Source organism: Hordeum vulgare, chromosome 3H (genome assembly GCF_904849725.1).
Source record: "Hordeum vulgare subsp. vulgare chromosome 3H, MorexV3_pseudomolecules_assembly, whole genome shotgun sequence".
Taxonomy (NCBI): Eukaryota; Viridiplantae; Streptophyta; class Magnoliopsida; order Poales; family Poaceae; genus Hordeum; species Hordeum vulgare.
Genome location: NC_058520.1, coordinates 591,160,945 through 591,233,033, shown reverse-complemented (window position 1 = coordinate 591,233,033; position 72,089 = coordinate 591,160,945). Strand labels below are relative to the sequence as shown.

At 44.1% G+C, this 72,089-nt stretch overlaps 1 protein-coding gene across 2 annotated transcripts; it reads right to left on the bottom strand.

Annotated features, from left to right (window-relative positions):
• Window positions 1-19,861: 19,861 nt before the first annotated feature.
• Window positions 19,862-23,193, bottom strand: LOC123445419 (tRNA (guanine(26)-N(2))-dimethyltransferase-like). 2 transcript variants are annotated; one of them, XM_045122408.1, is made up of 6 exons: window positions 22,553-23,193; window positions 21,910-22,110; window positions 21,715-21,814; window positions 21,174-21,377; window positions 21,019-21,081; window positions 19,862-20,086 (listed from the first exon to the last, which is right to left on the bottom strand). In XM_045122408.1, exons 1-6 carry the CDS (start codon window positions 23,128-23,130, stop codon window positions 20,006-20,008), a joined length of 1,227 nt encoding a protein of 408 aa, XP_044978343.1. In that variant the 5' UTR covers window positions 23,131-23,193; the 3' UTR covers window positions 19,862-20,005. The 2 variants fall into 2 exon arrangements, with proteins under 2 accessions (XP_044978343.1, XP_044978342.1); XM_045122407.1 differs by lacking the exon at window positions 19,862-20,086 and adding an exon at window positions 20,274-20,807.
• Window positions 23,194-72,089: the final 48,896 nt, after the last annotated feature.

Genomic DNA, 72,089 nt, shown 5'->3' with positions numbered 1-72,089 from the left:
GAACAACAGCTCAAAGCTGACCAGACATTGGACCACATCAATCTGTAACCCTGATAGACTTTCTCGATCGATTACCTTCTGAGAAATTGCATTGAGGAATGCACATACCTTCACAATTGCCAGGCGAACATTTTCCGGTAGAATTCCCCTCAATGCAACCGGAAGCAATTGCGTCATAAGCACGTGGCAGTCATGAGACTTTAGGTTTTGGAATTTTTTGTCTTCCATATTTACGATTCCCTTTATATTCGACGAGAAGCCAGTCGGGACCTTGATACTGAACAGGACTTCAAAGAAGATTTCCTTCTCTTCCTTAGTAAGAGCGTAGCTGGCACGCCCTTGAAACTGCCCTGGATGCATGTCATCTCTTCCTTTATGACGTTCCTGGTCCTCCCGTGCTTCCGGTGTATCTTTTGACTTCCCATACAAGCCCAGGAAGCCTAGAATATTCACGCAGAGATTCTTCGTCACGTGCATCACATCGATTGCCGAGCGGACCTCATGGACTTCCCAGTAGGGTAGCTCCCAAAATATATATTTCTTCTTCCACATGGGTACACGCTTATTAGGGCCGTTAGGAACAGGTTGGCTGCCAGGACCCTTTCCAAAGATTACTTTTAAATCTTTGACCATATCAAATACTTCAGCACCAGTACAGATGACACGCTTCCCCCGGGGTTCTGCCTTGCCATTGAAACGCTTGCCTTTTTTCTTTAAGGGATGCTTGGGCGAAAGAAAACGACGATTGTACGGATACACATTCTTCCTACAGTTGTCGAGATATATACTTTCTGTCTGATCCAAACAGTGCGTGCATGCATTGTATCCCTTGTTTGGCTGTCCTGAAATGTTACTAAGAGCAGGCCAATCATTGATGGTTACGAAAAGCAACGCTCGCAGGTCAAATTCCTCTTGTTTGCGCTCGTCCCACACACGTACACCTGGTTCGGCCCACAGCTGTAAAAGTTCATCAACTAATGGCCTTAGGTACACATCAATATCGTTGTCGGGTTGCTTTGGACCTTGTATAAGCACTGGCATCATAATGAACTTCCACTTCATGCACAACCAAGGAGGAAGGTTGTAGATACATAGAGTAACGGGCCAGGTGCTGTAACTACAACTCTGCTCCCCAAAAGGATTCATGCCATCTGTACTCAGACCTAACCATAAGTTCCTTGCGTCAGCTGCAAATCTCGGGAACTCTCTCTCGATTTTTCTCCACTGCCGACCATCACGGTGTGCCTCAAATTATCGTCTTTCATACGATCTTCCATGTGCCATCGCAACAACTTCGCATGATCTTTATTTCTGAACAGACGTTTCAACCGTGGTATTATAGGAGCATACCACATCACCTTGGCAGGAACCCTCTTCCTGGGTGGCTCGCCCTCAATATCACCAGGGTCATCTTTTCTGATCTTATACCGCAATACAGTGCATACCGGACATTTATCCATATTCTCGTACTTCTCACCGCGGTAGAGGATGCAGTCATTAGGGCATGCATGTATCTTCTGCACGTCTAATCCTAGAGGGCACACAAGCTTCTTTGCTTCGTACGTGCTGGCGGGCAATTCGTTCTTTCTTGGAAGCATCTTCTTCATCAGTACCAGCAACTTTTTGAATGACGAGTCAGTCACACCAGTCTCTGCCTTCCACTTCAGCAATTCCAGTGTGCTACCCAGCTTCTTCTGGCCATCTTCACAAGTTGGGTACAACAATTTGTTGTGGTCCTGTAACATATGCTCGAACTGCAACCTCTCCTTTTCTGTGTCGCAACCTCGCCGTGCATCAGAAATGACCCGGCCAAGATCATCAGCGGGCTAATCTGGTTCCCATTCTTCATCCTGATCTTCTTCTTCATTGTCTTCCATTGCGGTATCAGCATACTCAGGGAACATAGATCGGTAGTTGTCATCATCGTTCTCTTCTTCTTCATCGTCGTCTTCCATCATAACCCCTCTTTCTCCGTGCTTGGTCCAAACATTATAGCCCGACATAAAACCGGACTGAAGCAGGTGGCCCTGAATGACTCTTGAGGAAGTGTAATCCTTCTCATTCTGACATTCAACACATGGACAAAACATATATCCACCACCATGCTTGTTCGCATCGGCTGCATCTCGAAAAGAATGCACGCCTTCTCTGTAAGCGGCTGTGCGTCGATCACCGTACATTCATGGATGGCTCATCTGCGTTATACGACAGTAGAAATATAGTTGGATGGATGTCTCATCACCGTACAATCACGATCCTAAAAATTAGTACCGCACGGTCTAAACGAGGAAATATAGTTGCTAACCTTATAGAATAAGTAGAAATAAAGAGGAATAGGTTTAAGCGTGGCTCGGGCATCTCATATCGTAGTTGTGTTCGGTGAACGGAAGCGGCATCGCTCTAACACACATTTCAACAAACACCTCTAGTGCATCAAAAAAAGTGGAGAGCAAGCACCCACCCACAATCCTCCATCCAAGAAAAATGCAACGAAGAGGGTAGAGGGGGGCTGTGCTATATATAGGCAGAGGACTTTAGTCCCGGTTTGAGACACAAACCGGGACTAAAGGTGGCGCACATGCGGGCTGCCCACCGCGTAGCCCTTTAGTCCCGGTTTGGGACACGAACCGGGACAAAAGGCTCCTTACGGGCCGGGACTAAAGCCTCGAGGGAGGATATGAGAATTGGGGCGACGTGGCCGGGCCTTTAGTCCCGGCCTAGAGGCAGGCCGGGACTAAAGGGTCCAGGCCAAAGGCCCGTTTTCTACTAGTGGTAGGTCCATAGTCAAGTTCCCATATCTCCTCTATGTACCCGTAATATGTTTCCAAACAGTGTCCATTCTCGTTTGTTGCATCAAAGCGGACACCACTATTTTGGTTGGTGCTCTTTTTATCTTGGGCAACCGTGTAAAATGTATTCTCATTTATCTCATACCCTTGGAAAGTACATATAGTCGAAGATGGTGGCCTGGCCAAACAGTACAGTATCTTCAACGGTGTCGTCATTCATGAGATGTGTCTGCAACCAACTGCCGAAAGTCTTCTCGTGTTCCCCTTTAATCCAAGAGTCAGCCTTCCCCGGGTTTTCGAAGCGTAGAATATTCTTGTGTCTCACGATATACGGAGCCACCACGGTGGAATTGTGTAGAACTTTGTAGTGTGCTTGAGGGAAAGAATGCCCGTCCATACATACTTTTGCTTTCCTTCCTAGTGTGCCTTTTCCTGTCAGCCTACCCTCATACCGAGATTCAGGAACACCAATCGGCTTAAGGTCAGGAAGAAAGTACACACAAAACTCAATGACCTCCTCTGTTCCATAGCCCTTGGAGATGCTTCCTTCTGGCCTAGCACGGTTACGAACATATTTCTTTAAGACTCCCATGAACCTCTCGAAGGGGAACATATTGTGTAGAAACACAGGATCGAGAATTCTAATCTCTTCGACTAGGTGAACTAGGAGGTGTGTCATTTTATTGAAGAAGGATGGCGGGAACAACAGCTCAAAGCTGACCAGACATTGGACCACATCAATCTGTAACCCTGATAGACTTTCTCGATCGATTACCTTCTGAGAAATTGCATTGAGGAATGCACATACCTTCACAATTGCCAGGCGAACATTTTCCGGTAGAATTCCCCTCAATGCAACCGGAAGCAATTGCGTCATAAGCACGTGGCAGTCATGAGACTTTAGGTTTTGGAATTTTTTGTCTTCCATATTTACGATTCCCTTTATATTCGACGAGAAGCCAGTCGGGACCTTGATACTGAACAGGACTTCAAAGAAGATTTCCTTCTCTTCCTTAGTAAGAGCGTAGCTGGCACGCCCTTGAAACTGCCCTGGATGCATGTCATCTCTTCCTTTATGACGTTCCTGGTCCTCCCGTGCTTCCGGTGTATCTTTTGACTTCCCATACAAGCCCAGGAAGCCTAGAATATTCACGCAGAGATTCTTCGTCACGTGCATCACGTCGATTGCCGAGCGGACCTCATGGACTTCCCAGTAGGGTAGCTCCCAAAATATAGATTTCTTCTTCCACATGGGTACGCGCTTATCAGGGCCGTTAGGAACAGGTTGGCTGCTAGGACCCTTTCCAAAGATTACTTTTAAATCTTTGACCATATCAAATACTTCAGCACCAGTACGGATGACACGCTTCCCCCGGGGTTCTGCCTTGCCATTGAAACGCTTGCCTTTTTTCTTTAAGGGATACTTGGGCGGAAGAAAACGACGATTGTACGGATACACATTCTTCCTACAGTTGTTGAGATATATACTTTCTGTCTGATCCAAACAGTGCGTGCATGCATTGTATCCCTTGTTTGACTGTCCTGAAATGTTACTAAGAGCAGGCCAACCATTGATGGTTACGAAAAGCAACGCTCGAAGGTCAAATTCCTCTTGTTTGTGCTCGTCCCACACACGTACACCTGGTTCGGCCCACAGCTGTAAAAGTTCATCAACTAATGGCCTTAGGTACACATCAATATCGTTGCCGGGTTGCTTTGGACCTTGTATAAGCACTGGCATCATAATGAACTTTTTCAAAGCGATCTTCGATGCATTTCCACTCACTGTTAGAAAGTTTTCGGTGATGAATGGGTATGCCTAAATATCTAAACGGTAGTCTTCCCAATTCACAACCGAACAAAAATAATAATTATATGCACTACATTATGGAAAGTAAGTACTATTCATGCATTGTAGATTCTTAGATTTCGGCTAGACACATATAAAGCTAAATCGAAGCAGATGCATGTGTGTTGTGTTCAAGTTTTTCTTGTTTTCGAAACAGGAAGAGAAGACTTTAATTACTTAATTTGGAGTTGAAGGATATATAGCTAGCTAACGCATCCACCTGCCTTCGTACTAGCCAAATATTCCGCCTTCACACATTCTGACTAGCATCAGTACTCAGAAAGCGTCTCGTACTGCTGTAACTGGTGAGGAGTGTGTGTGCCCACCTGGGTTTAGCCACACCTCTTCCATTACTAAACCGCATAGTCGGTGGATAGGTAGTGCCTTCACCAACCTTCCGTTCAATGCTTGTGCGCCCTTATAATTCACATTGCCTGCGTAACTAGCCAAACATACAACCTTCTGCTTTAGCCCTTTGACTCTAGCTAGCTACCTTTTACCAAGACAGCAACACTAGAACCACACTCGCCGACTTCTGATTTGCGGGAATGGAGATGTTTGGTAGCAAATAACGTATACAAAATATTTAGGTAGTTAGGAGTTTGACGCATGTACTGTGTTGGGAACAAGACGAATGGGGAAACACATCCTCTGTTGATGCTTACATCACAGTTGCTACACCTATTTTTTGTAGTGCGAGCAGTTGTTTAGAACAAGGCGCAATCCATTGTCCAGTCTCAGTTGGAGCAAACTCAACAATGATATTATGCCCGTAGGTCTCCATAGTCCATGCACTATTTAACACAAAATAATCACAATTGTGGGGGAGCTCAAGAAAACATCAGTTTTGGCTTCACCAAAAAACTGTAGTACAAGCACTTAAAGCGCGCTTGACGCTCGAGCTGACATGACGGGCCTGTGGCGCCCTCACTGATGTGGCAGGACCTTTTTTACCCTGCTTGTAAGACTACTAGCACAAATGCCCGTGCGTTGCAACGGGAGAAAAATAAAAAATAAAAAAATATAGTCCATTGGTAAAAACACGCGTGGATGCTGTCAAAAAAAGACACGTACGTAAGGTCTTAGATTATAAAATATGTACAGAGAAAGAACCTAGTGCAAGTATATCATGTCCAAAGATTATAACATTTCCCAAATATTGATGCTTAAGTTAACATGTTACAATACAAATAGTCGGTACAAAATAAAGACAAATATTGATTAGCATTGTATCCTAAATAGTATTTTTTTAATATTTAATATGTAAAATGACAACATATTCAAACTCTACATATTTTTCTAATCAAGTTTCATATATAACATGTTCAAATTGGATTTACGGTTTAAAAGATATTGTTATTTGAAAATACATATTTATTCTGAATGGACTTCGAGGTTATTAACGCATATGTGAGGGGTGTATGTAAAAAATTTAAAAAACGATTCGTTCTGAATATAATTTAGACTGCGGGTTATTTAGCACAAAAGTAAGGGGGTTTTGTGTAAAATGTGAAAAAAAGGTTCAGCCTCACTTAGAAACGTACTGCGGGTTAATTAGATGAAACTACAGGGGTGTTTTTACAAAAATGGCACGACGGACGCCAGAAGCAGTCCGTGCTTTATTATTAAGGGAGATTAAACTATGTGTACGGCAACCTGTCAGTTTCCTAACAAAACTGTAATGATGCACTGTTCATATATAACCTTTAATATTAATACATCGACGAACATTAATGCGTAATTTGGAACGTGGTTCAATGAAGTGGACGTAACTATAGAGGATCATATTCGAATTGGAATAAGTGCATTATTTTGGGTTATATGAAACACTAGAAATGACATGATATTTAATGACAAGAACTTCAATCATTTTTTACAGGTTATCTACAGAACCACGGCTTGGATCCGTGGTCGTTATTCAATCATGCAGACTTCAGGGAGCATATGTCTATTGGGTGCAATCAGTGGCAGATGATCCCACGGGCTATTTTCAGCCAATTTCGATGGCGAACTAATAATAGACTAGGTGTATAGACATCATAGCCGACTTTTGATTTTGCCGGATGTGGCAGTTTTCAATTGTTCCCGGCACTTGTTTTTACGCTCAGTTTGTGAGCTCTTTGCAGATCTAAGACTTTGTAATTTAATTATTAATAAATATGACTGCATGCATCAATTGATGCAGAGGCCAGGGACTCCGTTCTTCCTTTTCCAAAAAAAAGATGCATGTCAGCTTCTATATGTAAGGCCATTGAACCTGTTGCAGGCAAGGTCATGGTGTCTCCGTCGTGTCTAGGGAAGAGATATGTTGTAAGCAAGTCTCATGCTACGTCTCGTGTATGTTGATCAAAATATGGTACCACATCAGCGCGTTATGCGTCTATGGATAAGATTATCACCGTATGTGCACAGTTGTGCCAGGTTCTAAAACCAGTTCAACGTATTTTGCAAGTTCAGACACTAAGTGAACATCGATGATAAGTTTAAGCACCGCTAGTGATGTTATCTATTTTTCATGTAGTATGTCAAACAACTTTGATGCCAATTTTTGTTGATTTGCAATTTTATAGCAGTCAACAGGTCATCACATCCTAATGCCGCATTTTTTCCATTATTTTGTTCTAGAAGCGTGAGAGAGGCACTAGCTACACTGTGTGTATATCTTACGTTGCTCGTGCTAGTGGTTGGGTGCAGGTATTGAAAATGCTAGCCAAGTATCTCGCTACCTTAAATACAGAGACTTTTCTGCAAATTGCAATCACCACTGCCCTGATATACACAAAGGGATTACATCCAACATCCAAAACAGTGTGTAAGTGAAGCATGCTTTCAAGACAGAAGTGTCCCAGCTCCCCCACATGCATCTTCTTCTATGAATCATAAATTTCCAAATATACACATCTGAAAGTTATAAACTATAAAGTTGGAAAGGTTCCAACTTGGCTTAATTAAACCTTAACTTATGGCTAAGTTTCTATTTAGACGTGCAGCTTTGACCCATCCTGGTTCCCTGTTAATTTTTCTCCAAACAAAGCCACAGTAGTATGCAGAGTAAATAAAAATGTATTATAGAGACTAATGAAAATTTCTATAAATTTGGTCAAAGTTTACAAAGTTTCACCTAAGATAAAGCTACAATAATATGCAGAGTACAAAATGGTGGTAGCAGTAAGGAAGAATCATAGAATAATGCTATCATTTCAATACAAAGCAGATGAATCTCTACAGATTCCTATGAAGAACTTTGTAGTGCCCGAAAATTGTTTGTCCCATGAAAATACCAGGCGTACGAGGGGGTACGCCCTCGGTTGGAAAGCCGAACCGAGGATGACCCGTATACCGGTCAAACCTCGTCGAAGCAAAAACGTCGCCGTGGAATTTGCCAAAATCAGCCCAAAACTCGCCGGTATTCATCACCTTACATCAGAAAAGGCTGCTGGGCTCCCGAATCGATCACTGACAGTCGGCAACGAAGCAGGGTGCAGGCAGTATGCGACGGGACACTACCGAGGGTAGGGCACAGCGACTGGGCGCAACTGGCAGCCGATGGGGCACGACCAACGGGGCTAGGATGGCCGGAGTGGCCGGCACGGTCGGTTGGGCTGGAGGAAGGAGCTCTTATCTAATTTTTAGCTTGTTTGTACAATATATGTTTGCCCGTATTTAAAGTGGACCCTTAAAATGCCTATTTTTTAACCTTATTTCAGTTTTATAGTTTGTAGTTTTAAGGGGTCTGATAGAGAAGCTCTCAAGTCAATATGGCCACATGTTTCTTGTTTTTACTTTTCTTTTTTTCTAGGATTTTTCCATCTTTTAGCAAACATATAGAAAATTTCAATACATTAATATTTCTTCTGATATACGAATATTTTTCAAAAATACATAAAGTGGGTTTCTAGAATGTGATTCTTTAAACCATGTTTTTCTTTATTTGTTCTGTTTTATTGTTTAATTTATTTTCCTGTTACTCATGTGTTTGTCGTGAAGTCGGTTTTATTTTACATTTATTTTCACCTTTTACTTTTTATTTTGATTTTTATTTTGCAATTTGGAAACTTTTCTCGCTAACGGCATGATTCATGATTTTTTTATCTATTGAAAAAAAGTAGTTTTGTGTTTTCGTTGATGCATGTATGCATTTTTGCATTTTCATTTTTGTTCCTATACAGTGCACAAGATGCATTTTCATATTAGTGTGTGTGTTAGTTGATAGTCGAGTATTCTGTTTTGCATAGGACGAGCATTTGATTTTTTTTTTACGTCTGATATGTTGTTGGAACCCTGTCTCTGCCATGATCTAGGGGATGGTTTCTTTTATCATTTTCTAAAAAAATGTGATTGGGGTGAGTGCGGTAATTAGAAGATAAAAAAATCCATCTACAGATGGTCCACACGGTAAGTGTCAGTGAGGAGGTAAAGGGATGGTCTCAAATGAAGGCTGACAGAAAAAAAAAAATATCCACACACATCAGTCACACTGGATGTTGCATTTAACTTGTTTATTAGACTTACCGTGGCCTGTAATACATTTATTTTTCGCAACAGAAGAAAAAAAGATTATGATATACATTTTTCTTTAACTCAGTAATACATTTTTCTTCTGGATCAGCATAATTTTTAATATTTATTAGACTTGTTTTTTGGGGGAATGACAAGATAAATTGAAGAAGAAACCAGGCACATGAACATTTTGCTGGCCTGTATTCCTTTACAAACTCACAAGAGTAGCTTCCTTTTGTAGAGTCTCCCTGATTCTATATTGCTCCTTTCTTGTCTCGTCGACCATGATATATACACGAGCCTCCTCTTCAACTGAGTACAAGCAGCCTATGATGACACAAACTGAGTACTGAGCGCCAGTGCGCGACTCTGCCCTGGAGTAACACTCCTTTCTAAAACTTGGAATGCATCCATAAATATTAGGAATGCAACCCAGTTTTCTTTGCCATATGATGACACAAAAAGGCCAACAGAATGAGACCGTGCAAACTTTGTTGGAAATGGGAGGCATCTGGGAAGGCAGGAGTGACTGCAGCTCGAGGTGAGATCGATATGAACTCATTGGTTGCCTCATGCTGCTGGGGCGACTGCAGCTCATGAATCTATGAGACAAGCTGCACGGATTCAAACTCTACCGGACTATGTGTTCTGGGAAGGAAGCCAAACTACCAGCTTTCTGCCATTACAGAGTGTGTTGGAGACATTTTTGTTGACTTCGTCATACTTAGCTCTTTGCAGGCTCCCCACAAGAAAGGAACCACTCCGAAATAAACATGGATTACAATGCATATTTGCATGGATACCTTGTCTTTGCCTTTTCTGTTACCATATGAAAATGCAAAACACCTTCGTTCAAATCTTTACCAAGGACTCTTTTGCAAAATGTCATGGAGAAAATTTCCATCCACTCAAATTTCTTGATATACGTCCTTTGTTTTTTGTGGTATGTAAAAAATTCCACGCATAATATACCTCGTTTTTGTGTTATTCTTAAACAGCAGTTGCTCCACGTGCTTGGATAGGATCGCGATCAAAACCACCCGGCCGCCGCCGCTCCCTCCACCTAACCACGAGGCCTCTCTTTCCATCCCTTCCTCTCTCACCAATGCCGAAGGGTCCCCTGGCAAAGCCCGGGCCGGTCCCAAGGAAGGTAGTGGCGGTGTGACAATGGCGGGAGGCAGGTGGTAAGGGATGTTTGTCTTCTTGTGTCTTCTCCAAAGATATCCGGTTATCGAGGTGTCGAAGATGGCACAGACGGGTTCAACGAAAACTTTATTCACATCGGTGGAAACACAAGATCTTCGATCAAACTCTGTCGACACGCGCCTGTGTCATGTCCTTGCTGAAGTTGATGAATTAAAACTTGACCTCGAGGATGAGAAACCAGATTTAACCTTGTGTTGTACTCGTCATCATCGGTGCACATCGGTGATTCCTTCTTGAACGCGTACTCTAGGAGTTGTGTTTCTTTATTTCGATTTCGTCTTGTATCATAGGATTGGTGGCTGCAGCGAGGCTTGTGGTATCAGGGTTTCCTTTTACTTTTTTTCGGATCAATGTTGTTCGGTTGCTGGATTTTTTCACTATTAGTAATATATGGTTGTATGCATCAACTAATGCAGAGGCCGGCGTTATCCTCCTTTCCGAAAAAATGTTAATTCCTATAGAAATAATGTTTTTTGCACAATCATGTTTTTTAATACTTTTTTTTTATAAGCCATGCTATACATCATTGTAGAGGATAGGACTCGAATCCTGTTTTTGGCCCTGGCCATACTCACAAAATGTTTACTTCTGGTCCAAGAACCGGTCCAAAAATATTAAGTCACAAAATTTCTACAATCTTGGAAAAACCGAAGCTTTCCTTTGATAATTCATATTGTTGCAACAAAAATACTAACTCATCTGTATTAGGTAAGTCCCTGTTCTGATTGGAACAGGTAAATATTCTGTCTATTTTGAGTATGATAGAATGATGTTCATATGTTTAGACCAGATGAGCACATTGGCTTTGAACATTTTCTTTCTTTCTAGGGAAAAGCAATAAACCACCAACCTTCAGTGTTTAAGTATATATCACCCACTCTTGTAAAAGAAATATCTGCACTATGTCCTACTGTTATTCGCCCATGGACACTCCTTGCGGTTCAGAAAACGACGTTTGGAGCTTTAGTCGAAGTTTGAAACTTTTACGGTTGTTATTGTTTTTTGATATTTAGGTTGACCTTAAAAGTTCATATGCATAGATTTGTCTCGGAATTATTACAGGACATCCGTTTATCCAGAGCTGAGGCAGTTGTGTTCCTTGTGGTGGAATAAGAACACCAGGGTTTAAGTCCTAGACTTGGCACAGTGATCTCATTTTGCTGAATTTAGTTCAGCGTTTTCAGTGATGTATGTTGAAAACAAATACAACTTATATGGTGTGTCTTCTATCTAATATATCGGCGCCACTAGTTGGCCACCAACCTTACGTTAAACATGGAAGCTCCCTTTATAAAGCCCATTCCATACATGCCTACTATTGTGGGATATAATCATTTCTTCTATTTTCTCTTGCCTACCTTACCACCCTTTACGATACCAGTAGATAGTAGCACTAGCACTCAACACTCAAACATCAAATTAATATGAATATGAAGTTGCAAATTCAGGGGGAAATGGAGATTGATATGACACTAGCTAGCAAACTTTAATTTGTACCATGTGGCACTTAGACGCTTGTAGTAAGGTGGTAATGGGAGGCACACGAGAGCACATCATTCGTTGATGCACACCAAATAGACAACAAACAAAAATGCAAGGCCAACCCATAGGTAGAACTGACCCAATTCCCTTACACAAGGAGTCCTAAGGATGTGGCCTAATGCACAATGGTTGGGTAATTTGTAAAAGATTTATTGTGTTGTCATTCATCTCTGAGTGCTATATTTGGCATCAGAATCTACAATCTCACAGCCAAATTATCTAGTCTGGACCTCCGGGTTTTTTCAGGTCTTCCTTCAAAAGTTGGAATTGCTTCCCAACACAATAACGGCAAGAAAAAGAAGCTAGATTACTCCCTAATTCACGACCTGGTTATCAAAAGTCCATCTATCTATGATACAAGCTGTGCAACTATCAAACTCCGCCGGACTTTGTGTTGTGGGATGGAAGCAAAACCACCAGGTTTCTGCATGTATGGAAACAACGAGGCAACATACCCCGTCTCTACTTCACGATTTAAGGTTTTGAAGTGCCTAGCTCTTGTGTTATGCCTAGGCTTGACACTCATATGGCGCCGACCGCTGGTTGCAATAGTAAGGCACCGGATAAAACAGAGCTCAAAAGAGAAATGAACAGTTGGGTTCATTTCCAATGATTTACCGAAAGTTTGATCTTTTAGGGTATGAATACTGTGAAACTTCAAAAATTTACATATTTCTATAGTCCTTATGCAATACATCAAATGAATTTGGACCATTTAGTTTCACGATACAAAACTCGAGGCATTGCAATACTACATCCAAATTCCTTTAGTCTATCTGGGCCGGGTGTTAGGGGCTGATAAATCAATCGGCATGGACTCCACATGTGTCAAGGACTGGACACGGAACACTAGGAGAAACCGTGGTTTCAGTCTCGGCTCTAGAGTACCTTTAGTTCGGTTCTTCAACCGTGACTAAACAATCGGGACAAATGGTCAATAACCGGAACTAAAAGACAGCCACGCATCAGCAGCTGCTTGACGTTGGGTTTTTTGTTTTATTGAAAGTAGAGGTTTAGGGGTTTCATATTGTCTTCTACCCTTTTCTTTTTGTGTTTACCCGTCAATTATTTTACATTTAGAATTTCATTTTATTTTATGTTGTTCATTTAACTCGACGCTAGGTACTACATATAGCAATGAAGGAATCATTAATTACACAACATCGTCATTAACATATATAGAGAGAAGTGACCTTTCTTTCTCCGTGCTTGGTCGAACAAGTCAACGTTACTACATATAGTACACGATCATGTATATATACAATATATAACATCTTTTGCAATCCCTAACTAGCTAATATCTATCCATCAAGATTGATAAGGAAATCCTGATGATATTCCTCTTCTGTAGGTATGACATGCTAAACAAAGAATCCCGTCAATTCCTCTTAAATTGCTCGTATGCGATCAGTTGGTAGGAGGTCTTCCTCCATCCGCATGATCTAATTTAAAGAATGAGATCAACACAATTGATGGTAATAAAATAAAAATGTGAACATTGTTTACGTACTTCAAGTTCTTTAATAGATCTGCCCTTCTCAGAGGTCGTCTGGTGAAACCACTCGCAAACGTAGTATGCACGTAAATTATTCCCGGATCCCTAACTCGAGCAGTACTTTATGAGAATAGAGTTCAATCAAATAATAATCAAGCATGATAATGGTATTTCCCTTTGCGGGTGAATGAGAGATGCGTGAAACTAGCTAGTACTACTTAATTTGACGAAGAAAAATCGCAGCTCCTTATTCTATTCACCCCTAGCGGTGCGGGTGAACATTTTCCAAACCGTGCACGGCAAAGAAAATGATTGCTTGATATCAGGAAATGAAAGAAAGTTACCGGTATGATGCGATAATGATTGAACTTACTTCTGGAGTATTTTCATAATCGGCGCAATCTCTCTAGGGTCTTTAGTAATGAGTCCAAGACAATTACTTGTCCCTCCTCAAGCCTAATAATTAGTAGAACAAAGTGAAACATGTACACAACTCATCAATTGAAATTAACCTCGAGTAAGTGAAACGTAATGTGCAGAAGACAACTAGCTAGTAACACTCATCTGAAGTTGTAAGGAATAGTATTTCCGTTTTGTGATGTTGTCGAAGTATCACGTTTAGCAATACGGGACAGCACCCTACACATGTGCAAACCAAAAAGTTAATTTGAGGTGGCTCGGACATTTCATCAAACACCTCATGTTCATAGAAGGTGAGAACTAGAGTAGCACACACCTCCACAAGCTGGCTGGCCAAAAATGAGAGGAGTGAGCGGGCAGGGACGAGCATATATATAGGCAATCTTTTAGTTTCGGTTAGTGTTTAGAAATCGGGACTGAAGATAGCCATTTAGTCCTGGTTTCAGACATGAAGCGGGACTAAACGGGTTGCGTCAGAAGCCAGGCCCTTTAGCCTCGGTTTGTGGCACGAACTGAGACTAAAGATCCTAAAAGAACCGGGACTGATGTCCGCCGAGGCCCGACAGGCGTCCTGACCGCTCGAACCGGGCCTGATGCACGCATTAGTCCCAATTCGTAAGTTGACCGGGACTAATGCCCCTATCAGGCCAGGACCAAAGCTCTGTTTTCTATTAGTAAAACTGTATTATTTTGGCCCAATCCAGCGCAAGGAGCTGGGCTCGGTATAAACAGACCCCGAGAAGCACATGGATGCGGCCCGGCCTAACGATGGTCGGGCAGGTTACGTGCGGCAAGGGTGTGTGCTGGTGCCAAAAAGGCATCGACTAATTTTTGCCTTCCTGCTCGATTTATCACGGACACTTAACCTTAGAGCATCTCTAGTAGAGCCCTCAAACCCTTAAAAATAATCATTTTTTTACAGTTTTTATCGGAAAAACGGCGTAGACTAGAACCCTTAAACCCGTAAAAAAAATTAGAGGTCCAATCCTCAAACCCCTTCCCAGCCTGTAGAAGTGAGGGTTGGAGGGAAAACTCCAGCCAACCCGCACTCCACTTCACACATCGTGCGGGAGGGAAAAACGGCCCCGCCTCCTAGCTCCTCCCGCGTCCGGCCGCCGCCATGAAGGCCCCGGCCGCCGCCGCGCCCCCGCCCGCCGTCGCGCCAGCCGCCCCGCCCGCCCCCGCGCCCGCCCCGGCAACCTCCGCGCCCGCCCCGCCCTGCCCCACCCCCGCCCCGCCCGCCCCCGCCCCGGCCACCGTGGCCGACGTGGTGGCGGCGACCCACGTCGGGGCCAAGCAGCGGCGGGCGGGCCTCGCACCGCCTCCTCCCACCCCGGCCGCCGCCGCGCCCGCCCCCGTCAAGAAGAGCCGGCCGAAGGTCTCCTCCTGTGGGCCGCGAGGGGCTTCCTCCAAGGCCGCCGGCGCGTCCCCGAAGCGGAAGAAGGTCGCGGCGCGGAAGAAGAAAAGCGCAAGGCCGACTTGGAGGAGAGGATGATCAAGGTGAAAGAGGCAAAGGTATGGAAAGAACTCATGGTGGAAGAGAAGGAGCACATGATGATGTTCAAGAAGGACATGGATCAAGAACAATTGCAATGGTGGAAGAATATTCCGTGGTGCGTCCTCTACTCTTCGAGGTGACACTCCGATGAGTGGTGGTGGCGATGGCGGTGTGGATGACTCCACCACCGGCGACAATGGAGGTGCTTGATGGACGTGGAAGTGGTCTAGGAAATGGCACCAAGTGCAACTTTTTGGTGATGGTGCCGATGAGAGGGGGAAGATGATGATTGTGTGATGTAAAAACTATTAAACCATGCATCAGTGATCTTTATTTCCGTGTTTGTTTGAAGGTTTATTATGTTTTTCTAGTGAAAATTATGCAATGCCAAATGACAGTTTTAAGGGTTGGGGTTGGGGCAAAGACTAGAACCCTCAAACCCAACCCTTATAACGGAAACACTCAAACGCAACCCTTATAACGGAATATTCCGTTATAAGGGTTGGGTTTGAGGGTTCTAGTCTTTGCCCTTGTTTTTCAACCCTTAAAAGTGTCAAAATGGATAATTCTCAACCCTTAAAACTGGTTTTAGATTTAAGGGTTTGAGGGTTCTACTAGAGATGCTCTTAGGCTGATAACAGAAGCTGTCCTCAGTCAAACTCCTGAGTTCAAACATATTAACAACTGCTGAATCGGCTTAATACTACACCTTAACTTATGTAGTACAATGTACCTAAAAGATATACAAATCCGTTTCACAAGTCAGAAAGTACTTCAGTAATGTTAGACATTGAAATACCTAACAAATATACAACAACAAATAGGTGATCATATTTACAGATTGAAGGATTTGTCATCTAACAAATATCAACCTTTCAAGAACCGGAGCTTAACAGCACCCAACCTCTTCTCTTAAATACAAGCGCAGGCCATAATAGCTCGGTCCATACATGCCTCAAATTTTTTAGTGATTTGGAAAAGATGTTCACATATACAAAAAATATTACTGAATTTTATAAAAACCAGAAAATAAAATTATTTTATTAAATTCTAGAATAGTTCCCTCATTTCAAGAAAAGTTCATTGCTTCGAAAGAAGTTTGTCAAAAACAATAATATGTTCATGAATTTCAATAAATGTTTGCCGTTATTAGTCGATGTGAGCACATGTTTCTTTTTTTCCTTTTTTCGCCTTTCTCTTTTTTCTTAGTTTTTCCATCGTTTTAGAAAACATATAAGTTTTTTAAAATACAATAGCATTTCTTTCGATATATGAATATGTTTTTCAAGAATACATAAAGTAGGTTCCTAGCGTATGTGATTGTTTTAACTTCTGTGTTTCTATACAAGGCACAATATGTGTTTTTTTGGTTGTTGTGTGTTTCAAGAATACATAAAGTAGATTTTTGAACCGTTCATACGATGAATGTTATTATATGTATTAGTTGGTAGCCGAGTATTTTGTTTTGCATAGGACGAGCATTTCATGTTTTTTTCGTCTAATATGTTGTTGGAACCCTGTCTCTGGCATGATCTAGAGGATGGTTTCTTTTATCAATTCCTTCAAAATGTGATGGGGGAGGGCCTTGATTAGAAGAAAAAAATATCCATCAGCAGATGGTCCACACGGGAAGTGTCAGTGAGAAGGTAAAGGAATGGTCTCAAATGAAGGCTAACAGAAAAAAGAAATAGCCCCACACATCATTCACACTGGATGTTACCTTCAACCTGATCAGTATAATTTTTAGTATTTATTAGACTCGTTTTTTGGGGGAATAACAAGATTAATTAAACATTTTGCTGGCCTGATTTCCTTTACAACCCATAAGACTAGGTTCCTTTTGTAGAGTGTCCCCGATACTATATATATTGCTCCTTCCATGTCTCGTCGACCATGATATATACACGAGCTTCGTCTTCACCAGGTACAAGCAGCACATAACCCTGGAGCGCAACTCTAACCAGGAGTAACACTCTTTTCTATAACTTGGAATGCATCCATAAATAGTAGGAATGCACCCAAGTATTCTTTTAGACCTTGCAAACTTTGTTCGAAATGGGAGGCATCTGGGAAAGCAGGAACACATCCCCTGCGGCCGTGGGACAGCTCGCAGTGAGACCGATATGAACTCATTGGCTGCCTCATGCTGCTAGAAGAAAAGCAGCTCATGAACCTACGGCACAAGCCGCACGAGTTCAAACTTTACTGGACTATATGTTCTGGGATGGAAGCCAAACCACCAGATTTCTGACATTACAGAGTATGTTGGAGACATTTTTGTCGACTTCGTCGTACCTAGCTCTTATGCTATGCCCGACTTGACAGCGGCTGCAAGATCGCAGGCTTCCCACAAGAAAGGAACCACTCTGAAATAAACATGGCTTACAATACATGTTTGGATGGATACCGTCTTTGCCTTTGATGTTACCATATGGAAACGCAGAGCATCGTTTATTCAAATCCACAAGGAAACGAAAATAATTTCATCGGAGTTTTTGTGGATTTCAATCATATGAATTATTTTTCCTATAGAGGCGGTTTGTTTTGCAGGATTCCTATCCATGGGAAATTTACCAGGACTCTTTTGCAAAATGTTTTGGAGAAAATTTCCATCCACTCAAATTTTTAGATATAGGTCCTTTGTTTTCTTTGTGGTATGAAAAACATTCCACACATGATAGACCTCCTTTTTGTGTTAATTCTTAGGCAGCCGCTGCTCCATGCGCTCGGGTAGGATCGCGACCAAAATCGACAGGCCACTGCCGCTCCCTCCACCTAGCAGCGAGGCCACTCTTTCTATCCCTTCCAGTCTCGCCAAAGCCAGAGGATCCCCCTGCGAAGCCCGGGCCGCTCCGAAGGGAGGCGGTGGTGGTGTGACAGTGGCGGGAGGTAGGTGGTATGGGACGTTTGTCTTCTAATGTTTTCTCCAAATATATCCGGTTATCGAGGTGTAAATATAATCATCGTATAATAATCTAATATAGATATTACGTCCGTGATAAGTAACTATTAATCCTACTACATCTACTACTAATACTCCACCTCAAGACCGATGTTCACCATGCATATCAAGGAATCAAGTTTACAAGAAAAAAACATTGCAATAAGTATGATGTCATATTGTACACATCAAAAAACCAATTAATATGATGAGACATCGTCATTTTACCCTTTGTGGCAAGAGTACGATACATGTCTTGGCCCTAAGTGTCACTAGGTTAGAGCACCGCAAGATTGAACACTACAATGCACCACTCCCTTTGAATAAAAACCCATCGAACTTGGCCAAACAAGATGGATATATCAGAGAGCATGCACAGATATTTAATTATACCCTGAGGTCCTTAGGAAACTACTCATACATGGTTATGGAGGAAAGAAGGTTGATAAAGAAGCCTCTGACAATGGATTCCCCCTCCGACGGAGCTCCGACCAAGCTTCTAATTGAATCTCCTCGGAACATAAGCTTGTGGCCACGAAAAAATCATGATAAACATATCTCTGAAGGTTTCAGTATTTATCAGAATTTATGACGGTGGAATGGAAGAAAATGATGGAGGTGGGCCCACCTTGCTACTTCTCATTCTCTCACGAAGCTTCTTGGGTTTTTCGCGCTACAAAAAAAAGTATTAAATTGGCACCATAATTTGACTTCTATGGATATGAATATTAAAAAAGTATTAAATTGGCACCATAATTTGACTTCTATGGATATGAATATTCTGGAAAATCTAAAAATGCAGAAAACAGAACTGATACTGGACATTAGTTTAATAGATTAATCTACAAAATAATATAAAATGCTATACCTTAAACATCAAGTGATCGTAGACACTAAACATTAGTCTCATATGGAAAATTATGTAGCTCTCCTCGAGTGAAACTCTGAGATGAAATATATTAACCACTGGAGCAACTTAATACTATACCTTAAATAATGTATTGTCTCTTTCAAATATCAACCTTTCATGAACCGTATCTGGACGGTCACCAACCATGTGTTAAATACAAGGGCTGTCCGTAAAAGCTCGTCCCATACATGCCTCCTATCGATTCCATTCTCTCTTATATATATCCCTTTAGCAACCTTAGCCCTCTCTACCAGACCAGTAGCAACCAAGTGAACATAACTTTTGTTCTGATTTGGGGAGAACAAATTCGAATGAGCAAACTAGTTATATGTACCCATTTCAAGTTAAGTACGTGTAGTTTTTTGGGAACGGGAGGCATTTGGAACCATCGTTGCGCCACTATACTCTGATCTAGCATGTAGAAGAGACCGGCACTCCAACCAGATGATTGTTGATGATGTACGGATGAACTTATTGGTGACACAACTCCTTTATTTTTCATGTAGTTTGGCAAACATCTTTGATGCCAATTCTTGTTGGTTTGCAATTTTATAGCTGACAATAGGGCATCAGATCCTAATGCCGCATTTTTTCTATTATTTTGTTCTAGAGCAGAGAGAGAGGCCCTTAGCTACACTGTATATATCTTACAGTGCTGGTGCTAGAGGTTGGGTGCAGGTACTGAAAATGCTAGCCCAGTATCTGGCTACCTAAAAATGCAGAGACTTTTATATTTGCAAATTGCAATCACCACTGCTCCTAATATACACATACGGATTACATCCAAAATCTAAACAAGGATGATGTGGGGTGTAAATGTGGCATGCTTTCAACACAACAAGGATACTCACAAATTCAGGCAGGATGCCTTCCAACCTCTGTGAACCATAACTTCTCAAGACAAAAGTATCCCAACTCCGCCACATGCATATTCTTCTATGAATCATAAATTTCTAAATAAACATCTGAAAGTTATAAACTACTATAAAATAAGAAAGGTTCCAACTTGGCTTAACTAAACTTTAACTTATGGCTAACTTTCCATTGAGACATACAGCTTTCATCCATCCTGTTTCCGTGTTAATTTTTCTCCAGACAAGGCTACAGTAGTACGCAGAGTAAATAAAATGGAATTGTAGATGTTCATGAAAATGTCTAGACTTGGTCAAAGTTTACAAAGTTTGACTTAAGATAAAGCTGAGTAATATGAAGAGTGAAAAAACAGCGCTAGTAGTAAGGAAGAATCATGGAGGGAATGCTATCATTTGCATACAAAGCAGGTGAACTGCTACAAATTCCTATCAAGAACTTTGTAGCGCATGAAACAACCAGCTGCATGTGCCAAGATAAAAAATTGCTACTTCTATAGAGCAGGACAACAACATGTGTTCCGATTTCAGACCATTGCCAATGAGCCAGCTCTCTTCTGGTTTTCGAACCGTATGTTCGCCTGAAACTTTGAAGGAACTCGAGCACAAAGCCACAATTCGTGCAGTTTAATAATACACATATTGTGGACTTAGCAAACTTTGAAGTGTGTAGTTGGCGGTTATCGCAAATTTCGGATCTCCCGTGCAACCACAATGCAAGAACTGATGGGACAGTTGGTCTTGACTGCGTTGGCACCTATATGAGATCTACAAGCAGCATAACCTTCCTGTTGACATTCAGAGTATGATAACATTTTCAGAGTCGATGTTTATCTACTTTATAAAATGAAATGGCAACAGAATGTTCCCGAACTGCATACAGGTTATTAAGGAAAGCAAAATTATGTCATATAGGAACCTAAATGAAGCACCCTGGTCATTCCTTAGGATTTAGCAAATTAATCATACTTGATATAACAAAATGCACAAGTTGCATACCTTCTGCAATGAATGGATGAGAGTACCGAGCGGTGGAGAGTTAACTTTTGCTCGGCTGGCAATCTGACATCATGTACCAAATTTAGCTTGACTTTACTCAACAATTGTACATCACAGACATCCTAATAAATACATATTCCAACTCCACGACATACCTCATCAAGTCTTATATATCCAGGCGGTAACCTTGGGTCACTTTCCTCAATCATGGTGCCAAGAAGTTTTTCCAAAGTGACACCATTCACACTTGTGTGTGCCCATCCCCATTCTACAGCCAAGCTTAGCATTTCTGTGATGGAAGAGCGATCATGAAGAGGACCTGTCCAAAGTGGGCCTACAACAGTGATTGAAGTGGCATCCTGTAGAATAAAATGTTAATTACATACTACCATAACATCAGTCAAGTATTCAGTGCTAAACATGGGTTAATAAGATCTTGTGCGGTACAGTAATAATCAGCTTATGTAGAAATAACGATTACCTGATCAGTAAAACTGGATATTGATCAGCTTCAAATGATATATATTCTCTATGTGCGAAAAAAAGGAAAAGGAGTAAAACACTAAAGGAAAAATAATTTCCAAGTCCTAACATCAGTTCAGTAAAACACATGACACCACTAAAGTAGTTACGTAGTCTGACTATGATAATTTTGTCGCTAGTATTTACTACCGCCGGATGATTAAATGTACCTACTGTTCTGTCTGCACATCTGCAAGAAATCTGGCCCAATTCGTCAAATCCAAAAGTCTGAGACTGGCCGCAACTCTTGCAATGACAAATGAAACCATAATTGCTGCCAAAAATATAAGGGACATCAGTAACATAGCATTCCATTATACATATGAATTGGATATAGGATATTTGGAAACAGAAGATCCCTGAGCTAACCTGATGCCATCTTCTTTTCCGTGGCATAACTGTACCATCGCTCGAAAAATCGGACCATGATACGCGTAATAAGAGAATACTGGTTTTATGTGAAATCCCAGCATAGCTGCTTCACGGGCAGCCCCACCTAAAAGCATTCGCAAACCAATCTCATTCGGATATGGCACTGGACGAACGTATGCCCCATATGAAGACAGTGAGCTAAGAGAAACAAAATGTCATGTGGCTGGCGTTTATGAAGAGACTTGATCGAGTCTTTCAAAAGAGAAACATATGTGAGAGTAGAGTATAGAGTTGCCTCAATAAAAATTGCTGATTTATTTTCCCAATTATAGAAAGAAGAGTATATATATGCTATACAGGAAGCAAAATTGGCCCAATATACAGAACCATCCGTTTATTCATCACTGGATATTTTTCAGTCTGGCTAAACAGTGATATACACAACTGCAATTTATCAAATACCTAAGCAAATAGTTTGAATTATATTCGTCATTGGATAACCTTATTACAGAACAATCAACTAACATCCTAGTTTTGTATTTGAGTAATTGGGTACCAAAAATTTAATAATTTAACAATTTAAGGAAATGTATCACGAATCTAAGGAAGTGTGCGATGAATAAACGGATCAACAGCTCACCATTTCCCGCCGTAACCTCTGGCGGACCGCCAATCGGTGGAGGTGAGGTACATAAGGCCCCCAATCTTGAGCGCCAAGAACGCGGCCCTGATGTACTCGGCCTCGCTGCCGAACGAGTCGACGTCGATGACGTCGAAGTACTCCCGGCGGAGGTACCTCTCGGCGAGCAGCCGGGTGGCGTCGAGGTGCGACACCACCCACCGCCTCTGTCCGTCGGGTGGCACGGGCTCGAAGCGGGACAGGTTGCCGACGATGACGGGGTGGAGCGCGTCGGAGGCGTCGTTGGCCCAGACGAAGTCGGCGCCGGCCTGCGCGAGGTAGCGGAGGGCGCGGACGCCGGAGCCGCACATGGCGTCGAGGCAAAGGAAAGGGGCGGATGGGTCGGGGCGGCGTCGGCGGTGGAGGGTGGCGGCGAGGACGGCGAGGTCGCGGCCCGGGGCGCTGTCGCTGCGGTAGAAGGCGGAGCCGGGGTCGAAGGAGACGCCGCGCTCGGAATGCGTGCAGCGGGGCGGCGGCAAGGGGGCGCGCCGGCCGGGCGGGAAGGAGACAGCTTGGGCGGCGGCGGAGGCGGACGCCATGGTGGCGACAGCGGCCTGCGAATGCTTCTTGTGTTTTGGATTAGGTTCGGGCCCACTGCCCAGTTGCACGTACTAGCTTGTTTCTTAGAGAGTAAAATGCTAAAAAGCATGACGGGAAAGTTTGGTTCCTGGTCTATATACACTCTATATTCAATAAAAAAATGACGATTTAAAAAAAATTAAAATAATTTTGACCTTGCGTTGTACTTTTGAAAAAAACCACAAAAAGAAAATTACACATTGACGTCTTTTCAGAAAAGATAGTTTTTTAATAAAAGTTTAAATAGTGACATATCATAACAAATAAATTTTGTCCACAAGTCAATGTTGGTTCTTTTTCTGAAAGTTTTGATACTAGTGCAAAATAAAGTCAACTTTAATTCAAAAATGCTTGCGTGTTGCTTGCGGCGGTGGTCCTGATTTTCCCCTCGCACGACGCTATGGCTCGGGTGGTGGCGGCTGGCGGCGGTTCTCTCAGGCCGATGACGCATTCGGCGGCGGCGCAGCTTCGCGGGCGGCACAACTTCGGGGTGGCGAGGTGGCGGTGGCGCGACTGCTTGGCTTCGGGGTGGCGCGATGGTTGGCGGCAGCGCCCTCCTGGCCCAGATCTGGACCCTTTTGGGGCCCATGTGAGTCTGGGCGGGCTAGGCGTGGGCTTTTCGGCGTCATCTCCGACGAAGGAGGTGTGGCTCGTGCTGGGGGTGGCGGAGACGGTGGCACTCATACTGCAGCACGACGATGGGAGCTTCACGAGCCCGTTTCGGGCTTGACGGGGCGAGGATGCCTGGTTTACTCCTGAGCTGCGTCTGGACGGTTACCGCCGAGGGTGATGGAGGTTGTCCCCTCCCGTGTGGCTGCTGACCCTGCCGCTCCCCGTTCTCGGCTGACCCCTCTTGATGCAGCAGGTCAGATGTATTCTTGGTTAAGTCAATGTATATTAATTTGGTAAACGCTAGACTAATCCTAAAATTGCTACACATTTGAAAAGTTAAGGTGCCCTTAAAGATAAAAGTACATACGGAAGTGATCTTGACTAAAGATAACCTTGCAAAACATTGTTGAAAAGGTAGCAAACAATGTTGTTTTTACATATTGTTGAATCGATCTTACCCATAAAGGTAAAAGTTCTTATGTGTTTTGTTTACAAAAAAAAAAGGTTTTGACTAAAGATAACCTCGCAAAACGTCGTTGGGAAGGTAGCAAACTATGTTGCTTTGTGATATTGATGAATGATCTTTATTCTTTGAGTGCCACTGGGCAGATTATTATGGCCCACAGTGCACATGGCTTTTAATGTTGGCCCACCTAATAACATACACATCTTATTCTGATTTGGCTAAATGGGATGGCGACTAAACTTGCGGTCCATATTCGAGTCAGAGTGTGGACATTGTTAGAAGTATAATTATATTTAAGTTAAAATTTAGGAGTTAGAGATAGTATTGGTTTAAATCATGTACGACTTGTCCTCTACTCCATGTCTCTTTTATATTGTACTCCTATACCACTACAAAGGTTAAATCAATACAACATACAAAAAAAATACAATATTCAGCCATCTCATAATTTCTATAGGATATTAGAATGGTTAGTCTCACGACACGGATCCAAGGTTTCTTTACTACTTCCACAACGCGTCGCCGCCGGGGAGATTTATTCTCTCTCCCAGGGGCGCGACATCCGATCAAAATCAAAGATGAGATCGGCTCTCGTAGATTAAATTAGATCAGTTCTACGTATTAGATTAGTTTTCTTTTTTAATTTAGCCACTGAATAAATCTCTGATGATCCCAATCCCGTGAAAAAAGGTCTACCAGATCCGTGCAGAAATATGGTTATCCTTGACTGTGGCCTAATCACTCGATCCCTCGGCTCCAACAGGCGATGGTACGGTGCAGGGGCTCCTGCATCGGTCACGCACGTCTCTACATCAACCAACTCCGTCCGCTTGAACACGCCTACGGCGACCACGACGACGACACCAATCAACGACGACTCGGCAGCACCACGCCGCACACTTGGGCTGGATCACGGGGGGATAAACAGCCAGTACCCGACGAGATCGTGTGCAACTAGACTGCATCCATGGACAAGTGTGCTTGTTCAGTAATTACTATTGGCTACTCTTCTTACGTGAACATGCATCAACCCAGGAAAATGTGGTATGTGGAGTATACATCCATGATCCATATACGGTGTCCTCCATCGTCGAAGCCGCGGCCTCGCCAGAGGACTTCCACGCTGCAGCGCCAACCAGCTATCATCGTACGTCGCGCACCAGCTTCGAGTCGCTCTCATACGAGTCGAACCGGTCAAACAAGGCTAGCGACTTCATCACATCGAACGATCTTCACCGGTTCTGCGCCGCGACATCATGCGACTACATCTGCATCGAGCTGGCTAACCTGCACCGAGCACATCATCGAGCCGAACGACTACACAGGTCTTCAAACCAAACTACATCAAGCCGAACCAATTCATCAAGCTGACTGCGAGTCAAGATCTTTGTCGGGCATATCTTCAAGAAGCGACATCGACATGCATCATCCACATGCCAGCCCGGTGTGCAAAAAGATGTAATTCTTCGTTAGCCTCTTCAGCACGACACTTCGTCGCCACAGGGACGCCTTCAAACGACACATCATAGTCGACATGCCGCTGCAATGCCATCGCCAACACTTCATCGCCAAGGTCTTCATCAACGTGGTCTTCATCACCATCATCGTCAACACTCCGCCGCCCCTCGTTTACAAGATGGACATCTAGCGTCCTCTGACAGATTTTTCTGCAAAACGCGACCACGACGACGGCAATGACCGCGTCACAACGTCGGCATCGACCACGTCATCCACGACGACACGACTGCATCGACATGGCGTCACTATAGTGACGACCCCTACACGGCCTCACGGTTCTGGCAAAACCGATGTGTGCTCGATGGGTTTCCTCTGGTCCTGGCAAAACTGATGGACTCATCGCCGATGACACCCTCTGACATCCACAAGGTGCATCGTCCACGTCTACAGCTTCGTCATAGCGTATTTTTTTTACGCCTCCGGCTTTGTGCGGCTTCATCATCCACGACGATCACACATTGACCATGTCTACCTCGACCACGGCAACATCACCATGATCGACTACCTCGACATCGACATTAATGGCTTGGTCTACAACAACTCATCGGCAGCAACTCCAGTCAACAGCGTTCACATCATCACTAGCGTCCACGCCACTCCCGCTGTGACTGCAGGAGGGAATAGAGGAGATGCACTAGAAGGGGACACAGTCACCATCCTAGGTGCCGACCCATCAGAGATGCAGTTGATGATGGCGCGGTGGAGAAGATGACAGAGGCGCAAGACTTCAAATTCAGTCGCAATCGTCCGCTTCACTCCCGCTACGACTCAGGGAAAATGTTAGAAGTATAATTATGTTTAAGTTAGAGATTGGGAGTTAGAGATAGGATTGGTTTAAACCATGTACGACTTGCCCTCTACTCCAAGTCTCTCTCATATTGTACTCATATATACAATACAAGGGTTAAATCAATACAACATACAAAAAAATACAATATTCAACCATCCCATAGCTTCCACAGACATTACTTTGGACATTTAGGAACCGCCGAAAGGACGCCATTTTTAAAACGTTGCAATTTTTTGTAGGTCATCTACAGAGCAACTTCATGGTTTTGTATGTGGTTGTTACTTAGCCGTACGGAAGCCAAGAAACATATGAATTATGTGTGCAACCGCTAGAAGACGGTAGCATTAGATACCTACAAATAGTTTGGATGATGGTGCATTAACAAGATAGATGTTTAGCCATCTAGTTTTATTTATGCCGGTTGTGGCCTTTTGTATCTTTTCATTTCTTTTCAAGACTTTATGTCGTACTACATACGGTTTGAAGACTTCTCAAATTATATGGTTGCATGCATCTTCATGATGCAGAGTTCGGGGAAACCCTCATTTGCTAAAAAGGAATAGACTGTAAAATTCAGTTTGATGGATTCATATCCTACTGGTCGAAAATCATATTATTTGTACCCTAAAAACTGTCAAAACCAGGTTAATGTCACCGTAAATTGTTTTCATTAGATTTGAAGGTGGTTTTTCTCTGATTATGCGGACCTGACACAAAGTGGTTTGAACACATGCTGATTTGGCAAAAGAGGATGTCTTTTTAATTCCTGCTTCATGTAAAGAAAGAAACCGTTACATGAAAGAAATCGTTGCCTCCTCATCGTCTCTTCTTCATCGCCGGACAAAGTTGTTAATCTAACAATCGTGGAATTATTTTTGTATACATGCTTATGTATTTTTGGTCTTCGTGGTTCTCACTTTCGGTATAATTTCAGTGAAATTTCGAATTTTTCATAAATTTTAGTACATACTAAAAGGATTGTCTTCCAGACGAAAGATTCCATTAATTTCAGTAGTACACAGAAAAAATAAAAAATAAAAAATAAAAACATTTGATTAGATCTTAATTAAATTGAAATGGAAATTTCTTTGCTCTAGCCGAGTTGAAAGCCAAAATAACTGAATGTCACTGAAATTAATTGATCTCCTTCATGACTGAAATATTTTTGACAATGAAATTCAAAACCATACTTGTGCGACCCCGCATGCTTTTGTACAGTGGAAGTACTTTTGTGACTTGTTAAGCTCAACATTCTTTATTACTCAGGACATATATGGCATCTCTCTACCTTATAAAAAGAGATTGTTTAATTGTGTCACACATATGTGATTTTTCTGGTACTAGAATCTATAATGACGATGATCTTTATTCTCTGTCAGAGGATAGTATGCTCATTAATTTTCTCATTCGTGAGGATTTTCCACTCCTATAAAGGGTGCGGTAGGTGCATATGTCCAAGAATTGCAATGTGTGTTTGTGGGGGAGAGAAGCGCGCACGCACAGAGAGAGAGAGAGAGAGAGAGAGATCTACTGTAAGGAGTTAGATGTGTGTGTTTGGGATGAACTTGGGTGCCTTAACCCGCATGTCATGGACCCAAAGGCACCTGCAGTTAAGGCACTGAAGTAGTGTCTGTGTGTTTATGTGTGTGTGCACATGCGCATTCCTCTGAGAATGTGACGCATCCGGGAACCATTCCACTACCCTAGCTGTTCGAGACGTTGAGACCACGCGTGCTTCCTTTGATCATTAGACACGCCTGGTCATCCTGATGGAGGGGGCATGTCAACACTCTTAAGTTGGCTCTGCTCAACCAAGAAATACATGGCCGACTCACATGGGCAAGCGGGCCAAGAATGCACCGCGCTTGTTCTTGACACAAAGATTGGGCCTGTTGACTGTAAGCACCCATAGAACAGGCAGGTCTGTAGCCGAAGAAGATGCCTAGGTCAGCAGAGATGCAACTCAGAAGAACAAGAGGGCCCGCGAGACCATGACAAAGTTTACTAGGGGGATTAGTGGGTTAATCACGCAAGTATAAGAGCACGGCTGCTCTGAATTCTTCTATAGATAGAGAGAGTATTCGTGAGCAGGGGTGGAACTAAGTCCAGAGCAGCCCGGGTCGCCCGTGTAGTACCTTGCTATCCTTTGTATATTTTACAAAAATACTAGATCATGAATGGCGCACGTTGTTGCGCCCGTGTATTAGGATTTTTGGATGAAATAGATTTGCAATGTTTTTCTAAAATCATGCCTTTTAATTTTTACATATTTTTTGGGGCCGTTATGCATTACATAATAATATTTTCTTTATTTTACTTCAACTGTTATGAGCCTTTTTTTTGTGAAGCGCACCTGGAGTCACATCAATAGACCATGGTACACCTAAAAAGAATCAATAGACAATGGTTTTCTCAACAAAAAAATGACCATGGTGAGGCTCCTGCCGTCTTAATTCTGCCATAGAAGCTATGTCAAGAGGCAAGTTAATGAATATTATATGCTTATTAATGGGCGGCCAATATAAAGTGCTTATGTCTTTTCAGTTTTCATTCTTGATTACATATTTGTAATAAAAAACTTTTTTTTAAGTTATTATGTAATGACTATTTTTTTTTGGAACCGAAAGGAAGCCAAAAGGTGTGGGTGGCTGTCCCTGTCCAGCCCAAAATCAGGTACTACGTACAGGTCACAAAGCAATCGATGCTTCCGTCTTCTCTAGGCAGATCATCTGCACGAAGATAAGATAAATGATTTAGTCTTTGTCAGATGCTCTGGATCTTGCCTTTCCGAAAATAAAATCGTAAATCATCATTTTTGATACTAATTTTTATTACATTTCCAAGAGTTGTGCATGGACATGTTATTTGGTATTCAAGTTTTCTGCTTGGGCTTGCTGTCATTTATGGATCCCTGAAATTGTAGTACTACTTGGTGATGACAGGGACGTGTTACTTGAAGAAGCCGGCCTTCTTATACAACATTCAAATTTCAACTAACTGAAGCAGAAACTAATACTCCCTCTAGCAGATAATATAAGATCTAATAAAATCATATATTATGGAACAGGGGGAGTAAGAAGCATGATGTCTACATGGGAAGGAGCTTGCGAGATAATTTGAAGTAAGCATTCCCAGTAAAACGGGTGCAAATACTACAATATAAGAAATATTCTTGCCTCTTACATGTGTAAGTACTGAACATAATTTCAGAGTTGTCAAAGACATCTTTATGGAAGAAACAAAATTACTATGTGCCAACCAACAAGTGAGCTTCTTATACACCATTCACCTTTAAACTAACTGAACTACCACCTAATAATAAGCATTATATCTATGTGTGAAGCACCTTGCCAGAGAATTTGAAGAAAGCATTCCACTAAACAGTATATACAGGATGAGTATAGTACAAATACTATAATACAAGAGACTTGTATGATGCCATGGAGAAAGAGATGCAGGATTACATATGTACCTGCCCATTGCTAGCCCAAGAATCGGTGGTGAAGATGACGCCTTTGCCAAAGACGAAGGAGAGCGTGGTCGTTCGCTTCTTGTTTGTAACGACTAAGATGCGGCCCTTTCCTTATTTGGGGGCGAGGCCCGAAAAGGAAAAGGGGCGCATCTAAACGTTTCGCAAGCGAGATAATCATAACATTACGAAACTGAAAGAGTAACAAGTAGGGCATACACTTGCCATCTGATAAAAGTATATCATAAAGCTTACAGGCACACTTTATTCGGAGCATAATTTAGTCCAGCTACGGACAACATGAAAACAAGTAAAGCTATGAAATCCCGCATTGCTGGCCCCACGATCACGACCACGCCTCTAGTCCTCCGAGTAAGTCACATACAGTCTGCCAGAGTCCTCATCGAACTCTCACTTCAGCTGGCTGTCATCAGGATCTCCTGCATCAGGTGTACCTGTACCTATGGGTGTTTGTAGTAAACCGTGAGCCACGAGGACGCAGCAATCGAATGGCCTTGGTATCAAATCTAGCCGAGTTAATAGGTGAGGAAGGTTAAGTGTATGGGTTTGCAACAATCTAAGCATATTTAGTGGCTACCTTATGATGATTAGAATAAACATATGGTGATCTACGCAATTCGGTCGAATACTAGATTGATCACTAAGTGATCCTGAACACCTACTTACGTCAAGCATAACCCCACCGTGTTCTCGATCAAAGAACGATCTTCGAGAGAGACAGTCACGGTTACGCACACCGTTGGCAGTTTTATTAGCATTACTTTAAGTTGTCTAGAACCGGATGTTAACAAAATATCCATATTTGCCACATAACCGCGGGCACGACTTTCCGAAAGATTTAACCCTGCAGGGATGCTCCAACTAGTCCATTACAAATTACCACATGCCGCATAGTAATCCTCTATCACGAAACTCGTGATCTCGTCGGATTCCTAAGAGGAAAACCTCAACTTTGCAGAGACCCAAAGTTTCACCGAAATCCCAATGCGCAAGATATATCGCTAAGGTAAGATAAATCTAGCAGGACCGCCCGACGTGTCGACGACCCCGATAAGAGCCGCGTATCTCAGTCTCAGGACACGACCGATGAGCACATCGTACAGTGGCCTGATAGAAATCTCCCGAGTTGCCCCGGTTTGGCCCCGCACATGACTCTAGTTTAGACCAACACTCATGAGGAGCAATGGCCCGGGTTGTTGATTAATTCCTCGGGGGTAGCTATTCCCTATGCATTTAATTATTAGATTATTAGCAAATTGAAACCAAAGTTGGGTCCTGTCAGACAAGCCTTAACTCTATACGATTTATCAAGGGGGTCCCCATAACAACCCCGAACATATTAGGAGCGCTCAGTTATGTAATCAAACACCGGTAGCCGAAACTAAGGCGGCAACAACGAAACAAATCACCCGGCAAAAGGCTAGGCCTTCCGTTATTTACCAAGTTTATAGGTGCATTAATTAAATAGCAGTTAAACATAATGATATCAAAATGCCCATGTTATCACATGGACCAGCTGTCACCTGCAACTAGCAAAGCTATTCATTAAAGGTTGAGCAAGCCTACTTAGCCAAACAATATTTGCTAGGACAGGGAAGTGTTTGAGGTTTCATGGCAATGGCAGATGGCGTATATATCATGTGGTAGGAAGCGAGCATATAACGAAGAATACGTATCTCTAAGCATAACAAAGCTAGAAACGGTGTCAAGGTCACGGTCATCTTGCCTGTGATTTCTTCAGCCTGGAACTGCTCTTGTTCTTCCTGCACGTACTCTCTAGAATCCACGTACTCGCTCTCCGTTCCCAATGCTACACAAGATAAGATAACAGCCAATGAACACCGGCAAAACATAATGCAACAACCAATATGATGCATGTGTGAAGAAGGAAGCATGCATCACTATTCTAGTCACTTTCATATGCACTAGTTGAGTTAATTAAATTCTGGACAGAACCTTATATTAAGTTATCTTGAGATGCATGAACATGGCATCAACATGTACATCACGAGAAAACGATGCAAAAACATATGAAGAACGTAGTGAACAGAGTCACGGATCAACCGGAAACTACAAAACAAGTTACAAAGGCCTACGGGTTCAAAACAGTCACAAACACAAACATATGTGCACTCACTGGTGTAACCAGGTTGCCACATGATCAAGCAACAAAATACAAGTGGAATGGTGCTTGGGAACACACCACACCATCAACCAATGCCCACACAAGCTCTAAAACCATATAAGCATACAATCTGTTTTTAACAACAACATAACAGTTTGACTACAAGATCTACAACAACTACAACCCTCCAAATAATTCCATCAAGACATGAAACTGAAGCCAACAAAAATCATTACAACCCTTGACAAAAATATAAGGCAAAGGAATCACCCATGAGAAGATCTACAGCCTCTAACTTGGACAAAATATCACAGTTTGGGACTTAGTGAAAATTACAGATTTTCACCAGCTGCTTATGCTCTGAAGCATTTTGGCAGCCTCCAAAATGATATCTACAGGAGGTGTATAAGCATGAAATTTTACAGGGAGCTAGACAAACATGACAACTAACAAACATTAGTTTGTTGCATGGGCTAATTTCCAACACAAGAGCAAATACACACAAGACAACAGGGGAAGAAAATAACTCCAGATTCCCAGACTTAGTGAAATTATCACGGCTTCACAAATCTGACAAATTCAGCCAAGTGCCCACTTTGACAGGGCACAATAGGTGCATACAAAAACCTAAGAACGAAATGCATGTCCCATACTGTAGAGGGGTACACCCACTACCATTCCATCAAGGAATCATCCACAAAGGATCAAAGCACCACCTGATATAAAGCTCTAAAAGGGCATCACAACAGAAAATAGCAGTTTTATGAAGTTGCTCTAAAGTGAAATCTGATTGCACCAATGGATTCCTGGGATGATTCTACCCCAAAACTCATATTCATACATAGGTACTTACATGAATCATCAATGCACAAAGCCAGCTCGAAAATTAACACATGGATTCCTATAAGCTACAAGTGACTTCTTGCCATATATGGAAGCTACCATATTTGGCAATATCTACATTGTACACTAGCTAGAAAAAGACTATACACCCATTGAACTATCTAGGCATGGCATAGGATCATCAACAAGGATACACTAACATGGGGAGATGTGTTCATCCACACACACACACACACACATGAGCACACACACATGCCCAAGGCATATGTGCTCACACATGCACATGTATATGTGGACTCACTCACACACACACACACACACATAAACACACCTACATCTACACATGCATCCACATACAAGGACCTACTCACACACACACATAGTAGATACACACACCACCATATGTATATATTCACATATGTATACATATGCCTACTTAGCTAAATGTAGATGTGCAAAAACACATGCACACATACACTCCACACACACAAGCTACAAAGCCCTAGTGCAACCAGGAGAGAAAAACATCAAGCAAAACCCCTAGCAGCAATTAAAACAAAAAAAGGGAAAAGGGGGGGATGTGGGAGTCGAACCACATGCATCCACATACAAGGATCTACTCACACACACACACACACATAGTAGATACACACACCACCATATGTATATATTCACATATGTATACATATGCCTACTTAGCTAAATGTAGATGTGCAAAAACACATGCACACATACACTCCACACACAAGCTACAAAGCCCTAGTGCAACCAGGAGAGAAAACATCAAGCAAAACCCCTAGCAGCAATTAAAACAAAAAAAAGGAAAAAGGGGGGATGTGGGAGTCGAACCACATGCATCCACATACAAGGATCTACTCACACACACACACACACATAGTAGATACACACACCACCATATGTATATATTCACATATGTATACATATGCCTACTTAGCTAAATGTAGATGTGCAAAAACACATGCACACATACACTCCACACACAAGCTACAAAGCCCTAGTGCAACCAGGAGAGAAAAACATCAAGCAAAACCCCTAGCAGCAATTAAAAAAAAGGAAAAAAGGGGGATGTGGGAGTCGAACCCACGACCCACCGGTCGTCCCCCAGACTCACCACCACTGCGCTAGCGCATCGATTCTTAACACAGAGGGGGGTGTTTCTCTTTTGAGCAGCCCCCTCTGTTCTAACTCGATCTCACGCGACCGAAACAGGGGCCATCTCCGGCGATGCTCCGGTGACTATTCGGCACGGCGAGCCACAACGCTAAACACAGGATCAACCGGGGGTCCCATTCCCAGACTCGGATCTGCGGGAGAGAGCCCGCAACGGCGACTGGCTGACGCCGCACCTTCCTACCGCGGCGGCGACAGCAACACGACAACCTAACTACGACGATCCTATGGGGCGAGGGAGAGGGGAAGGAGCCGACGAAGCTCACCCTGGAGGCCAACGAAGTCGACGTAGGGGGAGAAGAGTTCGGAGAAGAAGCCGGCGTTGAAGCAGAGCGGCCCGCGCGGAGCAGGACGACGGCGACGCAGACTAGGAAGAAGCCGTCGCCGTGGTGGTTCTCCGGGGCTCCTAGCGCCGGGAATGGAACGCAGGGATCCATCCCAAGCTCTTGGACATCCTCGCCGACGCCAGGGAGGACGGCGATACGGTGTAGACGACGGCGAGCTACCTCTCTCTCTTGGGTCTGCTCTTTGTCCTAGCTATAGAGGCTTACCTGGGGGAAGAAAAAAAGAGGGGGGAGGAGAGGGTGGCAGCGCGAGGGAGGAACCCTAGCCCGGACGCCAGCGCGGCTATAAAAGAGGAGGAGGAGAGGGACGATGCCCGGCACCCATGTGCTCGCACGAGCAGAGGTGGAGGGTTGTGCGGGAGGGAAAAGGTGGCGGGGAGGGAGCCATGTCGAGTGGGGCCTCGGTGCCTCGTCGGAAAGGGGGAAGGAGACGCAGTGTCCTCCCTGGGCTCGATGCCATGGGCCAGCCCACAGATCGCCCCATGCACAGCAAAACGGCAGGAAAGAAAATATTTTTCTTTTTAAATAAATTTTCACACCCAAAATTCAAACAGAGGCCAGCAAAGGGTTTTGGTCAAAAATAAAAATAGGTACGGCATGAGAGAATTATGCCCTATTTATCAAAATTCAATACCAGATTTTTAGGGCAAGATAATTCACACCTATAACAGAAATTAAATACTATTTTGTTTTAAAACCCTCATTAAACCAAAGCCTAAAATTACAATGAGAGCTACCCCTACATTCAAAAATAATTCCTCTAAAGTATTAACATTTTTATAACAGGTTCAAGCAAGGTTAAAAACACAAGTTAAATAAATAGTGGGATGAGTGTTTTGCATGGTTTCAAAACACCACATTCCACCCTCACACTTATATGCACACAAGCACTTTCATGATGTACCAAACACTGGCAACACAAGTAAGGGGTGCAATGAAATGCAAAAGAATGCCATGATGCAAGATGATGACATGGAATGATGGCCACATGAAATGATAACCTCTTCATAACATCCATACATGATTCAACAATGTCTCCACAAACAAGGAAATGAGTACATTTATGGAAATGGAAACATCTGGGGTGTTACATTGTTGTTGACCATGTTCTTGGTCACCTTATAGAACCCATCACACTGCCACCGCGAAACAACAACAGGGCGCACAAACGGATCACAGGCCGACGGATCATGGCGTGAGGAAACGGGGTCGAGGGAGGGGGTGGGGGAGGCTCACACATGTCGCTGAAGGTGGGGAACTCGAGGGCAAGCTGGTCGGTGATACGTCCATTTTGCATCATGCTTTCATGTTGATATTTATTGCTTTTTGGGCTATTATATTACTTGTGGTACCATATTTATGCCTTTTCTCTCTTATTTGCAAGGTTTATTTTAAGAGGGAGAATTCAGGCAGCTGGAATTGTGGACTGGAAAAGGAGCAAATCCTAGTCCACTATTCTGCACATCTCCAAATGCCCTGAAAATTTACGTGGATTTTTTCTGGAATATATTAAAAATACTGGGCGAAAGAACTACTGGAGGGGGGCCACCAGGGCCCCACAAGCTTGCCCACCGCCACCACCCCCCCTAGTGGCGCAGGGCAGGCTTGTGGGCTGCCTGAAGGCCCACTAGCCCCCCTCTTTTGCTATATGAAGCGTCCTGGTCTGGAAAAAAATCAATCGGGAGCTTTTTCGTGGTTTCGCTGCCGCCACGAGGCGGAACTTGAGCAGATCCAATCTAGAGCTCCGGCAGGACGATCCTGCCGGGGAAACTTCCCTCCCGGAGGGGGAAATCATCGCCATCGTCATCACCAACACTCCTCTCGTCAGAGGGGAGGCATCTTCATCAACAACTTCATCAGCACCATCTCCTCTCCAATCCCTAGTTCATCTCTTGTAATCAATCTTCGTCTCGCAACTCCGATTGGTACTTGTAAGGTTGCTAGTAGTGTTGATTACTCTTTGTAGTTGATGCTAGTTGGATTACTTGGTGGAAGAGTTTATGTTCAGATCCTTGATGCTATTCATTACACCTCTGATCATGATTATGATTATGTCTTGTGAGTAGTTACTTTTGTTCCTGAGGACATGGGATAAGTCATGTTAATAATAGTCATGTGAATTTGATATTCGTTCGGTATTTTGATATGATGTATGTTGTTTTTCCTCTAGTGGTGTTATGTGAACGTCGACTACATAACACTTCACCATATTTGGGCCTAGAGGAAGGCATTGGGAAGTAGTAAGTAGATGGTGGGTTGCTGGAGTGACAGAAGCTTAAACCCCAGTCTATGCGTTGCTTCGTGAGGGGCTGATTTGGATCCACTAGTTTAATGCTATGGTCAGACTTTGTCTTAATTCTTCTTTTGTAGTTGTGGATGCTTGCGAGAGAGGTTAATCATAAGTGGGATGCTTGTCCAAGTAAGGGCAGTACCCAAGCGCCGGTCCACCCACATATCAAACTATCAAAGTAACGAACGTGAATCATTTGAACATGATGAAACTAGCATGACAGAAATTCCCGTGTGTCTTCGGGAGCGTTTTTCCTCCTATAAGACTTTGTTCAGGCTTGTCCCTTGCTAGAAAAGGGATTGGTCCGCTTGCTGCACCGTTGCTACTACTTGTTACTTGTTACTCTTTGCTTTCTACGTTTCACCTCGCTACACAATCACTTGTTACCGCTACTCTCAGTGCTTGCAGTTATTACCTTGCTGAAATCTGTTTATCAGAGCCTTCTGCTCCTCGTTGGGTTCGACGCTCTTACTTATCGAAAGGACTACTATTTATCCCCTATACTTGTGGGTCATCAAGACTCTTTTCTGGCACCGTTGCCGGGGAGTGAAGTGCCTTTGGTAAGTGGAAATTGGTAAGGAAACATTTATATACTGTGCTAAAATTTATTGTCACTTGTCACAATGTAAACTCTTCCTTTGAGGAGTTTGTTCGGGGTATCTTCACCACGAACGGAAGCACGAGAAGTTGCTCCTCAACCTGAGGTACCTACTGAAAATATCTTTTATGAAATTCCTTTGGGTATGCTTGAGAAACGGCTGGCTAATACTTCTATAAGAGATGGATCTTCACATCCAGACTTTCATCTAATCTATGTAGATGAAGTTTGTGGTTTATTTAAGCTTGCAGGTTTGCCCGAGGATGAGGTAAATAAGAAAGTCTTTCCTTTATCTTTGAAGGATAAGGCGTTGACATGGTATAGACTATGTGATGATGCTGGATCATGGGGCTACAATCGGTTGAAATTGGAATTTCATCAAAAGTTCTATCCTGTGCATTTAGTACATCGTGATCGAAACTTTATTTATAACTTTTGGCCTCATGACAGGGAAAGCATAGCTCAAGCTTGGGGGAGGCTTAAATCAATGCTATATTCATGCCCCAATCATGAGCTCTCGAGAGAAATCATCACTCAAAACTTTTATGCTCGGCTTTCTCATGAAGACCGTACCATGCTTGACACTTCTTGTGCCGGTTCTTTTATGAAGAAGGATATTGATCACAAGTGGAATTTATTGGAGAGAATCAAGCGCAACACTGAAGATTGGGAGCTGGAGGAAGGTAAGGAGTCAGGTATGAATTTCCAGTTTGATTGCGTTAAATAATTTGTTGAGACAAACACCTTTAGAGATTTTAGCGCTAAGTATGGACTTGACTCTGAGATAGTAGCTTCTCTATGTGAATCTTTTGCTGCTCATGTTGATCTTCCCAAAGAGAAGTGGTTTAAATATCATCCTCTTGTAGAAAGCAACATAGCCAAAACCAATCTAGTTGAGTAGAAAATCATAGATTTTAGTGATCCTGTTGTTCCTTGTGCTTACACTAAGAAACCACCATACCCTGCTAGGATGAAGGATTATTCTAAAGCTCCAACTGTGATACGTAGGGGTTACATTAGACCACTTGCACCCCCTGAGGAGATTAGAGTTGTACCTAGTGTTGCTATTATCAAAGATCTCTTAGCCGAAGACATAGATGGGCATGTTATCAAATTCTGTGAGGACTCCGCTAGAATTGCTAAACCTCATGTGAAAGACAAGCACGGACCTGTAGTTGGCCTGCCCGTTGTTTCTGTTAAGATAGGAGATCACTGTTACGATGGTTTATGTGATATGGGAGCTAGTGTTAGTACAATACGCCGTTCTCTATATGATGAAATTAAAGATGAGATTGCACCTGCTGAGTTAGAACCCATTGATGTCACTATCATGCTAGCTAATAGAGACACTATCTGCCCTCTGGGAATTGTGAGAGACGTAGAAGTCCTGTGTGGTAAGAAAGTATCCTATTGATTTCCTCGTCCTTGGTATTGCACAAGATAGCTTTTGTCCCATCATATTCGGTAGACCCTTTCTCAACACTGTCAATGCTCACATTGATTGCATTAAGCAGACTGTCACAGTAAGTTTCGAGGGTGTGTTTCATGAATTTAACTTCTCCAAGTTTGGAAGACAACCCCATGAAAGAGAGTCGTCTGGTAGGGATGAAATCATTGCTCTTGCCTCTATTGCCGTACCTCCTACGGATCCCTTAGAACAATATCTGCTTGAGCATGAAAATGATATGCATATGGAGGAGAGAGATGAGATAGCACTAGTGGGGACGGGGCCTTTAGCCCCGGCCCGTAAGGGGCTTTAGTCCCGGTTCACCAACCGGGACTAAAGGGGCGGTACTAAAGGCCTAACCTTTAGTCCCGGCCCTGTTACAAGCCAGGTCTAAAGGTGCTCCACGTGGGCGCCTCGTAGCGCCCCAGGGGCAGGACCTTTAATCCCGGTTCGTTACACGGACCGGGACTAAAGAGTTTCAGATTTTTCTTATTTTTAGGTTTTTTTAATGAAATTATTTTTGGGTTTTAGGGTTTTAGGGTTTAGGTATTCGGGAGATTAACGTGATGCCTCGTTTGGTGTTCGGGAATTAGTTTTCATATAATTTAAATAGAAATAATTATGCATATATATATAAGGTTAACTTATCTTACAAGCGAGCATATATATACAATTATATGGAGATCTGAATTATCGGGACTAGAGCCCGTCTATTCGATTACATGGACGAACATCAGTAATGGCCCCTAGCTACACTAAATCGTCCTTTGTCATCTATGGCTTCCGTCCTCGGAAAGGTCGCAAGCTCGTCTGCAACAGCAATCGCGCGTTGCTCTGGTAGGACCTTCGTCGTCATGGCCGTGTGCTATATAAGAAGAGGAGATGAATATGAATATCAATCATGATAACAAAGAATGACGGGTAAAAATAGAGGTGTGAATGTTCATTGCTTACTGTAAGTGCATCTAGTGCCCCTTAGTGATTTTGGTGGTTTGAAGACTTATAGGTTAAGTATCTAATGTGTTTATAAGTGTACACAGGATCTATAAGTCATTGAGGAGTTTGAGATATTTGAAGAATATCGACCCCTAAAAATGTATATCTTCAGTTGACTTATAGATATACGTCGAATTTGTGATCCTTGTGCTCAGAGGTAAATGTGCGAATGGTCTTGCAAATATAGTATCCACATAGATGCGTTCCCCGTGGCTGCTGGTCGCACTTTACGAGAATAGAATATATATAATCAAAATAATAATCTAGCATCATAAATGTATTGAAAATAGAAGTATATCATACTACTACTTACCTGAGCCACTCTAAAGGTGAGCTTCTCATGCTCGATACCGGGAGTCACGCACTTGAACCGCTTCCAAACCCTGCCCGACAAGGATAATGATGTGCTAAGTTTTTCATTAATTGATATATCAGAAAATCATCGAAAGAGACCGATAGAGTGCAAGAATGATTGAAATTACCCTTGGAGCATGTCCTGCAGGCTTTGGAACTGTTTCAAGGGTCTCGATAATGGGTCAAAGGCATCAACTCTTCCCTTATCAATTTGAATGTCCAACAGAATCCAATGAAAGCTGCACATGTATATATATATATGTGTGTTAGTAACTTATCAATTACACTTATAAGTGAATGGACACAACAGAGTAAAGACCCTCACCTGAAGTTGGATGGAAACAGTATGTGGTCACAGAAATTTTGATCTGATAGAAACCTTAGAAGGTTTTCCTCCGTCTCCTTGGGATAATTAGTTAGTGTCGCTATATGTATTTTATCTGGGTCAATAAACCCAATATTTAGGATGCTCTTACTTTTACAATCCAGAATCTTCATTCCGCATAATAGAGTACAAGTTATATATAGACAATAAATTGAAATAACTAAACAAGTTATATGTAGACAACGAATTGAAAAACTTACAGACAATAGCAACTCATGAGCGATTTGTCGAGGGCGTCGCCATTGTACATCTGGAAGAGTTCATCAAATTCGATATGGATTTGTTCGGGGCGGCCGTAGTACTCCTATGGGACACTCGGCACGATCATCGTTCTCCCATTCTTTGATTCACTTAAGTACCATTGATGCAAGTAACACATATTTGTTGGGAGATCATCTTTGCTGACCAAAGGCTCACCCATGACAAATTGTGGCTTAGGGGCTACCACAGCCTTGGGTATCCTGTCGTCTTGGGAAGCCAGCAAATCTTCAACCGAGACACCACATGCAGCCGCCAACTCCTTTGCTCTTTCAAAAGCTAGCCCCTGCACCGGAGGGGGAACATTCTCGGTTAACACCTTGAGGGGTGAGATCAAATGTTTGGCCTGTTGTCCAAGCTGAGGAACGTCTGATTTTTTCTTGCTTGTAGTTGAACTTGATTTGCCCCCACTTGCACTTGCACGTGATCTGCTCTTTTTCACTTCCTTCTGCAATGTGCGTGTATAGTCATCAGGCTTATGGTGTAAGTCATACTGTGATGGAAGGGTCGTGAAGTATTTTGCAAATGCTATTTTCTTCTCGGTGTATTCCGGGCGGGGCTCGGGTTCCTTCTTTTTCATCTGCGCATCATGATGTTCCTTTGCTATCCTGGCGTTTTCCTCGGGGGTACGATCATAAGGTCTGATAGGAAGATTAGCATGACGTACCTTTGGGAGGGGCGACCGTTTGCGCTTTGGGGGTGCTCTGTGGCTTAGGAATCGTCGGCGGAGCGTTCTTGGTGGCACGCTCCCGCTTAGTATCCGGAGCGGGCGGCGACGGATACGGACGACCCAAGTCCGGCGGCGGTGATCGAGATGGACTCGTGTTGTGTTGGCCGACGTCATGTGGAGGGCTTGCACGTGATCTGCTCTTTTTTACTTCCGTCTGCAATGTGCGTGTATACTCATCAGGCTTATGGTGTAAGTCATACTGTGATGGAAGGGTCGTGAAGTATTTTGGAAATGCTATTTGCTTCTCGGTGTATTTCGGGCGGGGCTCGGGTTCCTTCTTTTTCATCTGCGCATCATGATGTTCCTTTGCTATCCTGGCGTTTTCCTCGGGGGTACGATCATAAGGTCTGATAGGAAGATTAGCATGACGTACCTTTGGGAAGGGCGATCGTTGTTGGGGAACGTCGCATGGGAAACAAAAATTTTCCTATGCGCACGAAGACCTATCATGGTGATGTCCATCTACGAGAGGGGATGAGTGATCTACCTACCCTTGTAGATCGTGCAGCAGAAGCGTTAGTGAACGCGGTTGATGTAGTGGAACGTCCTCACGTCCCTCGATCCACCCCGCGAACAATCCCGCGATCAGTCCCACGATCTAGTACCGAACGGACGGCACCTCCGCGTTCAGCACACGTCCAGCTCGACGATGATCTCGGCCTTCTTGATCCAGCAAGAGAGACGGAGAGGTAGAAGAGTTCTCCGGCAGCGTGACGGCGCTCTGGAGGTTGGTGATGACCTTGTCTCAGCAGGGCTCCGCCCGAGCTCTGCAGAAACGCGATCTAGAGGAAAAACCGTGGAGGTATGTGGTCGGGCTGCCGTGGAAAAGTCGTCTCAAATCAGCCCTAAAACCTCCGTATATATAGGTGGGAGGGAGGGGAGGAGGCAGCCTCAAAACCTAAAGGTTTGGCCGAAATTGGAGGTGGAGGAGTCCTACTCCAATCCTACTTGGAGTAGGATTCCACCTTCCCACTTGGAAACTCTTTCCACCTTGTGTTTTTTCCTTCTCAAACCTTATGGGCCTTAGTGGGAACTTATTCCAGCCCACTAGGGGCTGGTTTATCTCTTCCCATAGCCCATGAGACCCCTTGGGGCGTGACACCCCTCCCGATGGTCCCCGGCACCCCTCCCGGCACTCCCGGTACACTACCGATGAGCCCGAAACTTTTCCGGTAATGCACGAAAACCTTCCGGTAACCAAATGAGGTCATCCTATATATCAATCTTCGTTTCCGGACCATTCCGGAAACCCTCGTGACGTCCGTGATCTCATCCGGGACTCCGAACAACATTCAGTAACCAACCATATAACTCAAATACGCATAAAACAACGTCGAACCTTAAGTGTGCAGACCCTGCGGGTTCTAGAACTATGTAGACATGACCCGAGAGACTCCTCGGTCAATATCCAATAGCGGGACCTGGATGCCCATATTGGATCCTACATATTCTATGAAGATCTTATCGTTTGAACCTCAGTGCCAAGGATTCATATAATCCCGTATGTCATTCCCTTTGTCCTTCGGTATGTTACTTGCCCGAGATTCGATCGTTAGTATCCGCATACCTATTTCAATCTCGTTTACCGGCAAGTCTCTTTACTCGTTCCGTAATACAAGATCCCGCAACTTACATTAAGTTACATTGCTTGCAAGGCTTGTGTGTGATGTTGTATTACCGAGTGGGCCCCGAGATACCTCTCCGTCACACGGAGTGACAAATCCCAGTCTCGATCGATACTAACTCAACGAACACCTTCGGAGATACCTGTAGAGCATCTTTATAGTCACCCAGTTATGTTGCGACGTTTGATACACACAAAGCATTCCTCCGGTGTCCGTGAGTTATATGATCTCATGGTCATAGGAACAAATACTTGACACGCAGAAAACAGTAGCAACAAAATGACACAATCAACATGCTACGTCTATTAGTTTGGGTCTAGTCCATCACATGATTCTCCTAATGATGTGATCCCGTTATCAAGTGACAACACTTGCCTATGGCCAGGAAACCTTGACCATCTTTGATCAACGAGCTAGTCAACTAGAGGCTTACTAGGGACACTGTTTTCTCTATGTATCCACACAAGTATTGTGTTTCCAATCAATACAATTATAGCATGGATAATAAATGATTATCATGAACTAAGAAATATAATAATAACTAATTTATTATTGCCTCTAGGGCATATTTCCAACAGTCTCCCACTTGCACTAGAGTCAATAATCTAGTTCACATCACCATGTGATTTCAACGAATCCAACACCCATATAGTTATGGGGTCTGATCACGTCTTGCTCGTGAGAGAGGTTTTAGTCAACGGTTCTGAAACTTTCAGATTCATGCGTTATTTACAAATATTTATGTCATCTTATAGATGCTGCTACTACGTGCTATTCGGAAATGCTCCAAATATCTACTCTACTATACGAATCCGTTTCACTACTCATAGTTATCCGGATTAGTGTCAAAGCTTGCATTGACGTAACCCTTTACGACAAACTCTTTAACCACCTCCATAATCGAGAAAAATTCCTTAGTCCATTAGTTACTAAGGAGAAATTTCGACCGCTGCTAGTGATTCAATCATGGATCACTCTCTGTACCTCTCAACATACTTTCAGTCAAGGCACACTTCAGGTGCGGTACACAGCATGGCATACTTTAGATTCTACGGCTAAGGCATAGAAGACGACCTTCGTCTATTCTCTTTATTCTGCCGTGGTCGGGTTTTGAGTCTTACTCAAATTCACACCTCACAACGCAACCAAGAACTCCTTCTTTGCTGGTCTATTTTGAACTCTTTCAAAAACTTGTCAAGGCATGCATCTTGTTGAAACTTCTATTAAGCGCTTTCGATCTATCTCCATAGATCTTTGATGCTCAACGTTCAAGTAGCGTAATCCAGGTACTCCTTTGAAAACTTCTTTCAAACAACCTTGTATGCTTTACAGAACTTCTACATTACTTCTGATCCACAATATGTCAACCACATATACCTATCAGAAATTCTATAGTGCTCCCACTCACTTCTTTGGAAATACAAGTTTCTCATAAACCTTGTACAAACCCAAAATCTTTGATCATCTCATCAAAGTGTATATTCCAACTCCGAGATGCTTGCACCAGTCCATTGAAGGATCACTGGAGCTTGCATACTTGCTAGTATCTTTAGGATCAACAAAATCTTCTGGTTGTATCACATACAATGTTTGCTCAAGGAAACCGTCGGGAAAACAATGTTTTGACATCCTGCGTGCAATATTTCATAAATAATGCATCAACAACTAACATAATTCTAACAGACTTTTAGCATCGCTACGAGTGAGAAAGTCTCATCATAGTCAACTGTTTGATCTTATCGAAAACATCTTTGCGACAAGTCGAGCTTTTCTTAATAGTGACTTATCACCATCATCGTCTGTCTTCTCTTAAAGATCCATTTTTACTCAATAGTCCTATGACCATCAAGTAGTTCTACCAAAGTCTACACTTTGTTTTCACACATGGATCCTCTCTCGGGTTTCATGGCTTCCAGCCATTTGTCGGAATCTGGGCCCGCCATCGCTTTCTCCATAACTCGTAGGTTCATTGTTGCTCAACAACATGACCTCCAAGACAGGGTTACCATACTACTCTGCAGCAGTACGTGACCTTGTCGACCTACGAGGTTTGTAGTAACTTGATTCGAAGCTCAATGATCATCATCATCAGCTTCCACTTCAATTGGTGTAGGCGCCACATGAACAACTTCCTGCGCCCTGCTACACACTGGTTGAAGTGATGGTTCAATAACCTCATGAAGTTCTACTACCCTCCCACTCAATTCTTTCGAGAGAAACCTTTCCTCGAGAAAGGATCCGTTTCTAGAAACAAACACTTTGCTTTCGGATCTGAGATAGGAGATGTACCCAACTGTTTTGCATATCCTATGAAGATGCATTTATCCGCTTTGGGTTCGAGCTTATCAGACTGAAACCTTTTCACATAAGTGTCGAAACCCCAAACTTTCAAGAAACGACAGTTTAGATTTCTCTAAACCTCAGTCTATACTGTGTCATCTCAATGGAAATACGCGGTGCCCTATTTAAAGTGAGTGCGGTTGTCTCTAATGCATAACCCATAAACGATAGTGGTAATTCGATAAGAGACATCATAGTATGCACCATACCAAATAGTGCGTGGCTATGACGTTCAGACACATCATCACACTATGATGTTCCAGGTGGCATGTACTGCGAAACAATTTCCACATTGTCTTAACTGTGTGCCAAAACTCGTAACTCAGATATTCATTTCCATGATCATATCGTAGACAGTTTATCCTCTTGTTACGACGAACTTCACTCTGAAACGGAATTGAACTTTTCAACATTTTAGACTTGTGATTCATTAAGTAAATACTCCTGTATCTACTCAAATCGTCAGTGAAGTAAGAACATAATGATATCCACTACGTGCCTCAGCACCCATTGGACTGCATACATCAAAATGCATCACTTCCAACAAGTTACTATCTTATTTCATCTCAATGAAAACAAGGCCTTGCTCATGTGGTATGATTCGCATGTCACTAGTGATTCGAAATCAGGTGAGTACAAAGATCCAACAGCATGGAGTCTCTTCATGCAATTTATACTAACATGACTCAAGCGGCAGTGCCACAAGTAAGTGGTACTATCATCATCAACCCGTATCTTTTGGCACCAATATCATGAACATGTGTAACACTAGGATCGAGATTCAATAAACCATTGAAGGTGATTATTCAAGAAAATAGAGTAACCATTATTCTCTTTAAATGAATAATCGTATTGCAATAAACACGATCCAATCATGTTCATGCTTAACGCAAGCACCAATTAACAATTATTTAGGTTTAACACCAATCCCGATGGTAGAGGGAGCGTGCGACGTTTGATCATATCAATCTTGGAAACACTTCCAACACGTATCGTCACCTCGCCTTTAGCTAGTCTCCGTTTATGCCGTAGCTTTAATTTCGCGTCACTAATCACTTAGCAACCGAACCGGTATCCAATACCCTCGTGCTACTAGGAGTACTAGTAAAGTACACATCAACATCATGTATATCAAATACACTTCTTTCAACTTTTGCCAGCCTTCTTATCTACCAAATATCTTGAGTTGCTCCGCCTCAGTGATTGTTCCCCTCATTACAGAAGCACTTAGTCTCGGGTTTGGGTTTAATCTTGGGTCTCTTCATTAGTGCAGCAACTGTTTTGCCGTTTCACGAAGTATCCCTTCTAGCCCTTGCCTTTCTTGAAACTTAGTGGTTTTACAAACCATCAACTATTGATGCTCCTTCTTGATTTCTACTTTCGCAGTGTCAAACATCGCGAATCGCTCAAGGATCATTGTATGTATCCTTGATATGTTATTGTTCATCACGAAGCTCTCACAGCTTGGAGGCAGTGACTTTGGAGAACTATCACTATCTCATCTGGAAGATTAACTCCCACTTGATTCAAGCGATTGTCGTACTCAGACAATCTGAGCACATGCTCAACGATTGAGCCTTTTCTCCTGTGCTTTGTGGACAAAGAATCTTATCGGAGGTCTCGTACCTCCTAACAAGGGCACAAGCATGAAATCACAATTTCATCTCTTTAGAACATCACTTATGTTCCGTGACGTTTTACAGCGTTTTCGGCGCCTTGCTTCTAAGCCATTAAGTATTTTTGTACTGAACTATCGTGTAGTCATCAGAAACGTGTATGTCGGATGTTCACAGCATCCAGAGATGACGCTCGAGGTGCAGCACACCGAGTGGTGCATTAAGGACATAAGCCTTCTGTGCAGCAACGAGGACAATCCTCGGTTTTACAGACTCAGTCTGCAAAGTTTGCTACTATCAACTTTCAACTAAATTTTCTCTAGGAACATATAAAACAGTAGAGCTATAGCGCAAGCTACATCGTAATTCGCAAAGACCATTAGACTATGTTCATGACAATTAGTTCAATTAATCATATTACTTAAGAACTCCCACTCAAAAAGTACATCTCTCTAGTCATTTGAGTGTTACATGATCCAAATCCACTATCTCAAGTCCGATCATCACGTGAGTCGAGAATAGTTTCAGTGGTAAGCATCTCTATGCTAATCATATCAACTATACGATTCATGCTCGACCTTTCGATCTCATGTGTTCCGAGGCCATGTCTGCACATGCTAGGCTCGTCAAGCTTAACCCGAGTGTTCCGCGTGCGCAACTGTTTTGCACCCGTTGTATGTGAACGTTGAGTCTATCACACCCGATCATCACGTGGTGTCTCGAAACGACGAACTGTAGCAACAGTGCACAGTCGGGGAGAACACAATTTCGTCTTGAAATTTTAGTGAGAGATCACCTCATAATGCTACCGTCGTTCTAAGCAAAATACGGTGCATAAAAGGATTAACATCACATGCAATTTATAAGTGACATGATATGGCCATCATCACGTGCTTCTTGATCTCCATCACCAAAGCACCAGCACGATCTTCTTGTCACCGGCGTCACACCATGATCTCCATCATCATGATCTCCATCAACGTGTCGCCATCGGGGTTGTCGTGCTACTCATGCTTTTACTACTAAAGCTACGTCCTAGCAAAATAGTAAACGCATCTGCAAGCACAAACGTTAGTTATAAAGACAACCCTATGGCTCCTGCCGGTTGCCGTACCATCGACGTGCAAGTCGATATTATCTATTACAACATGATCATCTCATACATCCAATATATCACATCACATTGTTGGCCATATCACATCACAAGCATACCCTGCAAAAACAAGTTAGACGTCCTCTAATTTTGTTGTTGCATGTTTTACGTGGTGACCATCGGTATCTAGTAGGATCGCATCTTACTTATGCAAACACAACAACGGAGATATATGAGTTTCTATTTAACCTCATCCAAGGACCTCCTCGGTCAAATCCGATTCAACTAAAGTTGGAGAAACCGACACTTGCCAGTCATCTTTGAGCAACGGGGTTACTCGTAGCGATGAAACCAGTCTCTCGTAAGCGTAAGAATAATGTCGGTCCAAGCCGCTTCAATCCAACAATACCGCGGAATCAAGAAAAGACTAAGGAGGGCAGCAAAACGCACATCACCGCCCACAAAAACTTTTGTGTTCTACTCGAGAAGACATCTACGCATGAACCTAGCTCATGATGCCACTGTTGGGGAACGTCGCATGGGAAACAAAAATTTTCCTACGCGCACGAAGACCGATCATGGTGATGTCCATCTACGAGAGGGGATGAGTGATCTACCTACCCTTGTAGATCGTACAGCAGAAGCGTTAGTGAACGCGGTTGATGTAGTGGAACGTCCTCACGTCCCTCGATCCGCCCCGCGAACAATCGCGCGATCAGTCCCACGATCTAGTACCGAACGGACGGCACCTCCGCGTTCAGCACACGTACAGCTCGACGATGATCTCGGCCTTCTTGATCCAGCAAGAGAGACGGAGAGGTAGAAGAGTTCTCCGGCAGCGTGACGGCGCTCCGGAGGTTGGTGATGACCTTGTCTCAGCAGGGCTCCGCCCGAGCTCCGCAGAAACGCGATCTAGAGGAAAAACCGTGGAGGTATGTGGTCGGGCTGCCGTGGAAAAGTCGTCTCAAATCAGCCCTAAAACCTCCGTATATATAGGTGGGAGGGAGGGGAGGAGGCAGCCTCAAAACCTAAAGGTTTGGCCGAAATTGGAGGTGGAGGAGTCCTACTCCAATCCTACTTGGAGTAGGATTCCACCTTCCCACTTGGAAACTCTTTCCACCTTGTGTTTTTTCCTTCTCAAACCTTATGGGCATTAGTGGGAACTTATTCCAGCCCACTAGTGGCTGGTTTATCTCTTCCCATAGCCCGTGAGACCCCTTGGGGCGTGGCACCCCTCCCGATGGTCCCCGGCACCCCTCCCGGCACTCCCGGTACACTACCGATGAGCCCGAAACTTTTCCGGTAATGCACGAAAACCTTCCGGTAACCAAATGAGGTCATCCTATATATCAATCTTCGTTTCCGGACCATTCCGGAAACCCTCGTGACGTCCGTGATCTCATCCGGGACTCCGAACAACATTCGGTAACCAACCATATAACTCAAATACGCATAAAACAACGTCGAACCTTAAGTGTGCAGACCCTGCGGGTTCGAGAACTATGTAGACATGACCCGAGAGACTCCTCGGTCAATATCCAATAGCGGGACCTGGATGCCCATATTGGATCCTACATATTCTACGAAGATCTTATCATTTTAACCTCAGTGCCAAGGATTCATATAATCCCGTATGTCATTCCCTTTGTCCTTCGGTATGTTACTTGCCCGAGATTCGATCGTTAGTATCCGCATACCTATTTCAATCTCGTTTACCGGCAAGTCTCTTTACTCGTTCCGTAATACAAGATCCCGCAACTTACATTAAGTTACATTTCTTGCAAGGCTTGTGTGTGATGTTGTATTACCGAGTGGGCCCCGAGATACCTCTCCGTCACACGGAGTGACAAATCCCAGTCTCGATCTATACTAACTCAACGAACACCTTAGGATATACCTGTAGAGCATCTTTATAGTCACCCAGTTACGTTGCGACGTTTGATACACACAAAGCATTCCTCCGGTGTCCGTGAGTTATATGATCTCATGGTCATAGGAACAAATACTTGACACGCAGAAAACAGTAGCAACAAAATGACACGATCAACATGCTACGTCTATTAGTTTGGGTCTAGTCCATCACATGATTCTCCTAATGATGTGATCCCGTTATCAAGTGACAACACTTGCCTATGGCCAGGAAACCTGGACCATCTTTGATCAACGAGCTAGTTAACTAGAGGCTTACTAGGGACACTGTTTTCTCTATGTATCCACACAAGTATTGTGTTTCCAATCAATACAATTATAGCATGGATAATAAACGATTATCATGAACTAAGAAATATAATAATAACTAATTTATTATTGCCTCTAGGGCATATTTCCAACAATCGTTTGCGCTTTGGGGTGCTCTGTGGTTTAGGAATCGTCGGCGGAGCGTTCTTGGTGGCATGCTCCCGCTTTGTATCCGGAGCGTGCGGCGGCGGAGACGGACGACCCAAGTCCGGCGGCGGTGATCGAGATGGACTCGTGTTGTGCTGGCCGACGTCATGTGGAGGGCTTGGAGGTAATGGAGGTGTAGGTGACCTGCGACGACTCGGAGGCGGTGTTGTCCTTGGGGCCGAGCCTGGAAGCTTGATGTAGTTCTTGTCCCATAGGATGACTCCACCCAGTACTTCTCCGAGTGTCCTCTCATCTTCGGGTCCAGCTATGTCGAGCTCCATATCATTAAACCCCGTCATGATTTCATCCACCCCGACTTTAGCAAAGCCAGCTGGAATCTCACGGCCATGCGAGCGTGCATCAGGGCCAGAAGGTAAAGCTTGTCCGACGGCCACCTTCATGGATATGTTCTTCAATTTCTGATGGAGTTCACATGATGTTGACTCCTTGATTCCATCCACGGGGTAGCCGGGACCGCCCTCTATCATTCTTCGTTCATCGTCGGGCGGGGCCTCAGATTCAGCCACGCTGCTTTTCCGCTTAGATGGGGCGTCGGTAATATCAAGTGCAGGATCTTCCTGGCGCGGTACTCCTCTAAGCTCATCAATGTGCTTCTGTTGCTCGTTAATCCTGGCAAGCAACTGGTTGAACTTGTCATTCTCGTCATCCTGCTGCCGCTTTTTTGCTCTCTCTCGGCTTCTGTAAGTGTCTTGGTCTCTGGAAACCCAAGCCACCACGGGTAAGAAGGACCGAAGCCTCGCGTTCGTCCTCCATGTTCGTCATTGCCGAGGACCAGTGTGAGCAAATCTTTATCTCTATCTGCAGTGAACTTTCTTTGTCCCTCCTTAATTTCTTTCACTATCCTTTTCCAATTCTCCCTGGGTATCCTAAGATCGTCATTGCAGATGAGGTCCCCTGTTGTTTCGTCGTACGACCCACCATGCGCAAGGAACCAATTTCTTGCTCTCAATTCCCACTCATCACGGAGTGGTTCAGGTGCGATGCCTTTATCTTGTTCTTTTTTGATAATTCCTGGGCATCTTCTGACTCCTTGTACTCTTGAAATTCCTTCCAGTGATTCGCCTGCTTGGCTAGATACCCCTCGAATACTGGCACTTTCTTTGTCTTGAGATAGTTTTTCCATAGCTTCTTCTTCTAGCTACGGAATAGTTCGGCCATCTTCTTTAGAGTCCACTGCTTGACTTTGGCCCTTAGTTTGTCTGCGGCGTCTTCATTCTCACATTCTGGCAGGTTGAAATGTGACATGAGATCATTCCAAAGATTATCTTTGTACCTTTCGGCGACATAGTCACTATCGGTTGCCCCTTTGCGCTTGTTCCACTCCCGAACGCTGATCGGGACGTGATCCATAACGAGAACTCCACATTGCTTCTTGAATGTGTCAGCAGCATTCTTAGGAACCTTGGGTTCGCCCGTAGGCATTATCACCTCAAAGGTGTAATGCGTCCGTGCATCCAACTTTCTAGTCGGGCCTCGTTTCATGGATTTGCTCGATGTGGAGGCCTAAGAGGGAGAAACATTCGTCAAATGAATGTATATGTATACAATATAGAGCTATCTCCAATATTTTTCACATATTACAAGTGATAGTCGAACTTCATATGTATACCTTGCCGGACTTTATTATTTCTTCACCGGCTTCTCCACCGGCTTCTCCATCAGTGGAGGTATCACCTTCTCCGTCATTGGACCTATCTCCTGCCCCATCGGCTTCATCTTCATGTCGCTCGACCTCCATTCCATATCCGGAGTCGTTTAGATATGACGACGGAGATTCAGCTGGTTCAAGGTCAGGGCCGTCTTTGATTATATCTTCGAGAAGTTCTTCGTCTTCGAGGTTCCTGATATGTGGATCCATAGTTCTGCAAAAAACGGACATTTGATTAACTAATAAACTAACAAACTGTATAAGAGGGGTTGGAAACTTCGAAGTGTCGTTTTATATAGGAGAACCTAAACTCTAAAATACCAGCCGGGCGGAGCCCAATCCCGGACACTTAAGCATATACAATAGCAAAATTAAATTAGTTCTATTAATTTTCTTTCTAAAAATAAACTATTAACACTTAAGCATATACAATAGAAAAATTAGACTACTAACAGTTAAGCATATACAATAGCAAAATTAAGCAATAATCTAAGAAACACTATTAACACTTAAGCATATACACTATACAATAGCAAAATTAAATGACAAAAAAATATTTCTTCTTCTTGTAACCCTAAACTAATTTTCCTCTTCTTCTATTTCTCCTCTTCTTCTACTTCTTCTTCTACTTCTACTTCTCCTCTTCTTCTACTACTTCTCCTCTCCTCTTCTTCTATTTTTCCTCTTCTTCTCCTCTCCTCCTCTTCTTATTCTCCTTTTTCTTCTTTTCTTCTCCTCCTCTTATCATTTTCCTTTTTCCTAATTCTACATATTACTAACCCTAATAATCTAGCACAAACCTAATAACAATAGGAATTAAATGACAAAAAAAAATATTTTTCTTCCTTTCTTCTCCTTTTTCTTCTTCTCTTCTCCTTTTTCTTCTTTTCTTCTCCTTCCCTTTTTCTTCCTTTCTTCTCCTTTTTCTTCCTTTCTTCTCCTTTTTCTTCTTTTCTTCTCCTTTTTCTTCCTTTCTTCTCCTTTTTCTTCCTTTATTCTCCTTTTTCTTCCTTTCTTCTCCTTTTTCTTCTTTTCTTCTCCTTTTTCTTCCTTTTTCCCTTTTTCTTCTTTTCTTCTCCTTTTTCTTCTTTTCTTCTCCTTTTTCTTCTTTTCTTCTCCTTCCCTTTTTCTTCCTTTCTTCTCCTTTTTCTTCCTTTCTTCTCCTTTTTGTTCCTTTCTTCTCCTTTTTCTTCCTTTCTTCTCCTTTTTCTTCCTTTCTTCTCCTTTTTCTTCTTTTCTTCTCCTTTTTCTTCTTTGCTTGTGCTGGCCGGAGTGTTGGGGAGGAGGGGGCGTGGGGCTTACCGGCCAGAGGTGTCGATGGCGCGCGACGAGGAGGACGGCGGCGTGCGGCGAGGAGGCCGGCGCGAGGCGAGGAGGACGGCGACGACGGCGAGGAGGACGGCATGCGGCGGCGAGCAGGACGGCGGGCAGCCTGACGGCGTCGTTGAGTTCGTCGCTAGCTGTGCCGCGCCGGCAGGAGAACGAGAGGAAGAAGAAGAGAAATGGACGATTTGGGTTCGAAATTTTCTAACTCCCGCTTATACAGGTGGATCTTTAGTCCCGGTTCGGGGCTCGATCCGGGATAAAGACCCCTTTAGTCCCGGGTGGAGCCACGACCCGGGACTAAAGGCCCTTTTTCGGCAGACGAAAAGGTGGGAAGCACGGGCCTTTAGTCCCGAGTCGGGGCTCGAGCCGGGACTAAAGACACCCTTTATTCCCGGGTCTAGCCACGACCCGGGGCTAAAGGCCCTTTTTCGGCAGACCAAAAGGCGGGAAGCAGGGGCCTTTAGTCCCGGGGCGTGGCAAGAACCAGGACTAAAGTGTTGCCTATATAAACCCTCGCCCTGCCCACCATATCCCCTGTTTTTTGGTTTTTGAAGTGTGACCATGCCATGCTCTTGCCACTCTAGTTCATGCACATGACGTGTTCGATGAAATGCCCGAGCCACTCTATATAAGCTTTCTCCTCTCCAAGCTCGACCTCCAAGCTCCATTTTCCTTAATATTTGTCTAGGTTTGGCCGTGCACCAACTGAACAAGTGTTTTAAAAGGTTAGCTACTTCATCCTTTCATTTGTAGCTCATTTCAAATGCTCAAATTAACTTCTTAGAGTCTGCACATGCGTAGGGTGTCGTCCCGTGCCCGTCCTCACCATTGTCGATCGCCCCGTGCCGATGTCGTCGCGAGCACCACCATGCGATGGTTTTGGTATCCGCCTCCGTCGGCCCTCGTCCTGTCTATGATTCGGATGTGGTATATTTTATCTTTTATAACTATTTGTTTTATTTAGTGTTTATGACAATTATGACAACCAATGTGACATATATTTTTTTAATCTAGGAGGTATGTGAACCGGAAATTCCAACCCACATAAAAATTCTTGTCGAGAAGTTAAATTTGGTTGAAAAGGAAAACAAATACTTGAAGAAAAACTTGAAAATAATTGAGGATAAGAATACGGAATTGGAGTTGCATGTCGCCGATGTCATCGATGATCGCAAGATGAAGATCGATGCGATGCGGTTGAAGATGGATGCAATGCGCTTGAAGATGGATGAAATGCGCTTGAAGATTAGGAATATTAGAAAATATGCCATTGATAAAGAGGCTTGGTATCATTATGCTGTTGGGTCAATTGTTACCTTAGTTGCGATTTTGATCGCGTTTGTTGTTGCATTTAAATGTTTTACATAGTTGTATGTTGTTTTATGAGAGAACTTTATGTATTTATTTTTTGCAATAATAACATTTGATCACTACTGTTCTTTGGCTTTAATGTGATGATGAACTTGTATTAATTTGGTCATATGTTCTGCAATGGTTTTTTGAGCTAGTTGACCCTAAAATTGAAAAGCACTACAAATGAACTCTGAAAATTTTGAAAGTTGGCATGCTATCATAATTTCACCCACATAGCATGTGTTAAAAAGTTGAGAGGGCTACGACAAAAACTGGATGCACTTCGTGTACAAAACGGACAATCTCTTTCGAAGTATCAGGGTTTCGAATGAGAACTCATCTCTTACAAAGGGATTTCATTTTTTTGAACTTATTTGAACTCCATACATTTTGTGTGTTCAAAATGCACCATTCAAAGGCACATCACAAAATTTCAACAATTTCTGACTACATTTGGTATATTTCGTGCATTTACTTATTTTTTTTTTTGAGCTAGTTGACCCTGAAATTGAAAAGCACTACAAATGAACTCTGAAAATGTTGAAAGTTGGCATGCTATCATCATTTCACCCACATAGCATGTGTTAAAAAGTTGAGAGGGCTACGACAAAAACTGGATGCACTTCGTGTACAAAACGGATAATCTCTCTCGAAGTATCAGGGTTTCGAACGAGAACTCATCTCTTACAAGGGATTTCATTTTTTTTGAACTTATTTGAACTCCATACTTTTTGTGTGTTCAAAATGCACCATTCAAAGGCACATCACAAAATTTCAACAATTTCTGACTTCATTTGGTATATTTCGTGCATTTACTTATTGTTTTTTGAGCTAGTTGACCCTGAAATTGAAAAGCACTACAAATGAACTCTGAAAATGTTGAAAGTTGGCATGCTATAATCATTTCACCCACATAGCATGTGTTAAAAAGTTGAGAGGGGTACGACAAAAAATGGATGCATTTCATGTACAAAACGGACAATCTCTCTCGAAGTATCAGGGTTTCGAACGAGAACTCATCTCTTACAAAGGGATTTCATTTTTTTGAACTTATTTGAACTCCATACTTTTTGTGTGTTCAAAATGCACCATTCAAAGGCACATCACAAAATTTCAACAATTTTTGACTTCATTTGGTATATTTCGTGCATTTACTTATTTTTTTTAGCTAGTTGACCCTGAAATTGAAAAGCACTACAAATGAACTCTGAAAATGTTGAAAGTTGGCATGCTATCATCATTTCACCCACATAGCATGTGTTAAAAAGTTGAGAGGGCTACGACAAAAACTGGATGCATTTCGTGTACAAAAGGGACAATCTCTCTCGAAGTATCAGGGTTTCGAACGAAAACTCATCTCTTACAAAGGGATTTCATTTTTTTGAACTTATTTGAACTCCATACTTTTTGTGTGTTCAAAATGCACCATTCAAAGACACATCACAAAATTTCAACAACTTCTGACTTCATTTGGTATATTTCGTGCATGTACTTATTTTTTTGAGCTAGTTGACCCTGAAATTGAAAAGCACTACAAATGAACTCTGAAAATGTTGAAAGTTGGCATGCTATCATCATTTCACCCACATAGCATGTGTTAAAAAGTTGAGAGGGCTACGACAAAAACTGGATGCACTTCGTGTACAAAACGGACAATCTCTCTCGAAGCATCAGGGTTTCGAACGAGAACTCATCTCTTACATGGATACTATGAAAATGAAAAGTGTTTGAAATTTAGTACATTCCATACATGCATTACACAAAAGGTTTAATACATTATTACATTATTGCACCAATATTCCTATCTATTATTTTTGTTTTCTTCTGGGTCGTAGCCATGGAGAATCTTCATCATTCAGTAGGATGCTTGGGTCAGTTTTCACTTTGAAGGGCGAAATTTCATGAAACTTATTATAATCTTCTGACATGTCTGTCTTGTCATCTACTCCCACGATGTTTCTTTTCCCTGAAAGAACTATGTGGCGTTTTGGCTCATCGGACGATATCTTCTTTTGCTGATTTCTTTTTCTCGTTTTTGTAGACATGTCCTTCACATAGAAAACCTGAGCGACATCACTGGCTAGGAAATATGGTTCGTCAATGTACGCAAGATTGTTGAGATCCACTGTTGTCATGTCGTACTTTTGGTCTACAACTACCCCGCCTCCTGTCAGCTTCACCCATTTGCACCGAAACAAAGGGATCTTAAAAGTAGGTCCATAGTCAAGTTCCCATATCTCCTCTATGTACCCGTAATATGTTTCCAAACAGTGCCCATTCTTGTCTGTTGCATCAAAGCGGACACCACTATTTTGGTTGGTGCTCTTTTTATCTTGGGCAACCGTGTAAAATGTATTCCCATTTATCTCATACCCTTGGAAAGTACATATAGTCGAAGATGGTGGCCTTGCCAAACAGTACAGCTCATCTCCAACGGTGTCGTCATTCATGAGATGTGTCTGCAACCAACTGCCGAAAGTCTTCTCGTGTTCCCCTTTAATCCAAGAGTCAGCCTTCCTCGGGTTTTCGGAGTGTAGAATATTCTTGTGTCTCACGATATACGGAGCCACCACAGTGGAATTGTGTAGAACTGTGTAGTGTGCTTGAGAGAAAGAATGCCCGTCCATACATACTTTTGCTTTCCGTCCTAGTGTGCCTTTTCCTGTCAGCCTACCCTCATACCGAGATTCAGGAACACCAATCGGCTTAAGGTCAGGAAGAAAGTCCACACAAAACTCAATGACCTCCTCTGTTCCATAGCCCTTGGAGATGCTTCCTTCTGGCCTAGCACGGTTACAAACATATTTATTTAAGACTCCCATGAACCTCTCGAAGGGGAACATATTGTGTAGAAACACAGGACCGAGAATTCTAATCTCTTCGACTAGGTGAACTAGGAGGTGTGTCATTATATTGAAGAAGGATGGCGGGAACAACAACTCAAAGCTGACCAGACATTGGACCACATCAATCTGTAACCCTCATAGACTTTCTCGATCGATTACCTTCTGAGAAATTGCATTGAGGAATGCACATACCTTCACAATTGCCAGGCGAACATTTTCCGGTAGAATTCCCCTCAATGCAACCGGAAGCAATTGCGTCATAAGCACGTGGCAGTCATGAGACTTTAGGTTTTGGAATTTTTTGTCTTTCATATTTACGATTCCCTTTAAATTCGACGAGAAGCCAGTCGGGACCTTGATACTGAAAAGGACTTCAAAGAAGATTTCCTTCTCTTCCTTAGTAAGAGCGTAGCTGGCACACCCTTGAAACTGCCCTGGATGCATGCCATCTCTTCCTTTATGACGTTCCTGGTCCTCCCGTGCTTCCGGTGTATCTTTTGACTTCCCATACAAGCCCAGGAAGCCTAGAATATTCACGCAGAGATTCTTCGTCAGGTGCATCACGTCGATTGCCGAGCGGACCTCATGGACTTCCCAGTAGGGTAGCTCCCAAAATATAGATTTCTTCTTCCACATGGGTACGCGCTTATCAGGGCCGTTAGGAACAGGTTGGCTCCCAGGACCTTTTCCAAAGATTACTTTTAAATCTTTGACCATATCAAATACTTCAGCACCAGTACGGATGACAGGCTTCCCCCGGGGTTCTGCCTTGCCATTGAAATGCTTGCCTTTTTTCTTTAAGGGATGCTTGGGCGGAAGAAAACAACGATTGTACGGATATACATTCTTCCTACATTTGTCCAGATATATACTTTCTGTCTGATCCAAACAGTGTATGCATGCATTGTATCCCTTGTTTGACTGTCCTGAAATGTTACTAAGAGCAGGCCAATCATTGATGGTTACGAAAAGCAATGCTCGAAGGTCAAATTCCTCTTGTTTGTGCTCGTCCCACACACGTACACCTGGTTCGGCCCACAGCTGTAAAAGTTCATCAACTAATGGCCTTAGGTACACATCAATATCGTTGCCGGGTTGCTTTGGACCTTGGATAAGCACTGGCATCATAATGAACTTCGCTTCATGCACAACCAAGGAGGAAGGTTGTAGATACATAGAGTAACGGGACAGGTGCTGTGACTGCAACTCTGCTCCCCAAAAGGATTCATGCCATTTGTACTCAGACCTAACCATAAGTTCCTTGCGTCAGCTGCAAATCTCGGGAACTCTCTCTCGATTTTTCTCCACTGCCGACCATCAGCGGTGTGCCACAACTTATCGTCTTTCATATGATCTTCCATGTGCCATCGCAACAACTTCGCATGATCTTTATTATAGGAGCATACCACATCACCTTGGCAGGAACCCTCTTCCTGGGTGGCTCGCCCTCAATATCACCAGGGTCATCTTTTCTGATCTTATACCGCAATGCAGTGCATACCGGGCATTTATCCATATTCTCGTACTTCTCACCGCGGTAGAGGATGCAGTCATTAGGGCATGCATGTATCTTCTGCACGTCTAATCCTAGAGGGCAGACAAGCTTCTTTGCTTCGTACGTGCTGGCGGGCAATTCGTTCTTTCTTGGAAGCATCTTCTTCATCAGTACCAGCAACTTTTCGAATGACGAGTCAGTCACACCGGTCTCTGCCTTCCACTTCAGCAATTCCAGTGTGCTACCCAGCTTCTTCTGGCCATCTTCACAAGTTGGGTACAACAATTTGTTGTGGTCCTATAACATCTGCTCGAACTGCAACCTCTCCTTTTCTGTGTCGCAACCTCACTGTGCATCAGAAATGACCCGGCCAAGATCATCAGCGGGCTCATCTGGTTCCCGTTCTTCATCCTGATCTTCTTCTTCATTGTCTTCCATTGCGGCATCAGCATACTCAGGGAACATAGATCGGTAGTTGTCATCATCATTCTCTTCTTCTTCATCGTCGTCTTCCATCATAACCCCTCTTTCTCCGTGCTTGGTCCAAACATTATAGCCCGACATAAAACCGGACCGAAGCAGGTGGCTCTGAATGACTCTTGAGGAAGTGTAATCCTTCTCATTCCGACATTCAACACATGGACAAAACATATAGCCACCACCATGCTTGTTCGCATCTGATCAAGAGAAAACCACTTTCACCTGCCCTTTCGGTACCTTTGCCTATAGACGTATGCCTTTTGGCTTATGTAATGCACCTGCCACCTTCCAAAGATGTATGATGGCTATATTCTCTGACTTTTGTGAAAAGATTGTCGAGGTTTTCATGGATGACTTCTCCGTTTACGGGTATTCCTTTGATGATTGCCTCAACAACCTTGATCGAGTCTTACAGAGATGCGAAGAAACCAACCTCGTCTTGAATTGGGAGAAGTGCCACTTTATGGTTAATGAAGGTATCGTCTTAGGACACAAAATATCTGAATGAGGCATTGAAGTTGATAAGGCTAAGGTTGATGCAATTGAGAAAATGCCTTGCCCCACAGATATCAGAGGTATACGAAGTTTCCTAGGTCATGCTGGTTTCTATAGAAGGTTCATTAAAGACTTCTCTAAGATTTCTAGGCCTCTTACCAACCTCTTGTAGAAGGATGTTCCTTTTGTTTTTGATGAGGATTGTGAGGAAGCCTTTGAAATACTTAAGAAGGCTTTGATAACCGCACCTCTTGTTCAACCACCTGACTGGAACTTGCCCTTTGAAATCATGTGTGACGCCAGTGATTACGCTGTTGGTGCTATTCTAGGACAAAGAGTTGACAAGAAGTTGAATGTCATTCACTACGCTAGTAAAACTCTAGACAGTGCCCAAAGAAACTATGCCACTACGGAGAAGGAATTTTTAGCAGTCGTGTTTGCATGTGAAAAGTTCAGATCTTATATAGTTGACTCCAAAGTCACTATTCACTCTGATCATGCTGCTATTAAGTACCTTATGCAGAAGGACGCTAAGCCTAGGCTGATTAGATGGGTTCTCCTGCTACAGGAATTTGATTTGCACGTCGTTGACCGAAAGGGTGCTGATAACCATGTAGCGAATAACTTGTCTAGGCTAGAGAATGTCCTTGATGACCCTCTACCAATTGATGACAATTTTCCTGATGAGCAATTAAATGTCATCCGCACTTCACTTAGTGCACCGTGGTATGCCGATTATGCAAACTATATCGTAGCCAAATACATACCACCCAGTTTCACCTATCAACAAAAGAAGAAATTCTTCTTTGATTTGAGACACTACTTTTGGGATGATCCTCACCTTTATAAGGAAGGAGTAAATGGTGTTATTAGACGTTGTGTGCCTGAACATGAACAGGAACAGATCCTGCAGAAGTGTCATTCCGAAGCCTACAGAGGACACCATGCTGGAGATAGAACTTCCCATAAGGTATTGCAATCAGGTTTCTATTGGCCCACTCTCTTCAAGGATGCCCGTAAGTTTGTCTTGTCTTGTGACGAATGCCAAAGGAAAGGGAACATCAGTAAGCGTCAAGAGATGCCTATGAACTATTCACTTGTCATTGAACCATTTGATGTCTGAGGCTTTGAATATATGGGACCCTTCCCGAGTTCCAATGGGTACACTCACATCTTAGTTGCTGTGGATTACGTTACTAAGTGGGTAGAAGCTATCCCCACTAAAAATGTTGATCACCACACCTCTATTAAGATGCTTAAAGAAGTCATATTCCCATGATTTGGAGTCCCTAGATACTTGATGACTGATGGCGGTTCACACCTCATTCATGGTGTTTTCCGCAAGATGCTAGCTAAGTATGATGTCAACCATAGAGTTGCATCTCCTTATCATCCTTAGTCTAGTGGTCAAGTGGAGTTGAGTAATAGGGAGATCAAGTTGATCGTACAAAAGACCGTCAATAGATCTCGAAAGAACTGGTCAAGCAAACTTGACGATGCACTATGGGATTATAGGACTGCTTATAAGAATCCCTTGGGCATGTTGTTGGGGAACGTCGCATGGGAAACAAAAAATTTCCTACGTGCACGAAGACCTATCATGGTGATGTCCATCTACGAGAGGGGATTTCCGATCTACGTACCCTTGTAGATCGCACAGCAGAAGCGTTAGTGAACGCGGTTGATGTAGTGGAATGTCCTCACGTCCTTCGATCCGCCCCGCGAACCGTCCCGCGATCCGTCCCACGATCTAGTGCCGAACGGATAGCACCTCCGCGTTCAGCACACGTACAGCTCGACGATGATCTCGGCCTTCTTGATCTAGCAAGAGAGACGGAGAGGTAGATGAGTTCTCCGGCAGCGTGACGGCGGTCTGGAGGTTGGTGGTGATCTAATCTCAGCAGGGCTCCGCCCGAGCTCCGCAGAAACGCGATCTAGAGGTAAAACCGTGGAGGTATGTGGTCGGGCTGCCGTGGCAAAAGTTGTCTCAAATCAGCCCTAATAGCTCCATATATATAGGAGGAGGGGAGGGGAGGCTTGCCTTGAGCCTCAAGGAGCCCCAAGGGCTGCGCCACCAAGGGAGGAGGAGTCCTCCTCCAATCCTAGTCCAACTAGGAGTGGAAGGTAGAGTCCTTCTCTCCTTTCCCACCTCCTTTTTTTCTCTTTTCTCTTTGATTTTCTATCTATGGCGCATAGGGACTTCTTGGGCTGTCCCACCAGCCCACCAAGGGCTGGTGCGCCACCCCCAAGGCCTATGGGCTTCCCCGGGGTGGGCTCCCCCCCTAGTGAACACCCGAAACCCATTCGTCATTCCCGGTAACTCCGAAAACCTTCCGGTAATCAAATGAGGTCATCCTATATATCAACCTTCATTTCCGGACCATTCCGGAAACCCTCGTGGCGTCCGTGATCTCATCCGGGACTCCGAACAACATTCGTTAACCAACCATATAACTCAAATACGCATAAAACAATATTGAACCTTAAGTGGGAAGACCCTGCGGGTTCGAGAACTATGTAGACATGACCCGAGTGACTCCTCGGTCAATATCCAATAGCGGGATCTGGATGCCCGTATTGGATCCCACATATTCAATGAAGATCTTATCGTTTGAACCTTAGTGCCAGGGATTCATATAATCCCGTATGTCATTCCCTTTGTCCTTCGGTATGTTTACTTGCTCGAGATTCGATCGTTAGTATCCGCATACCTATTTCAATCTCGTTTACCGGCAAGTCTCTTTACTCGTTACGTAATACAAGATCCCGCAAATTACACTAAGTTACATTGCTTGCAAGGCTTGTGTGTGATGTTGTATTACCGAGTGAGCCCCAAGATACCTCTCCGTCACACATACTAACTCAACGAACACCTTCGGAGATACCTGTAGAGCATCTTTATAGTCACCCAGTTACGTTGCGACGTTTGATACACACAAAGCATTCCTCCGGTGTCAGTGAGTTATATGATCTCATGGTCATAGGAACAAATACTTGACACGCAAAAAACAGTAGCAACAAAATGACACGATCAACATGCTACGTCTATTAGTTTGGGTCTAGTCCATCACGTGATTCTCCTAATAACGTGATCCAGTTATCAAGCAACAACACCTTGTACATAGTCAGAAGACCCTGACTATCTTTGATCAACTGGCTAGCCAACTAGAGGCTTGCTAGGGACAGTGTTTTGTCTATGTATCCACACATGTATATAAGTCTTCATTCAATACAATTATAGCATGGATAATAAACGATTATCTTGATACAGGAATTATAATAATAACTATATTTATTATTGCCTCTAGGGTATAATTCCAACAGTCTCCCACTTGCACTAGAGTCAATAATCTAGCCCTCACATCACCATGCCAATTACATTGTAATAAATCTAACACCCATACAGTTCTGGTGTTGATCATGCTTTGCCCATGGAAGAGGTTTAGTTAGGGGGTCTGCTACATTCAGATCCGTGTGCACTTTGCATATATTTACGTCCCCCCCCTTCGACGTAGTCGCGGATGAGGTTGAAGCGTCGTTTGATGTGTCTGGTCTCCTTGTGAAACCATGGTTCCTTTGCTAAGGCAATGGCACCCGTGTTGTCACAGAACAAGGTTATTGGATTCAGTGCGCTTGGCATCACTCCAAGATCGGTCATGAATTGCTTCATCCAGACAACCTCCTTAGCCGCCTCCGAGGCAGCCATGTACTCCGCTTCACATGTAGAATCAGCTACGACGCTTTGCTTGGAACTGCACCAGCTTACCGCACCCCCATTAAGAATAAATACGTATCCGGTCTGCGACTTAGAGTACTAAGTCGTCCGGATCTGTGTCAAAGCTTGCATCGACGTAACCCTTTACGGCGAGCTCTTCGTCACCTCCATACACGAGAAACATCTCCTTAGTCCTTTTCAGGTACTTCAGGATATTCTTGACCGCCGTCCAGTGATCCACTCCTGGATTACTCTGGAACCTGCCTGCCATACTTATGGACAGGCTAACGTCCGGTCTAGTGCACAACATTGCATACATGATAGATCCCATGGCTGAAGCATAGGGGACGGTGCTCATATGCTCTCTATCTTTATCAGTTGCTGGGCACCGAGTCTTACTCAATCTCGTACCTTGTAAAACTGGCAAGAACCCTTTCTTGGACTGTTCCATTTTGATCCTCTTCCAAACTTTATCAAGGTATGTGCTTTGTGAAAGTCCTATCAGGCGTTTCGATCTATCCCTGTAGATCTTAATGCCTACAATGTAAGCAGCTTCTCCTAGGTCCTTCATAGAGAAACTTTTATTCAAGTAATCCTTTATGCTCTCCAAAAACTCTACGTTGTTTCCAATCAGTAATATGTCATCCACATATAATATTAGAAACACCACAGAGCTCCCACTCACTTTCTTGTAAATACAAAATTCTCCAACCACTTGTATAAACCCAAATGCTTTGATCACCTCATCAAAGCATTTATTCCAACTCCGAGATGCTTGCACCAGTTCATAAATGGATTGCTGGAGCTTGCATACCTTGTTAGCATTTTTAGGATCGACAAAACCTTCGGGTTGCATCATATACAACTCTTCCTTAAGGAAACCGTTAAGGAACGCCGTTTTAACATCCATCTGCCAGATTTCATAATCGAAAAATGCAGCTATTGCTGACATGATTCTGAGGGACTTCAGCATCGCTACGGGTGAGAATGTCTCATCGTAGTCAACTCCTTGAACTTGTGAAAAACCCTTTTCCACAAGTCGAGCTTTATAAACGGTCACATTGCCGTCAGCGTCCGTCTTCTTCTTAAAGATCCATTTGTTCTGAATAGCCTTGCGGCCCTCAGGTCGTACTTCCAAAGTCCACACTTTGTTTTCATACATGGATCCTATCTCGGACTTCATGGCCTCTAGCCATTTGTTGGAATCTGATCCCACCATTGCTTCTTCATAATTTGCAGGTTCATTGTTGTCTAACAACATGATTGACAAAACGGGATTACCGTACCACTCTGGAGCAGCACGTGGTCTCGTCGACCTGCGTGGTTCGATAGGAACTTGAACCGGAGTTTCATGATCATCATCATTAACTTCCTCCTCAACCGGCGTCGTAAGGACAGGGGTCTCCCCTTGCCCTGCGCCACCATCCAGAGGGATGAGAGGTTCGACAACCTCATCAAGTTCTATCTTCCTCCCACTCAATTCTCTCGAGAGAAACTCCTTCTCGAGAAAATCTCCGTTTTTAGCAACAAACACTTTGCCCTCGGATTTGAGATAGAAGGTGTACCCAACTGTCTCTTTTGGGTAACCTATGAAGATGCACTTTTCCGCTTTGGATTCCAGCTTTTCAGGCTGAAGGTTTTTGACATAAGCATCACATCCCCAAACTTTAAGAAACGACAACTTTGGCCTTTTGCCATACCACAGTTCGTATGGTGTCGTCTCAACGAAATTTGATGGTGCCCTATTTAAAGTGAATGCAGCTGTGTCTAATGCATAACCCCAAAACGATAACGACAAATCGGTAAGAGACATCATAGATCGCACCATCTCTAATAAAGTACGATTACGACGTTCGGACACACCATTACGCTATGGTGTTCGAGGCGGTGTCAACTGTGAAACAATTCCACATTGTCTTAAGTGAGCACCAAACTCGAAACTCAGATATTCACCCCCACGATCAGACCGTAGGAACTTGATCTTCTTGTTACGGTGATTTTCAACTTCACTCTGAAATTGCTTGGACTTTTCAAATGTTTCAGACTTGTGCTTCATTAAGTAGACATAACCATATCTACTCAAATCGTCAGTGAAGGTGAGAAAATAACGATATCCGCCGCGTGCCTCCACGCTCATCGGACCGCACACATCGGTATGTATGATTTCCAACAAGTCACTGGCACGCTCCATTGTTCCGGAGAACGGAGTTTTAGTCATCTTGCCCATGAGGCATGGTTCGCACGTGTCAAGTGAATCAAAGTCAAGTGACTCCAAAAGTCCATCGGTATGGAGTTTCTTCATGCGCTTTACACCAATATGACCTAAGCGGTAGTGCCACAAAAATATGGCGCTATCATTGTTAACTCTAACTCTTTTGGTCTCAATGTTATGTATATGTGTATTATCACTATCAAGATTCAATATGAACAATCCTCTCACATTGGGTGCATGACCATAAAAGATGTTACTCATAGAAATAGAACAACCATTATTCTCTGACTTAAAAGAGTAACCGTCTCGCAATAAACAAGATCCAGATATAATGTTCATGCTCAACGCAGGCACTAAATAACAATTATTCAAGTTCATAACTAATCCTGATGGTAACTGAAGTGAAACTGTGCCGACGGCGATTGCATCAACCTTGGAACCATTTCCTACGCGCATCGTCACTTCATCTTTCGCTAGCCTTCGCCTATTCCGCAGTTCCTGTTTCGAGTTGCAAATATGAGCAACAAAACTGGTATCGAATACCCAGGCACTACTATGAGAGCCGGTTAAGTACACATCAATAACATGTATATCAAATATACCTAATTTTTCTTTGGCCGCCTTCTTGTCAGCCAGATACTTGGGGCAGTTGCGCTTCCAGTGACCCATACCCTTGCAATAGTAGCACTCTGTTTCAGGCTTAGGTCCAGCTTTGGGTTTCTTCACCGGATTGGCAACAGGCTTGCCGCTCTTCTTTGAATTACCCTTCTTCCCTTTGCCATTTCTCTTGAAACTAGTGGTCTTATTCACCATCAACACTTGATGCTCTTTACGGAGTTCAGACTCTGCGACTTTCAGCATCGCAAACAACTCGCCGAGTGACTTGTTCATCCCTTGCATGTTGTAGTTCAACACAAAGACCTTATAGCTTGGCGGCAGTGATTGAATAATTCTGTCAGTGATAGCCTCTTGCGGGAGTTCAATCCCCAGCTCAGCTAGACGGTTTGAGTATCCAGACATTTTGAGCACATGTTCACTGACAGACGAATTCTCCTCCATCTTGCAAGCATAGAATTTATCGAAGGTCTCATACCTCTCGATCCGGGCGTTCTTCTGAAAGATAAACTTCAACTCCTGGAACATCTCATATGCTCCATGATGCTCAAAGCGACGTTGAAGTCCCGACTCTAAGCCATACAAGACTGCACATTGAACTACTGAGTAGTCCTCCTTACGTGTTAACCAAGCGTTCTTAACATCTTGGTCAGCCGTAGCGGGTGGTTCATCTCCTAGCGCAGCATTAAGGACATAATCCTTCTTCCCAGCTTGTAGGATCAACTTAAAATTACGAGCCCAGTCTACAAAGTTGCTTCCATCATCTTTCAACTTACCTTTCTCTAGTGTTGGGGATATTACCTGTGACTGACTCGCCCTAGTTGGGCCGGGTTAGTCATTAGGCGATTCATCCGAGCAGGTATTTGGGCCTTGTCCTGGTCACATCAAGGTCGTATGACGGTTTGTGACTCGTGGAAAGTCTCCAAGCTTCGGAAGATGGCGGCTTAGAGACCACCGGGGTCACGATTCGTAGGAAGGAAAGTATCCTTGTAAACCCTAAGGGATTTGACCTGTATATAAAGGCGAGTCCCAGGGGACGAGGGGATATGTTAGAAATCATCGAGTTCTAGGTTTTGGCGAGTTACGCCCTCCTTGTAATCGAAACCATATCAATACACACAAAGGCAGGACGTAGACTATTACCTCCTGACGAGGGTCCGAACCTGGGTAAATCACCGTGTCTCTCCCGCTTAACCCCTTTGAGTCGCCACCAAGGTGTGATGGCTCCCGTATTAAGTCCCTTCGCGAGGACATCTGCCGTGAAAAAACCACGACAGTTGGCGCCCACCGTGGGGCCTACGCACGGTGGAGTTGAGTTCTCAAAGGGAGCCCTACCAGGGTTTGGGAGTTACGCGACGGCGCTCATGACACGGAGCCGCCGCGGGATAACCTACATCAACAACCAGCAATGGGGACCTGAAGCGGATTCGATTGAATCTGGCTACAGGGTCCCCTTCGGCAAGATCAACATCTTTATCGGCATGATCGGATCGTCCGTTCCTGAGCCGGACGCCTCCACCGACATCGTCGAGCCGGCCAGGTACGTTCGACAAGTCATAACGCAAAACTCAACTCGCCCGGTCTTTGTGGGGTTCACGTAGGGATCGGAGGAGCCAGAGCGCTCGGCGACTCAGGAAACTACCCCGGTCAACTCTGATGATGCATCATCCATGGGCGACTCAGATTCCATCCGGTCTCTTCATGGGAATTGTCTCGGAGGCTTATCACTGGCCATGGATCCAAAAGTCCTTGACCGAACCCGCCGCCAGATCGCCATCTACATCGCTGGGGCGACTCAACCCACACAAAACCTTACTGGAGGCGATGGGACCGGCGAGACGTCCAGGAGTCCAGCTGCGGTCCTGGTGGATTTAGCGGCGGAGATCACGAGATTAATGGCGACTCCCCTCACGCCAGAAAACCAAGAAGAGATAAACGTAGAGCTAGCGAAGCTCACAGAGGCGGTGGCAAAAGCTCATCAGGACGCCGAGATGGAGTCCGCCGGGATTGAGACTCGACAAGCCCAAATTGCGGCCGAAAGGACGCGTTTAAACACTGACAACTGGCGGCTCGAGAGACAGCAGCGCGCGTCCGACGCCATCCATCAGCGGAGGCACCAGGGTCACCTGCCCCATGACCTCAATCCGACCCGCCTGTTCGACACTCCGCAAACCCCCGGAACGGGAGCCGCCCCGGCAGGAGGACCGGGCCGCCCACCTAACCCGCCGGCTCAGCCGACGGAGGGTCAAATTCCTCGTTTCCGGATGCCTCAAGGCCACTTCTCCAACCTGGTGGATAACGTGCTTGCCGCAACCCGCCATCTGGAGTTTCTTCCTATTCACGGCAACACCCCAGCCGAGATAGAAGCAAGGAACGCCATCGAGATGTTGAAGACGGCGGTGGTTCAAAACACCCAATTCTCACATAGCCTCGAGAGGTTGCACTCCACCCCTCAGGCAAGTTATACCAGGAGCAGGCCAGAGGACCTGCCTGCCGTAAACAGTGGGCCGCGACACTTCTCGCAGGACAACCCGCCCGAACGAAACCAGCTGGGCCGAGATCTCCCGAACGTCCAAGACACCCCAGCCCCTCTCGTCGGGGGCGGAGGGCGAGTTGGGGTACTATGCTTGTCCCCGGCCCTTCGGAATGAAAGGATTCCCAAAGACTTCAAGGGACCAAGGAAAGTGCCTAATTATACACCGGACCTCGAACCGACGTCATGGATCAAGAGTTATGAAATCGCCATGGACATGCTCGACGTAAACGAGGCGGTTTGCGCCAGATACTTCACGATGATGCTTGAGGGGTCGGCATGCACTTGGTTGAAAAACTTGCCTCCCAATTCCATCCAGTCCTAGGCCGAGTTAAAAGAGCGCTTCATCAAAAACTTCCGGGGAACCTGCAAACCTCCGATGACGATTGTCGATCTACAACACTGTGTTCAGCACCCGGATGAGTCGGCCCACAATTGGTCACGACGGGTTGCAGAAATTATTCATTCGTCAGATGGTATTACGGCGGCTCAAGCTGTGCTTATCCTCAAGAACAATTGTCATTACGAACCCTTGGTGCAGAAACTGGGGCGTCTCAAACTAAAGATCCAAGACATGGGCGAGCTGATGGACACCCTCACTAGATATGCCGAGGCCGATGATACCAAGGATCCCGGCGAGGATGGCAAGGCTAATTCACCTAAAAAGTGCGAGTCATCCAAAAATCATACCCAGTTCCAGGGGCGTAACCGTCACAATCAAGGGAGCAATGGCAAGCGGAGACCGCAGGAGGAGCCCTCGGACTTAGTCGCCAATACCAACGCTAATAACGGCAAAAAGAAGAATCGAGGTTTCAGTGGGAAGAGGCCGCGTAACTATGAAGAGCTACTCAAGGGCCCTTGCCCGCACCACGCCACGGCTGACGGCCCGGCGAGTCACTCTTGGGAAAACTGTTTCGTGATGCGAGAGTTTCGGGCGGAGGCAATCAAGAAAAGTCAAAACGAAGACCCGGACCAGCGCCAGGAGCAATTCGCCGCGCCCAACCAAAGGCAGAACCCCTTCGGCGGCTTCCCCGAACAGGGGGCTCAGGGAGGCCCGCAGCCAGGCAGCGGTCAATACCCGGTGCACCACCAGCGGCGGTACAACCCGCCGGGAGTCTTCCAGCAGCCGCGTCCACAGGGGGCTCCGCAGGGTCAGGACGATAATGGGGGCTTCCGCAGCAACCCCAAACAGTTAAGTAATGGGCAGTACCACGTTTTCACTACTAATGCTTGCAGGCGTGATAAGAAGGTGAATCACCGGGCATATAGTGTATCTGAGCCAGCGATTCCCAGATACCTCCATTGGTCTGAGCAGACCATAACGTGGAGCAGGGAGGATCACCCACCGAGAGTAGATAACCGGGGCGATCTGGCGTTGGTCGTGGCTCCCCAAGTGGGGGGTTACACTCTATCAAAGGTATTAATCGATGGTGGCAGCAGCATCAATATCCTATACTTTGAAACCTTCCGAAGGATGAATCTATTGGAGAAAGACCTGATGCCTTCAACCACGGTTTTCCACGGAATTTTCCAGGGCAAGTCGGCTTATCCCATAGGCCGGGTCAGGCTCACGGTGGCATTTGGAACTGCATAGAATTACAGGTCGGAGTCTCTAATCTTTGAGGTGGTCAAACTGAAAAGCCCCTACGATGCGCTGTTCAGGCGACCGGCTTACGCCCGCTTCATGGCTCGCCCGTGCTATGTCTACCTCAAGCTCAAAATGCTTGGTCCTAAAGGACCCATCACAGTTGATGGAGATAGAAGGATCGCAAAGGAATGTGAAGAAGGGGACACGGCTTATGCGGAAGTCGCCTGTGCGGCAGAAGAGCTCAAACACCATCGGGCCAATGTTGACCCGTCGGACATGTCACCCCTCAAGAAGCCAACTACAGATTCTGAGTCGCCCCTCAAGTTCAAACCGACGGATGACACTAAGACAGTCGATTTCGTACCTGGCGATTCATCCAAGCAGTTCACCATTGGGGCAGGTCTGGACCCCAAATAGGAAAATGCGCTCATCGAATTCATCCGTGAGAATCGGGACATCTTTGCATGGAAACCTTCTGACATGCCTGGTGTGCCGAGAGAATTCGCTGAGCACCATCTTAACGTTGACCCAAAGTGCAAACCCGTCCAGCAGTACCTTCGCAGATTCAACGAGGAATGACGCAAGGCGATTGGGGAAGAAGTCGCCCGTCTTTTAGCCGCCGGGTTCATCGTGGAAGTTTTTCACCCCAAATGGCTGGCTAACCCGGTGTTGGTACTCAAGAAGAATGGTACTTTTCGTATGTGTATTGACTATACAAATCTCAACAAAGCTTGTCCAAAAGATCCCTTCGCTCTTCCCCGCATCGACCAAATCATTGACTCGGTAGCTGGATGCGAACGATTATGCTTTCTGGACGCCTATTCTGGATATCACCAGATCAAGATGGCCATGGAGGATCAAGAGAAAACGGCCTTCATAACCCCCTTCGGGGCCTTTTGCTATGTGTCCATGCCCTTCGGACTCAAGAGTGCGGGGGCGACTTATCAACGCTGCATCCAGAATTGTCTTCGTAACCAAATTGGTCGCAACGTCCATGCCTATGTCGACGATATTGTGATCAAGACCCGCCGGGGGGAGACACTGTTGGAAGACCTCAAGGAGACGTTCGATAATCTACGGGTATATCAGATGAAAC

What these genes read in the sequence shown, in the direction of transcription:
- LOC123445419 (XM_045122407.1), bottom strand. Translation starts at nt 23,130, where the DNA reads ATGGCGTCCGCCTCCGCCGCCGCCCAAGCTGTCTCCTTCCCGCCCGGC. An exon ending in GGAAAAGAAGATGGCATCAG is followed by an intron (nt 21,815 to 21,909) that starts GTTAGCTCAGGG and finishes TATTTTTGGCAG; the next exon opens with CAATTATGGTTTCATTTGTC. An exon ending in GCAGATGTGCAGACAGAACA is followed by an intron (nt 21,378 to 21,714) that starts GTAGGTACATTT and finishes TTTATTCTACAG; the next exon opens with GATGCCACTTCAATCACTGT.